The sequence below is a fragment of the Leucoraja erinacea genome, chromosome 9 (genome assembly GCF_028641065.1).
Source record: "Leucoraja erinacea ecotype New England chromosome 9, Leri_hhj_1, whole genome shotgun sequence".
NCBI lineage: Eukaryota > Metazoa > Chordata > Chondrichthyes > Rajiformes > Rajidae > Leucoraja > Leucoraja erinaceus.
Window position 1 is genome coordinate 35,016,212 of NC_073385.1, and position 72,089 is coordinate 35,088,300.

Sequence of the window (72,089 nt, forward strand, 5' to 3'; positions counted from 1 at the left end):
TCAAACTGTATGTAAAAATAAGTTATTGCATCATTAGTTCTCTCAATAAGGAAGTGCAATGATAACGCATAATTTATCATACAGAAGGATAAATAAATATTGGTTAGTTTAGTTTGAGACGTACAGTCCGACAGCATGCCCTTCGGCCGACCAAGTCCACTCCAGACATCGATCATCCATTCTCACTAGTTCTGCATTGTCCCACTTACTCATCCACTCTGTATGCACCAGAGGCAATTTATAGAGACCAATTATAGAAACATAGAAAATAGGTGAGGAGTAAGCCATTTGGCCCTTCGAGCCAGCACCACCATTCATATGATCATGGCTGATCATCCAAAATCATCCTAAATTGTAGGATTTATCCTAGAAATCCACAAGACTTTGGGTTTGGGAAAAAACCGGAGTACCCTGAGAAAACCCACGTAGTCACAGGCAGAACGTGCAAACCCCCAGTCCTATCCATCCCTCTCAAAACCTACCCTACAATTAAAAATTAACTTTGCTCACTTTCCAAATTCAGTCAGAGGGCCTTTGATGTTAAATGCTAATTCTGCTTTACTATCTGACCTGCTGTGTTTCCAACATTTTGTATTTTTATTTCAGGTTTCCATCATCTGCAGGTGTTTTGGTTTTCATTTTGAATCCCAAGTAGAAGTGGAATGAGAAACCTGCATCATTGACTTTTGCTTCATTCAGTCTCTCTTGGTCTCCCGATGAGCTCAGGCATTCCCTTTGTTCTATCGATTGCTCCTCTATAAGATTCTGACCATTTCCAGGTTCTGAGGCAAAGTCCTCGGTCTCAAACATCATCTCTGTTTCTCTCTCTCCACAGATGCTGATAAGGAGAAATCAACTGGATTAATTTTGGAGCAATTTATTCAGGTAAAGGGACTGAGCCAATTCAATACTCCGTTTAATAGTGAAGAATTGATTAAATTGTTTTTGTGAAGTAATGTATTGATAGTTGTGTTCTGTGAATCAGCGATGCGTTTTAGTCAAAGAGAAGAAGAAAAATGACAGTGAAATGTTTCTGGAAACAGCGATGAAGTGCAGGCAGTTGGCGGCTCATTACCAGTTTATCCAGAACAACTTGTATATCCACCTCCACCACTTCCACTGGAAGCTCATTCCACACAGCTACCACTCTCTGAGTAAAGAAGTTCCCCCTCATATTACCCCTAAACTTCTGTCCCTTAATTCTGAAGTCGTCTTCTTGTTTGAATCTTCCCTATTCATTGGAAAAATGGGCTGAAAGATGGCAGATGGAGTTTAATGCTGATAAATGTGAGGTGCTACACCTTGGCAGGACAAACCAAAATAGGACCTACATGGTAAATGGTAGGGAATTGAAGAATACAGTTAAACAGAGGGATCTGGGTATAACCGTGCATAGTTCCTTGAAGGTGGAATCTCATATAGATAGGGTGGTAAAGAAAGCTTTTGGTATGCTAGCCTTTATAAATCAGAACATTGAGTATAGAAGCTGGGATGTAATGTTAAAATTGTACAAGGCATTGGTGAGACCGAATCTGGAGTATGGTATACAATTTTGGTCGCCCAATTATAGGAAGGATGTCAACAAAATAGAGAGAGTACAGAGGAGATTTACTAGAATGTTGCCTGGGTTTCAACAACTAAGTTACAGAGATAGGTTGAATAAGTTAGGTCTTTATTCTCTGGAGCGCAGAAGGTTAAGGGGGGACTTGATAGAGGTCTTTAAAATGATGAGAGGGATAGACAGAGTTGATGTGGACAAGCTTTTCCCTTTGAGAATAGGGAAGATTCAAATAAGAGGACATGACTTCAGAATGAAGGGACAGAAGTTTAGGAGGAATATGAGGGGGAACTTCTTTACTCAGAGAGTGGTAGCGGTGTGGAATGAGCTTCCAGTGGAAGTGGTGGAGGCAGGTTCATTGGTATATTTTTAAAATAAATTGGATAAGCATATGGATGAGAAGGGAATGGAGGGTTATGGTATGAGTGCAGGCAGGTGGGACTAAGGGGAAAAAAAGTCGTTCGGCACGGGCTTGTAGGGCCGAGATGGCCTGTTTCCGTGCTGTAATTGTTATATGGTTATATGGTTATATGGTTATATCATACATGGATCAATATGATCACAGTATGCAGAGTGGTGGGTGACCAGAATGCACTGCCAGTGGTGATGGTGGAGGCAGATATGACAGTGGCATTTAAGAGGTTTTCAGATAGGAAAATGGATATGCAGAGAATGAACATTTACTGATCACATTCAGGCAGAGGAGATTAATTTAATTCAGCATCATGATTGTCATGGACAATATGGGCGAAAGGGCCTTGTCCTGTGCTGTGCTGTTCTATTTTCTACAAATCTCAAGGAAATGCATAATAGGTCAGATTGCACTTGGTTGGCCTATCAACCAATACTTGCTTCCCACTTTTTTACTATAGCTGTTTGTAACATAGTATGACCCACTGGGTTCACCAAGCTGAAGGACTCAGCTCTGTCCTATCTGGAGATCTCAGTGTGGTGACTGTGCTGGTGGAGACATCAGTGCAAAAACTGTCCCAGTGGGGACATCAGTGCTGAGACATCAGTGCTGAGACTGTCCCTGTGGGGATCTCAGTGCTGAGACTGACCCTGTGGGGATATTAGTGCTGAGACTGTCCTAGTGGGGATATCAGTGCTGAGACTGTCCTAGTGGAGATATCAGTGCTGAGACTGTCCTAGTGGAGATATCAGATGAGACTGTCCTAGTGGAGATATCAGTGATGAGACTGTCCTTGTGGGGACATCAGTGATGTGACTGTCCAAGTTGCAGATGTCAGTAATGTGAATGTTCTGTAAGATGGATATCTCAGTGCTGAGAGTGTCCTAGTGGGGACCTTAGTCCCGAGACTGTCCTGCAAGGTGGAGACCTCAGTGCTGAGACTGTTTTAATTGTTGACCTCAGTCCCGAGACTGTCCTGCAAAATGGAGGCCTCGTAAGACTGTTTTAGTTGGCATCCTCAGTTCTGTGACTATCCTGCAAAGTGGAAACCTCAGCCCTCACTCCGGGTCAGGTGGAGCAGGTCCTCGGTGGCATGAGGCTCAAGTTGCTGATCAATGATGTTTAAATACTCTTCATTTGGATCCAAGTAATGATTAGTTTAAAAATAGTTTAAATATCTTTAAAAATTTAGAATAGAATTAAAAACATAAAGTAAAATCATTGTTAAAAATCTGTTCATGCCTTATCCATCAAGCTTATTGATCCCATTCAAATGAATGAGGTGCTGCACCAAACCCAATTCATCCCTGGCCTGAGGTGGATCCAGCCCATCCACCCAGGATATTTGTCCGCGGTCCACGGACACACTAAATGGAAGCACTAGCATCGGAATGACTGCATGCTTCTGCTTTCCGTGCTGGAATGCGCGGGTACGGGCCTGAGGAGGGAACTGGCATGCATGCTGCAGTTAACATGGACACATGGAAACATAGAAAATAGGTGCAGGAGTAGTCCATTTGGCCCTTTGAGCCAACACGGCCATTCAATATGATCATGGCTGATCATCCTAAATCAGTACCCCGTTCCTACTTTCTCCCCATATCCCTTTTCCCTCATCTCAGTCCTAAATGGCCTACCCATTTTTCTTAAACTGTGAGCCCTGGTTCTGGACTTCCCCAAAATTGGGAACATTTAACTAGCAGTTCTCCATGGTAGCATGCCTAAAGATAAGAGTGACAAGGTCGGTCCAATCAAAAGCAACATGCCACACAAAGCCGAAGTGACAGAAGCCAATTAACCTGCAAATCCACATGTCTTTGGGATGTGAGAGGAAACGGAGCATCCGGAGGACACCTAGGTGACGATATTGAGTACGTGCAAACTCCACCTAGCACCTGGCGTCAGGATCAAATCCGGGTCTCTGGTGCCACGAGGCAGCAGCTCTACCAGCTACACCACTTTGCTGCACTATGCAAATATGTGGCACATTCTCTACAATGCCCCTGTAGTATGCAATTTATAACATTAACCACCAGCAGTTATCAAACCCACCCAATATGTGATGAAAGTTGAGTCATGCGAATTGAACAAGAGTGAACATCAATATCAGATGACTATATTTTCAGATTAACATTTTACAGCACATGAGCAAGACTATGAAATTGCCCATTGGCCGTGAATAAAAAACCGTTAAAAGGGATTTATAACAATACCTTCATTCATTGAAGTACAGTCGCAACAAATAACAGATATGGTTTCAATTTTGCTAGATTGTATGAAATGCTCATTACAGCAAAAAACAGCAAGCAAAGCACTGCTCTATTGGGAAGATAAAACAGGCCCTTTGTTTCAAGATCGCACTTAGCTCATATCCCCATCCCACATAAATCCCAAATTATCCAGGATTTCACACAGTACAAATTTCCTCTCTTGGTCCTTTTTTTCAGGTTTAGGTTTAGGTTTATCATTGCCATGTATCACGTGCTACAGCGAAAAGTGTTGTTTTGCATGCAGTCAAGACAGATCCGATAATACTGCACATAAACTGTGATAATCGAGTGGGGGTGCCGTCGAGTATGGCTGCCCTGCCTGCAGCTGTTTGTCCTTTCACCCTTTTCTTTTAATTTTTAGTGTGTTGAAAGTTTTTGTTTTGGAGGTCTAGTCTTTTTATGTGGGGGGGGAGGGGGAAATTGTTTTTTCTCAGTCCCTACCTGGTCGGAGATGTGGCTTTCCTCCGAGCAGCATCTTCGCCCCTTCCTCGCGGCCTACCAACGGGACTGGAGCGGCGTTTCCTGCTGGGACTGGCCAGAACCTCGGCTTCGGCGGCGGCACAGCGCTGAAGCACCATCGCTGAAGTACCTTAGCCAGGTCGCCGTGTGGTAAGCTCCGGAGTGCTGAGACCGCCGACTCCTACATCGCGGAGCTGTGGTCGCCGAGCGTCCAATGGGGGCGGCGCTGGGTTTAAACAACGCGGAGCCTGGGATCTTTCGCCGAGATCGCCAGTGTTATAGCTCCGCCCAGCGCGGCCCGTGGACTTCGGGAACCGCGTCTCTGGGGAGGAAGCGGCCGTTCCAGACACTCCAAACCGCTGAGAGTGTTCTTCCGATGCCGGAGCTCCATCATCCGGCGAGAGGGCCTGTAACATCGGGCCGCCCATAACTCTCTGGGCGAAAAGGTTTTTTCTCATCTCAGTTTTAAATGGCCTCCCTTTTATTCTTAGACTGAGGTCCTTGGTTCTGGACTCCCCCAACACTGGAAACAATTTTCCTGCATCTAGATTATCTAGTTCTTTAATAAATTTATACATTTCTAGAAGATGCCCTCTCATCCTTCTATATTCCAGAACATAAAACAAAGACCAGTTCCGCACAGGAACAGGCTTTCTGGCCCACAATGTATGGCCAAACATGATGCCAAGATATACTAATCTCCTCTGCCTGTGATCCATATCCCTTCATTCCCTGCATACCTTTCTGCCTCCCCCACACCTAAAAGCTTCTTAAATGCCACTAGAGTACCTACCCCCACCACCACTCCCAGCAGTACATTCATGGCACCCACCACCGTCTATGTAAAAACACTTTCCCCGCATGTATTCCCCCTAACCTTCAAGGTATCCGCTCTTGCCTTTGATATTTCCACCATGAGAAAAAGATTTTGGCTCTCCACCCTATCCATGCCTCTCAGAATTGTATATACTTCTATCAGATCTCCCCATCAGCCTCAGGCGTTATAGTGAAGACAACCTAAGTTTATCCAACCTCTCGTAGCTAATACCACCTAATCCAAGTAGCATTCTGGCAAATCTCTACTGCACCCTTTCTGAAGCCTCCACATCCTCCTGTAATTGGGCAACCAGATATCATTAAGCCTAATATGAGGCCTAATGAGCTGTGTCATGGCTTCCTGACTTTGACTAATTATTTTGAGGAAGTGACTATGTCAAATGTAAAATACAAGAGGGCATAGACATGAGGTGAGAAGCGCAAAGCTTAAAGGAGATATGAGGGTCAGTTTTTACAGAGAGTGATGGGTGCCTGGAACACGCTGGTGGATGTAGATACGATAGAGGCAATTAAGAGGCTTTTAGAAAGAAGGGATATAGACCATGTGCAGGAAAATTGCATTAGTTTATCTTGGCATCATGTTTGGCAGGCCTGTAATTTAAGACTTTACTTATGGGCAAAGATTGCACAGGTTAGGCCTGGTTTTGCTCGAGTGAAGGAGGCCGAAGAGTGACCAGGGATCGGTACTGGGGCCTGTTGCTGTTCATCATTTATTTAAATGCTTTAGATGTACACAACATGGTTAGTAGGTTTGCAGATGATAGTACACAATATGGTTAGTAGGTTTGCAGATTATATTAAAATAGAAGGCATCATGGACAGTGAGGAAGGTTAACCAAAATTACAGCCGTTGATAAATACTAAACGTATGGCTAGGGAAGTGGGCTGAGAAATGGTTAATGGCATTCAGTTCAGTGTAGCGTGAAGTTGTTGCAACTTGGGAAGTCAAACCAGGGCAGGACCTGCACAGTGAATGGTGGGACCCTGAGGAATGGTGTAGAACAGAAGGTGTCCATAGTTCCCTGAAAGTGACATCACAGGTAGATAAGGTGGTGAAGAGGACGCAAGGTATGCTGGCCTTCATCAGCCAGGGCATGAGTACTGGGGTTGGAATGTTATGTTACGGTTGTACATGATGGTGAGGCTGCACACGGAGTATAGATGACAGTTTAACCTACTATAGGAAAGATATCATTAAGCTGGAAAGAATGAAAAGAAGATTTACAAGAAGAGAAATGTAAGGAACTGTAGACATTAGTTTACAAAAAAAGATATCAAGTGCAGGACGGACTCAGTAGGTCAGCCAGCATCTCGGGGAACATGGAGATGTGATGTTTCTGGTCGAGACCCATCTTCAACTCTTGCAGTGAAAAGGGGGCTCACAGAACTCCCGTCGGAGAGAGGAGGAGAACATCTTCAAAGTAGGATTAATGAGATTTTGCAGTAAAATGGAGAAACAAGGAACTACAGATGCTGGTTAGCAAAAAATGGGACAAATTGCTAGCGTAACTCAATGGGTCAGGCAACATCTCTGGAGAACATGGATAGGTAATATTTTGGGTCAGGATCTTTCTTCAGACTCAATACCTCTGCAGCCTGAAGAAAAGTCCTGAGCCAAAAGGTCACCTATTCATGTTCTCCAGAAATGCTGCCTGACCCATAGATTTCATAATAATCATATTCATACTTTATTTGTCAACTATGATTTGCAACATACGAGGAATTTGATTTACCATACAGTCATATTAATAAATAAAAAGCAACAGAACACACAAAATACATTTTAGCATAAACATCCACCACAGTGACTCCTCCACGTTCCCCACTGTGATGGAAGGTGATAAAAAAGTTCAATCTCTTCCGTTCATTGTTCTCCCGTGGTCGGTGGCCTCAAGCCTTCCATTGGCAGGACAAACTTAACTCCCATAGCCAGCGGCAGGCCCACCTACATCAGGGGGATCTCAGCTCCCCGCACCAGGCAATCGGACCCCAGGTCGGGGCTGGTCGAAACCTTCTGTGAGTTTGAAGCTCCCGACTCGGTCTCTACCCGAGCCTGTGAGCTCTGCAATATTGAAATCGAAAAGGCGCCACATTTGGCGCATCGATCCCAGGCAAGGGATCGGCTCCGATGGTAAGTCCGCGCCCCGCGGTGGGGCTCAAAGTCAGTCCCAAGCAAGGCCTCCAGCTCCACGATATTAGATTGCAGAGAAACCAAAGATATGACCCAGAAAACAATCGCATCTCCGACAAGATAAGAGATTGAAAAAAAGGTTCCCCCGACCACCCCCCATCCCCCACATAAAACAACCAGAGAACTCTCACACAAACTTTTAAAACACACTAAAAATTAAAAATAAAAGACGAAAGGTCAGACAGACTGTAGGCAAGGCTGCCATCGCGGTGCCATCCAATGGTTTGACCTTGGGTTTTAAAGAATGTTGTCAGAGCTCAAGGGCCTGAGTTATAGGGAGAAGTCGAGCAGGCCAAGACTATATCCCTTGGAGTGCAGGAGACTGAAGGATGACCTTATAGAAGTATGCTAGACTGTTGGGTCCATTCGCACATGGGAGGCCTGGTCCCCCAACGCAATATTCCACCATTGACCCATCGCCCCCAACTGCGCAGGCGCGGCTGACGGGTTCCCGTTGTGACGCTCCTGGTCCCCCCTCCTCCCCTCACTCCTCCCCCACTCCGCCCCTTACCATTCCCCACCCACGCACTCACTCCATCCCATGGTGACTGACAGGCAAGAAGACCAATCTGCTAATCTCACGATTTTTTAAACCTTCATAACTTTTCTAATATTTCACCGATCGGAACAAACTTGGTGGCTTGTAGCAGAGGAGAACGGTGAGTAAGGTGGCAAAAAAATCCTAGTGATATAGGGTAGCTTTTTGTGCAAATTTAAATACAACTCAGACCGGAAGTGGTCAAGATGAGTAATAGGATAGATGGATAGATGGATAGATAACACCGTGGACATAAATAGAGTGAATGCACACTTAGCCCAGGGTTGGGAAATAAAGAACTCAGGTGAGAGGGAAATTATTTAAAAAGGTACTTGGCAGGCAACTTCTTCACACACAGAGTGGTGTGTATATGGAATGAATAAATGTACATGGTTAAGGCTGGTACAATAATATTTAAAAGGCACTTGGACAGGAACGTAGATACAAAGGTTTGAAGGGATATGGGCTAAACAGGCAAATGGGACTAGTTTGGATGGGCATCTTGGTCATCATGGACAAGTTGGTCCAAAGTGCACTTTCCGTGCTGTATGACTCCATGACTTTGCTACTCTAGTGGACATGGGCAAAAAGGTTGGGATTGGTCTGGTGGGCTGAGGGACCTTTTTCTGTGCTGTGTGTCTCTATATCACTTTGACAGGTTCTTCTCACACCAGAAAATTGTCTATCTTCAAAATTTACTCCTCTGCTAATTTGTTTCAATAATCACGATATTTCAACTAAAAATATCGGTCAGAAGTAGATTCGACAATGATCCGTGTAGAAAGACTAAAGTTGAAAATAAACATGCTGAGTACAAGTAACAGTAGTTTGCAGTTTTGGTCCCATGTCACAAGTGTATTAACACTTGAATGGTGATTAAATTTGATAATAAGTAGGAGAAAGGTATACATAAACTAGAAGAATAATCAGGCCAGGAATGATTGTCACACAATGTTACGCATGGCAAAAAGGCCAAATGTAAGAGCTGAATTTTTTATTCCTTGGAATACAAATCTTCTTTAAAATAGTTCTCTTCAACCTTGTGTAGCACAGTGGTACAGCTGGTAGAACTGCTGCCTCACAGTGCCAGAGACCAGTGTTCGATCCTGACATCAACTGCTGTCTGTTTGGAGTTTAATCATTCTCCCCTTGACTGCATGGATTTCTTCCAGGTACTCTGGTTTCCTCCCTGTGCTCCAGTCTCTTCACACATTCTATAAACATGCTGGTTTGTAGGTTAATTGGCCTCAGTACATTGCCTTAGTGTGCTGGGAGTGGATGGGAAAGTGGAATAGAACTAGGGTACTAGTAACATAGAACTAGTGTAAACTGATGATTGGGAAAGCAAATTTAATTGTAAGCAAAATATCTGACTCCGTACAAATCAAAATTTAACAGTCGCGTTGCCTGTTCTGCACCTTATTGCTAAATCTTCAAACAATGTTGCCTTGGAGACACCTTAGCAATTAATATTTAAACAGCATATTGCTAGATCAATAACATTTCTGACAAAAAAATCAGGTATGTGTCCATTTATCCAAATGTAACTTACTGCAGTTTGCTGAATATGTATGAATACAAAACCTAACACCTAGGCAATGCTTTGCAAAAAGTTGAAATTATTCTGGCTGATCTTGCATCTTGTTAAATGGAATTTAGTATTTGATACCATAAGCTGCATTTTTCTAATGCCAAACTGTTGTTATACGGAATGAAATATTCAAAAAATGACACAATTTTAACTTTTATTTTCATCGTTAAATAATGCATATGACTATTATTGCTTAAAGATAAATTGAGCATTTTTGTATCTCTTATCGATTAAATCAAATGATGTAAGTATGATCTGAAATATTAACACTTTATCTCTCCATGTATTCTATTGGGTATTTCAGACATTTTGTATTCAAGTATTATTGTGCTGGTGATGTAGTTACTTTTGGTAGTATTATAATTTCTACTACTCAATTCGATACCAACAGCGTCCAACATGGCGATGGTGGACATTGGAAAGGAGCGGTGCCTGTGAGTGGGATGGGGTGGCTCCATCCACACCCTCAGTGGTACTCTGGGTGTTCCAGGGTCAGCTCTGAGAGGTGCCTCGGGGCAAGGCGGCTGAGCAGTGGCCACGTGAGGCGGTGGATGGTACTTCCGCGAGTCTACATGTCCGGATTGGTGTATAGGTGGAGTGGGCCGCTGGAGGCCCTGCAGCAGCCTGGAGATTGATTGGATCAGGCACCACACTAAGAGGTCGACGGTGCGGATCGGACATGGCCTGCATTGGCAAGCAATAGCAGAGCAACGGCGGAGGACATTGGCAACTTTTCCCGGCCTGTAACTCCAACTCAGTACCGCCACCAGGACAACTGGTCTTTATGGACAAGTTAGACTACATTGTTTAACAACTTTGAACTTGAAGGGTACAAGATGATGCCAGGAACGTGACAACTCTTGTGTACTGTCGTAGTGTAATCTACTAATCTTACACTCTTTTATTGAAGTATGATTGTGCTTATTTAGACTTTAGACTCTGGACTGTAGAGGTCCAGAGACCCGTTGGCCCACTGGGCCTGTGCCAGCCAGCGATGACCCCTTACCCTAGCACTATCCAACACATGAGAGATAAAATAAGAGTAGCTTTTTATATTTGTTGTAAAAACAATTCTATCTATCTCAATCAGTTAAAATGGTGGAGATTGAAATAAATCCATCTAAATATCCTGTGTTATTCACTGGGCAATCTACGACACGACAAACGAATTTTGAAAAGTTCATAAAACTGCGAGTTCAGAAACAGGATGAAAGAGCGATTGTGGAACAGTAGGGCTTATGAAAGAAATGGAAAGATGAAACACTTAGATCTGAGTTAAGGAACTGTAAAAGCACACAATGAAAGACAGAGTGAAAAAAGATAAAATATCCTGTTTCCATTTAGGAAGGACATGTCTGTGCAAGTTGTAAAATCACTGAACATCTATAAAACTAAAAGTCTCATTTTGACCACTTCCTGTCTGCAGTGTATATTGATTTTAGAAAAAAAAACACTACCATATATCTCTATGATTTTAGGTCATCTTACAGTTCTTCTCCGCTGAGGCAGCCCCGAGGATTTTTCTGATCGATGAAAAGTAAAAATGTTATCAGTGTTTAAAAAATCTTGAGACCAGATGATTGGTCCTCTTGCATGTCAATCACCACAATTAAGGTAACGCCCCTTCCGGGGAGGCAGGACTACAAAACCCCGGATGCCTGGACGTGAGTCAGTCACTCTGGAAGATCGCGAGGGAGAGTCCACAACTGTGATTCTAATCTCTGAATCAACTGAACTGTGAGTCTGCAATGTACTTGCAATAAATGATTTGTTAACCCGTAATTACAATGCAATGAGTTGTTTGGCAATTTGGTGGCCTGCACTCTGCTTGAAATGCTATGAAATTGAGTTTGGTGGCCTGCACTCTGCCTGAAATGCCATGAAATTGAGTTTGGTAGCCTGCACGCTGCCTGGAATGCTGTGAAATTGAGTTTGGTGGCCTGCACTCTGCCTGAAATGCCATGAAATTGAGTTTGATGGGCCACTGCCAGCTCTGAGTGAGCCCAGCCATAGCTGAGTGACTGAGCTGCCAGCCCACCAGCCCTGAGTGACTGAGCTGCCAGCCCACCAGCCCTGAGTGGCTGAGCTGCCAGCCCACCAGCCCTGAGTGACTGAGCTGCCAGCCCACCAGGCCTGAGTGACTGAGCTGCCAGCCCACCAGGCTTCAGTGACTGAGCTGCCAGCCCAAGAATCTATTCGGCCCACAATGTTCATACTAGCCCTCTGGAAACCAGTCCCTTTGGCCCACAACACCCATACTAGTGCTCCGGAAAGCCCCCCCCCCCCCCCCCCATTGGCCACCAATATTGGAATTGGTGGAGAGGTGGAATATTGCGTTGGAGGGACCAGCCCTCCCGTGTGAACGTGGGACCCAACGGGTCCCACTTAGTCTAATTTACTTTATAAAACTAAAAAACCACACTGCCTGATTAACTTTTTCCATCATGTTCAATCATTTTCATGTGAGGTAAGAGAATAAAAGCACACGAATCAATGTGAATACAGAAGACAGGCTCAAACCAACAAAAATATTTGAGAATATATGGAGCAAAGAGGCCCTTCTGCCGTTGTACAGGGCCCCAGTGAGACCACACCTGGAGTATAGTGTGCAGTTTTGGTCTCCAAATTTGAGGAAGGACATTCGTGCTATTGAGGGAGTGCAGCATAGGTTCACAAGATTAATTCCCGGGATAGCGGGACTATTAATGCTGAGAGAATGGAGCGTGGCAGGACTCTGGAATTTAGAAGGATGAGAGGATATATTATTGAAACATATTTGATTATTAAGGGTTTGGACACGCTAGAGGCAGGAAACATGTTACTGATGTTGGGGGAGTCCAGAACCAGGGGCCACAGTTTAAGAATAAGGGAGATGAGGAAACACCATTTAGAACAGAGATGAGGAAACACTTTTTCATACAGAGAGTTGTGAGTTTGTGGAATTCTCTACCTCAGAGGGCAATGCAGGTCGGTTCTCTGGATACTTTTAAGAGAGAGCTAGATAGTGCTCTTAAAGAAAGCGGAGTCAGGGGATAGGGGGAGAAGGCAGAAACGGGGTACTAATTGTGGATGATCAGCCATGATCACATTGAATGGCAGTGCTGGCTCAAAGGTCCTAATAGCTTACTCCTGCACCTATTGTCTAATGTCTATAATCCAGGCATCATTCTGGTAAATCTCTTCGGCACCCTGGTCAAAGCCACCTGCAATGGTGACCAGAACTGCACACTATACTCCAAATACAGCCTAACCAAAGTCATATAGAACTGCATCAGGACTTCCTGACTCTTATGCTGAATAACCCCAACCAATGAAGGCAAGGATACTACACACCTGTTTACCATTCTATCTAATTGTGTTACCACTTTCAGGGAGTTAAGTAAAAACATTGGTGAAAGAGAAACACAATAGTAATTATGGGGCCAGACACCTAGAAGGTCTCCTACCTGTCCAGCCCACGCTGGACTGCTGGTTTAAAAAGAAAATAATGCTTCCATTTATGTAGCATCTTTCATGCTGCAGTTAAGATGCCTAAAACATTCGTTAATTACGTGTTTTTGGAACTGCTAATTTGCACGCAGAAAATTCCCGCTAAACTGTGATTTGATAATGACCAGATATTTCTACTTTTGTTGGTTAAGTGTAATAATGTCAGCCACACACACAACATGGTGCAACATGTTTATTAAAGTTTACTCACAGTCCACTTCAGCATGGTGTTAAAGCAAGCGTAGCAGCTACTCAGACTAACTGTATGAACTGAATTCTGATAATAAAAACCGCATAGTAGGCGGAGCATCTACTAATTGAGCACTACAATTGGTTAGTATGAAGTAACCAATCTACATTAAGGACTAAATTTGAGGGTTTCAAGGGCATTCTACATATAAAATCAGAAAGTGCTGGAAATATCCAGGAGGTTAATTAGCATCTGTTGATAGAGAGAAACAAGTCATCATCAGATTAAAGATGATTAATGTGAGATGTTAACTATTTCTCTCTCCACGGATGCTGCTGCACCTGCTGATTATTTCGAACAACTAATGTTTTTAACTCAGATTTTCACCTGCTGCAGGTATTTTTCCTCTTCCGCATATACTCACCAGTTCAACTCCAAAATGTAGCACTGAATTCCTGTGCATCTTAAATTGAGGTGCTTTGAATTTGTGTCTCATTTAAACCACAACCCTATGACAATGAAGCATCCCCTTGGGTAACTAACACGTCAGACTATCACCTTGGAATTATCACCTGAGATCTCCTCTGCATCATCAGTTGTATAGAGCTCTGGTAAGACCTCATCTGGAGTATTGTGTACAGTTTTGGTCTCCTAATTTGAGGAAGGACATCCTTGTGATTGAGGCAGTGCAGCGTAGGTTCACGAGATTGATCCCTGGGATGGCGGTCATATGAGGAAAGATTGACAAGACTAGGCTTGTATTCACTAGAGTTTGGAAGGATGAGGGGGATCTTATAGAAACATATAAAATTATAAAAGGACTGGACAAGCTAGATGCAGGAAAAATGTTCCCAATGTTGGGCGAGTCCAGAACCAGGGGCCACAGTCTTAAGGGCCTGTCCCACGAGCATGCAACTGCATGCGGCAAGCGCGACCAAACCGGAAGCGAGGGCAGTGTGGGGGTCGAGTGAGTGACATGAAGTTTGAGCGAAGTCCGCGGGAACTTCACGCGTGAGGTACGGTGTCAAGATGCTGCGTAAGGCGTCAAGGCGCTGCGTATGCCCGTCGAGGCGGTGCATACGGCCACAATGCGCCTGCGGGCCGGCAGGCCGTTGCTGCGCGGAATTTTTGAACTGTCAGTTTTCCGGAGCCCCGCGCGATGTCGGGACCAGCTCCACACAACTCCATACGGCTCCGGCGATCGAAGTGGGACCGGCCCCGCGAAGCCGTATGGCTCAAGCGACCACGTTAGGTCGCGCTTGCCGCATGCCGTCGCATGCTCGTGGCACAGGCCCTTCAGAATAAAGGGGAGGTCATTTAAGACTGAGTTGAGAAAAAACTTTTTCACCCAAAGAGTTGGGAATTTAAGGAATTCCCTGCCACAGAGGGCAGTGGAGGCAAAATCACTGGATGGATTTAATAAGAGTTAGATAGAGTTCCAGGGGCTAGTACAGTCAAGGGATATGAGGAGAAGGCCGGCACAAATTATTGATAGGGGACGATCAGCCATGATCACTATGAATGGCGGTGCTGACTCGAAGGCCGAATGGCCTCCTGCTGCACCTATTTTCTATGTTTCTATCACAAATTTTCTTCTGCCTCTGTTTATGGAATGGGGCTTGAACCTAATGTCTGATCTTGAACAGAGCGTTTATTTTCTCCATATTTTACACATGATCATTACATGACATAGATCACCAGTCACAGACTAATCCTGACCTTGGATGCTCTCTGTGTGGTTCTCCGAGTGACCACGTGGGTTTCCTCCGGGTACTCTGGTTTCCTCCCACATCCCAAATACATGCAGGTTTGTGGGTAACTGGTCTCTGCAGATTATCCCCAATGTGTAGGAAGTGGATGATAAAGTGAGATAACAAAGAACTAGTGTGAATGGGTGATCAATGGTCAGCATGGACTCAGTGGGCCGAATAGCTTGTTTCAATCAATTGAATCAGTCAATTCATCCCAACCGAGCAGTAACTAGTAATATTTCAATTGTCTTAGATTCACTGATAAAAGCAAATAGAATTATTATGTAGCCAAAGAAATCACAGTGCAGCGACTACTAGAAAAATTAATAATATTTCTCCAAAGAAAGCAATATACAGCCCATTAAAATAAATGTAATCCTGTCTATATATTGCTATATTGTGCCTGAACAGCAATCAGACTGTGTAATTTTAGTAATCAAGATGTTCATATAAAATTTCACAATATGTGATTTTAACAGACATTTTTATTATAATCACTGTAGTTCATTACAGTGATTCGGGTTTATCATAAGATAAATTTGAAAATTCCATCTCCGGCTTTGGCATGTGTAGGAGCACAGACTTTTACTTTACGTTTATTTAGAAACATTGGAACGATGAAGCACTGAGCATTGACTGCCCCTGCCCAGTAATATCAATAAGAAGCACAAATTATTTATAGGTTCAAGACTCGTGAACATGCAGCCGGCCCAATATAGGTGTTACTACTGACAGCTCACAAACCAGAGAGCTGGGTGACTGCTTATCTCAGCTCCACAATCCATCAGAAATCAAGTCAAGAGTGTTTCAAAGATTAATAGAAACATAGAAAATAGGTGCAGGAGTAGGCCATTCAGCCCTTCGAGCCTGCACTGCCATTCAATATGATCATGGCTGATCATCCAACTCAGTATCCTGTACCTGCCTTCTCTCCATATCCCCTGATCCCTTTAGCCACAAGGGTCACATCTAACTCCCTCTTAAATATAGCAAATGAACTGGCCTCAACTACCTTCTGTGGCAGAGAATTCCACAGATTCACCACTCTGTGTGAAAAATGTTTTTCTCATCTCGGTCCTAAAAGACTGCCCCTTTATCCTTAAACTGTGACCCCTTGTTCTGGACTTCCCCAACATCAGGAACAATCTTCCTGCATCTAGCCTGTCCAACTCCTTAAGAATTTTGTAAGTTTCTATAAGATCCCCCCTCAATCTTCTAAATTCTAGCGAGTATAAGACAAGTCTATCCAGTCTTTCTTCATAAGATAGTCCTGCCATCCCAGGAATCAGTCTGGTGAACCTTCTCTGTACTCCCTCTATGGCAAGAATGTCTTTCCTCAGATTAGGAGACCAAAATTGTACACAATACTCCAGGTGGGATCTCACCAAAGGCCTGTACAACTGCAGTAGAACTTCCCTGCTCCTATACTCAAATCCTTTTGCTAGGAATGCCAACATACCATTCGCTTTCTTCACTGTCTGCTGCACCTGCATGCGTACTTTCAATGATTGGTGTACCAGGACACCCAGGTCTCGTTGCATATCCATTTTTCCTAATCAGCCACCATTCAGATAATAGTCTACATTCCTATTTTTGCCACAAGTGGATAACCTCACATTTATCCACATTATATTGCATCTGCCATGCATTTGCCCACTTACCCAACCTATCCAAGTCACCTTGCAGCCTCCTAGCATCCTCCTCACAGTTAACACCGCCCCCCAGCTTCGTGTCACCCACAAACTTGGAGTTGTTGCATTCAATTCCCTCGTCCAAATCATTAACATATATTGTAAATAGCTGGGGCCCCAGCACTGAGCCTTGTGGTACCCCACTAGTCACTGCCTGCCATTCTGAAAAGGACCCGTTTACTCCTACTCTTTGCTTCCTGTCTGCCAGTCAGTTCTCTATCCACATCAATACTGAACCCCCAATACCGTGTGCTTTACATTTGCATACTAATCTCTGATGTGGGACCTTGTCGAAAGCCTTCTGAAAGTCCAGATGTAACACAGCCACTGGTTCTCCCTTATCCACTCTACTAGTTACATCCTTGAAAAATTCTATAAGATTCGTCAGACATGATTTACCTTTCATAAATCCATGCTGACTTTGTCCAATGATTTCACTACTTTCCAAATGTGATGCTATCCCATCTTTAATAACTGACCCTAACATTTTCCCCACTACCGATGTTAGACTAACTGGTCTGTAATTCCCCGTTTTTTCTCTCCCTCCCTTTTTAAATAGTGGGGTTACATTAGCTATCCTCCAATCCTCAGGAACTACTCCAGAATCTAAAGAGTTTTGAAAAATTATCACTAATGCATTCACTATTTCTGGTGCTACTTCCTTAAGTACTCTGGGATGCAGCCTATCTGGCCCTGGGGATTTATCAGCCTTTAATATATTCAATTTACCTAACACCACTTCCCAACTAACCTGGATTTCACTCAGTTCCTCCATCTCATTTGACCCCCGATCCCCTGCTATTTCCGGCAGATTATTTATATCTTCCTTAGTGAAGACAGAACCAAAGTAGTTATTCAATTGGTCTGCCATGTCCTTGTTCCCCATGATCAATTCACCTGTGTCTGACTGCAAGGGACCTACATTTGTTTTAACTAATCTTTTTCTCTTCACACATCTATTAAAACTTTTGCAGTCAGTTTTTATGTTCCCTGCCAGTTTTCTTTCATAATCTATTTTCCCTTTCCTAATTAAGCCCTTTGTCCTCCTCTGCTTGACTCTGAATTTCTCCCAGTCCTCTGGTAGGCTGCTTTTTCTGGCTAATTTGTATGCTTCATCTTTTGTTTTACAATACAATACAATACAATACAATTTATTTGTCATTTCCCATTGAGGTTCAAACAAAATGTTGTTTCTGCAGTCATACACACAAGAAAGAACCAAGACACAACACAATTTACACAGACATCCATCACAGCGCATCTCCTCCTCGCTGTGATGGAAGGCAAAGACTTATCTCTCCCCTGCACTCCCCATTACACTCCCGATGTCAGAGTCAAAGCCCCCAGATGGCGATGGTAATTGTCTTGCGGCCATTTACGCCGCGCCGGGTGATGCAAGGGCGCGCTCCAGGTTTTGTTGTTGGAGCCCCCGGTTTTGATACCATCCCTGATTTCCCTTGTTATCCACGGACGCACTACCTTCCCTGATTTATTCTTTTGCCAAACTGGGATGAACAATTGTTGTAGTTCATCCATTCAGTCTTTAAATGCATTCCATTGCATATCCACCGTCAACCCTTTAAGAATCAATTGCCAGTCTATCTTGGCCCATTCACGTCTCATGCCCTAAAAGTTACCTTTCTTTAAGTTCAGAATCCTTGTTTCTGAATTAAAAATGCCACTCTCCATCCTAATGAAGAACTCAACCATATTATGGTCACTCTTGCCCAAGGGGCCACGCACAACAAGACTAACTAACCCTTCCTCATTACTCAATACCCAGTTTAGAATAGCCTGCTCTCTCGTTGGTTCTTCTACATGTTGGTTTAGAAAACTATCCCGCATACATTCCAAGAAATCCTCTTCCTCAGCACCCCTGCCAATTTGATTCACCCAATCTTATTGTAGATTGAAGTCACCCATTATAACTGTTTTGCCTTTGTTGCACGCATTTCTAATTTCCTGTTTGATGCTATCCCCAACTCCACTACTACTGTTAGGTGGCCTGTACACAACTACCACTAGCGTTTTCTGCCCCTTAGTGTTTCTCAGCTCTACCCATATCGATTCCACATCCTCCAAGCTAATGTCCTTCCTTTCTATTGCGTTAATCTCCTCTCCAACCAGCAACGTTACCCCACCTCCTTTTCCTTTCTGTCTATCCCTCCTGAATATTGAATATCCCTGGATGTTCAGCTCCAGCCTTTGTCACCCTGGAGCCATGTCTCAGTGATCCCAACTATATCATATTCATTAATAACTATCTGCACATTCAACTCATCCACCTTATTACGAATGCTTCATTCAATTTCATATGTACCAAAAATAGAACAATGAAATTCTTCTACTTGCAGCAGCTTACCTATCCGTAAACATATTACTCATAGATAACACAATAAACAAAAGGTTTAATAAATTAAAAAAAAAACAATAGTAGTGCACGACAAGAGCTCAGAGTCCCAAGTGCAAGTAAGATAGTATGCGAGTTTGTTGTTTAGTACAGTTGTTATGTTCAAGAACCTAATGGTTGCTGGCAAGGAGCTGTTCCTGAATATGAATGTCACAGTTTTCAAACTCCTATACTTTCTTCCCGATGGCAGGAGTGAAATGAAAACATGGTCAGGGTGGTGTGGGGCTGTCTTTTTCCAGCAGCTCCTCCTATACATGCTGTGTAGAAACAGAACATGTAGATCAAATGGATAATTTTGCAGCCTGTATCATTCATCTGAAGGTACCAACAGCATCACCAGACCAGGCCAATCCCTACATTACGTCCAGGACAACCAAAGCCAAAATAACAATCAACATTTTGGGGAACGATACTCAAAAGCTGGTGACTCTGCGTGCTGCATCAGGAGAAATCTGCATGGTGGCGCAGCGGTAGAGTTGCTGCCTTACAGCGCCAGAAACCCGGGTTCGATCCTGACTGCGGGTGCTGTCAGCATGATCCTCCTAACGTATGCGACAATCAGTGATGGTGATTATACGTCAAGATATTTTTTGGCATAGCAGTCATTGCACTCTCTCACTTACACGATTGTGTTTATGAACATGATTTTACTGGATTGTATGCAAAACAATGCATGCCACAGTATCTGGGCACATGTGACATTAAAATAACCATTGAACTTTTGAGATGTAGACAAAAGGAAATGCAGATGCTGGTTTACAAAATATAAGACACAAAGTACAGAAGTAACTCATTCATTCAGGCAGCATCTCTGGAAACATGGATATGTGACATTTCAGTTTAACACCTTTCTTCAGATTGATTGTAGAAGGGGGGAGAAAGGTGAAAGAGGTGGGGGCGAGATAAAGCATGGCAAGTTATAGGTGTGACTATTCATAGTGATGGTAGTGATAGGTGAACTATTGAGATGTTTACCTGGATAAACTGATCACAGTGCAGTATCTTGCAGCAAGGGGATAAAGTGACTGCAACAGTGTAACTGCAAGTGCAGTACCTTGACTTATGATAGCATGCAGTATGAAAGCCTTCCTTGCATCTTTCAGGACAGGTGTGCTGGATACTCATTAAGAGACCTGCTGCAGGCAGATAGAGGGCATTCAAAGAGGAGGAGCCTTGCCACTTTTAATGACCGGACACTCACCGGCAATGAAAATTGGACTATCGGAAATAGGTAGCGATGTGAACAAAGAGCTATACACAAAGCCAATTCATGGTCTCAAATCATTGCCTAAAGTGGAGAAGCATATCTTGCTCTTAAAATATGCATTTTATTAATTGAAAACGGGGCTCTGTGAAAACTTCCAGCGAAACATAATGCAGAACTGTTAATGCTATTTCAGGCTGCCGTTCTGAGAAGCTCACTGGGGAAGAAGGTTGAAAATGAATCTGCAATTTACCCAGGAAAAATTGATAGCATATCATTAAGTGATGCAGCCAGAAATAGCATACTAATGCCCAGAGGGTAAGACATATATAGAACTGCAGTACAGTTAAATAACAGGAGCTCAGCAGCTTGCACCAGACACTGAACTAATATGACCATGTCCAATCAGATCTGAAAACATAATTTGATTTATTTTCTGTAAACAGTAAACTGATTTTCATTGCAAAGGCTGATCGTTGGTAAATAATAATACAATTTTGTCTGTAAATGTGTAGCACTTTCCCTGATATTCTCTGCTGAATTTTCACCTCTTCTCATCATCCCCTTTGGCAGAGAAGGTTCCTGCACCTCTGGTGCAGGATCATTATTCACAGAAATTCTCAACAGTAAATGTCAGCAGTCTATTCTCCAGCAAGCACCGGTTTATAAAGTGATTTTAAAACATTTCTTTAAGTATTTTTTATCATGATGAAGTTGTGAGAATCACAACTAGCTGCACTCATTCCCAACATATAAACTGCAGCTTATTGTGAATGCCAACCTCAGCTAAAGAGCAGGGAGAAACTCCTTTTATGACTCCTCTAAAAGGTCACTTCTGTGGAGGAATGTACCGTGAACCATTGATGGGCCGACACTGAAGAACAGGGGGATCGATCTTTAACACTCCACAAGCCATTGGTTCACATCCTTTATATAGAGACATATAACATGGAAGCAGGCCCTGCAGCCTAACTTGTCTATGCCAACCAAGATACCCCATCTAAGCTAGTCTAACTTATCCCCCATTTCGCCCATATCCTTTTAAACCATTACTATCCACCAACCTGTCCAAATGTTTTTTTTTTACTGTTTTTGTACCTGCTCCAACTACGTCCTCTGGCAGATTGTTGCATAATACTCACCACCCTTATGTCTTAAAAGTTTGCTCCTCAGGTTCCTCGTAAACCTTTCCCCTCCTACCTTAAAGCTCTAGTTCCCGAATCCCCCACCACACTGTGAAAAAGACTTGATGCATTCATCCTATCTAATCCCCTCATGATTTTATGCACTTCATCTCAGCCACCTGTCCCCCAAGGAATGAAGTTTGACTCTTCTCCCTATAACTCAGGCCCTCGAGTCCTTTGTGCATATCCTTGACGAAAATAGGCCCAGCTGAATTTTGAAGGATAGACTTCAATAACTTCCACTAATTATTCTGCCTTCATAATTAATATTCTCTGCAGTCAGGGAGTGGTATGATCTTCCTCTATGATAAGCGAGGTATGCCACAGAGTAAAATGCGCTCTTAATTTTCGGAAAGCCATCACCCCATAAAACCATAATTGCATTGACCAGCCAAAAGTGATGATACTTTAGAAAACCTCAGGAATTCATTAACTACTTGGCAAATTTGTGGCCATTGTTATAAAACCGATCTCAGCATCTATACACTGGTTCCAAATTCCTTGAAAACACATCAAGTAAAAAGGAGATCGCTCCTATCAGCTTTCTCTATATTTGCAATTCAATCAGCCACAGTTTCACTGTGTAATGCAAATAATTTATTCGTGGATGCATCAATCTCTTCTTTGGCTTTAGCTATAATAACTTACATATATTTTGTAACTTGAAGATAGAAAATGATATATGTATGTTGAGGATGTTGAGCCTATATGATTCACAATTGAAAGCACTGTAGGAATCGAACAATCTAAACAGTAGAACATTTGAAGAAGTTCTGAGGTTTGAGAAGACTTTTTTAATTGTGTGGAAACGAAATGTGGAGATGTGGAGTCTTCTAGGGAAGATCTGGAGTCGGCATCGATTAAAGTGCTTGAAAGTTTGCAAAGGAAGAGCTAGAATTAGAGTATATGAAGACTGGAGAGGTTCACAGGGGCATGGTTCTTAAATAATGGCAGTGACATTAAATTCAATTAATTAATAATGGGCAGGGGTATGGTTCATTGTCTATGAGAATGAGAAATATAAACACACAGGACTAATACTGGAAAGGATCCAAATGGAAGAGTCTTAGATAAAGTATGGTTGGAATTTCTATGGGATTTCTCCTCAAGGGGATCTCCCTGAAAAACAGCATGAACAAATTAAAATTGAGAATCATATCATTCCATCAGGGTTACAGTCACTTCCACCTGAAGCTACAGCAGAAGATAAAGACAAATTCATGGAAGTAATGCCTTTTACATTTTAAAAGTGTAGGTTAGGAGATTGGTTGGCACAGAGACATCAACTCTAAGAGAGATGAATAGACTAAGTAGAGAATCAATGACAATAGGCTGAGGCATTGTGTTTGACATTAGTCAGACACAAAAAGCTGGAGTAACTCAGCAGGTCAGGCAACAGTCCTGGAGAAAAGGAATAGGTGATGTTTCAGGTCGAGACCTTTCTTCAGACTGAGTCAGGGGAAAGGAGAACGACATGTTTGACATATCCTGTTGCCTCAAAGCACCAAATAAGAGAGATGGCGTTTGAACCGACAGTACAGAAACATGGTTATGTTCCTTTGATGTTGAGCTGGAGTGGTACAGTGGTGCAGCTGGTAGAACTGCCAGTGCCAGAGACCCAGTTTTGATGCTAATTTTGGGTGCTGTCTGTGTGGAGTTTGCACATTCTCCTTGTGACCACGTGGATATCCTCTGGCTGCTCCAGTTTCCTCCTACAACTCAAAAAAGTGAGGATTTTAGGTTAATTGGCCTGAACATTGCCCGTAATGTGTAGTGAGTAGATGTGAAAGTGGAAAGTAGACATAAATGCTGGAGAAACTTAGCGGATGAGGCAGCATCTATGGAGAGAAGGAATAGACGATGTTTCAGGTCGAGACCCTAGGGGTGGGGGAAAAGCAAGAGGCGGAAGCAGTGGGCTTAGAGGAGAGCTGGGAAGGGGAAATTAAGGAGGGAGAAAGCAAGGACTATCTGAAATTGAAGAAGTCAATGTTCATACTGCTGGTGTGTAAACTACTCATGAAATATGAGGTGCTGTACCTCCAATTTGCGCTGGGCCTCACTCAGGCAATGGCGGAGGCCGAGGACAGAAAGGTCGGATTCGGAATGGGAGGGGGAGTTGCTGAGCCGCCGGGAGATCAGATCAGTTATTGCTAACTGAGCGGAGGTGTTGGGCGAATTAGATATCTCATTAATTCTTATGGGAATTTTCATCTCGCCTTTACAAATCTTTCCTGCAGTTGGGGAGTCCAGTGAGTGCGGATTAACCTCCTGGTAATCGAAACAGGGTATTTACTTACCTCTTGTCCCCTGATCCCTTACTCCCTCAGACCTTCTAACCCAATCGCAACCGGAAGTTTCTGCACCGCCTGTTTCAATACAACCTTAAGAACCTTTCTGAACAGTCAGAACTTTTTTTTCCCAGGGTGGAAATGTCAAATACTGAACGGTATAGCTTTAAGATGTAAGGGGCAAAGTATAAAGGAGATGTGAGAGGCATGTTTATTTACCCAAAGAGTGGTGGTGGGGGACTGGAATGTACTGTTGGACATGGTGGTGAATGACCACATTTCGAATTGCAAAGGGAATGACTACATTTTTTCATGATATATTCCATTTGCAACGTCCTTATGTTTCACTTAGTCTCTCTGCATTTTAAGCATGTCTGCCTCCTCACAATTCACATTGCCACCCAGCTTGGTATCATCAGCGAATCAGGATATTTTCCACAAAGATAGACACAAAAAGCTGGAGTAACTCAGCGGGACAGGCAGCATTTCTGGTGGGAAGGAATGGGTGACATTTTGGGTCAAGATCCTTCTTCAGACTGAGTCTGAACACCAGTCTGAAGAAGGATCTCGACCCAAAACGTCACCCATTCCTTCCCGCCAGAGATGATGCCTGTCCCTGCTGAGTTCCTCCAGCTTTTTGTGTCTATCTTCAGTTTAAACCAGCATCAGCAGTTCCTTCCTAGATATTTTCCACAATGTCTCCTCATCTAAATATGAACATAGATTGTGAACGGTTGTGGATTTTCAACCCAAAAATGACACATTTTGAGGAAGGGAAGAAAAGTGTCATTATTAGGTTTATTATCCAATATTAATCCTGAACTCAGTCAACACATGTAGTCTCATTTTGTTCAATAACCTTTGGTGTGGCAATTTATCAGGGCCGAAATGTCTCCCTGATCTACTCTGCAAATTATAACCACATAGAACTCTGTAAATAACATCTGTAAATGTAAGTTCCCTTTCATAAATCCAGAGTAGACTGCCCATTACGTTTACTATTTTCTTGGGCTCCTGTGATTACTTTGTTAGATATAGATCTGAGCATTTTCCCTTCTACTTGTTGGAGGCCAATGGCTCCATGTTCCGGACCTTCACTTCACTATTGTTCTTTGCCATAAATCAACCTTATTACATCAGTTCACCCTACCACGAGAGTGTCGGTGTAGTTATGGTTGACCTGGTGTCTTCCCCGGTATCACAGAGCATAGATTGAAAAATAAATTCAAGCTTACACATTTTAAAAAGTAAAAAATAGGTATAATGCATGCAATGTCAGAAAAGTAATATTAAAAATAATAGAGGGGGAAAGAAGTGAAAAACATAGAGCATAAATTCATGAATATTTTAAAGAACGTTGAACAGTACACTAAGGGAACATGCCCTGAGGCCCTGTAGCAGTGGTAAACATGATGCTAAGATAAACTAATCTCCTCTGTCTGCATGTGGTCTATATCTCTCCATTCCTTGCATTACCATGTGTCCATCCCAAAGCCTCTATTGTATCTGCCTCTGCCACCATACCTGGCAGCATGTTCCAGGCACCCTCTGCTCTCTGGGTAGAAAATATCCGCATATCTTATTTAAACTTTGTCCTTCTCACCTTAATGTGATGACCTCTAGTCTTTGACATTTCTACCCCGGAAACAAAGTTCTGACATTCTACTCTATCTAGTCCTCTCATAATATAGATACACGTCTACCTGTTATCCACTCAGCTTCAATGCTCCAGAGGAAACAGTCCAAGTTTGTCCAACTTCTGCCTCTAACTAATACCTTTTAATCTAGGCAGTGTTCTGGTAAAATCAAATATTTGTCATTGAAGCAAAGCATGGTGGTTCCAACAGATTGGGAATGTAAAGAGAAGAGGCTAGAAACAGTCATCATGTTTGGGAGCATCTTGGAAGAAAACGGTATGGAGAAGGTTAAATGCAATAAATGAGAATGCCAAATTCTGCAATTAATTAATCTAAAGGATGAAACATTGAGATTCTATCTTGCTGTAAATAAGGAATAATGAACCAATCAACCTGGCATGAGCAGAAGTGAAAATACTTGGATCTATTAGTACCAAAGTGCTATCTGGCCTTGGGAACAGAATTAATGTTTCGGGTCAAAGACTCCTCACTTGCATATGTTTCACAAATATTCTTACTTCAAATTTAGTTTAGTTTAGTTGAGTTTAGAGTTACAGCACAGAAACAGGCTCTTCAGCCCACTGAGTCTGCGCTGACCAGTGATCCATGTAAATTATGCAAAATATTGTTTTTAAATTAGATCTAACAGACTCAAATTACCAAGTTTTTTTTAATCCGTTATAATATATATCTATAAAAATTTAATGATTGGTTCACTGTAAATCCACATGATTTTGATCTACGTAAACTAATTGCAAGAAAAGGGAGGCACAGTGGCACTGCTCAGTAGAGTTGCTGCCTTACAGCACCAGAGACCCATGTTTGATCGTGACCACAGGTGCAGACTGTACAGAGTTTGTACAATCTCCCTGTGACAGTGTGGGTTTTCTCCGGGTGCTCCAGTTTCCTCCCACATTCCAAAGACATACAGGATTATAGGTTAATTGGCTTTGGTAATTTGTAAAATTATCCTTACTGTGTAGTGTGCGTCTAAGGGGATCGCTTGTCGGCATGAAGTCAGTGGGCCGAATGGCCTGTATCTGCGCTGTATCTCCAAAGTTTAAAGTGAGGTCTAAAACTGAGTGTCCTTTAAAAATGTATGTTCTAAATTTATGAATTTGACCAGTTTACCCATATCTCAGCCAATTTAATGCAGATCCAACAAAATCCTTGCAAACATTAGAGTAAAAAAGTTATTTTTTACACTTCAGAAATAGAACTGAAAAAATGCAGCACAAGAACTGACCCTTTGGCCCACAATGTCTTGTGATGAACATGATGCCAAGACCATTTCTTATCTGCCTGCAATTATTTGATATCCCTCTGTTCCCTTCATAACCATTTGCCTATCCAAAAGTCTCTTAAATGCCACTATCGTGTCTGCCTCCACCACCTCCCCTGGCAGTGCGTTCCAGACGCTCACTATCCTCTGAATAAAAAGCCTGCCCCGCACATCTCCTTTTAATATCTTTATCACTGTTTTTTTTCAACATCCCCAGTATGGAAGATATCATTTAAACAACAGGGTTAGGTCAAGAAAGATTATATTTCTTTTGAACCTGCTGCAGAAATGGTTGAATATTATATAGGATTACTTTCAGTAATATCTGCAAGATTTAGCACAGCATAACAGAATTCAATGGGGATTTTTTTTTTTACGTTCACACAGCCCACATTTCTGTACATGATGATATGCCAATCAATATGGATAATATTTAATTACATCTCTCAGTAGACTAGGGATCAAGGTATAAACTGTAAAGGAGCTGTCCCACTTGGGCGACCTAATTGGCGAGTTTAGATGAGTTTGAAAAAATGACATGTTGAAGACCTCCGTCAACTATGTAGGAAACCTTCGACCTCCTTCGACTATGTTGAAGACCATTTTTGACTAGCTACGACTAGCTACAACTAACTTGTAGAGTAGAAATAAATTAGAAAAGCTAAAAGAAGATATAGGGTTGCTTTGGCAAGTAAGGTGAATGTAAATCCAAAAGGTTTCTACACCTATATTAATAGCAAAAGGATAACGAGGGATAAAATTGGTCCATTGGAGAGACAGAGTGGACAGCTATCTGCAGAGCCAAAAGAGATGGGGGAGATATTGAACAATTTTTTTTCTTCGGTATTCACCAAGGAGAAGGATATTGAATTATGTGAGGTAAGGGAAACTAGTAGAGTAGCTATGGATACTATGAGGTTCAAAGTAAAAGAAGTACTGACACTTTTGAAAAATATAAAAGTGGGTAAATCTCCAGGTCCTGACAGGATACTCCCCAGGACATTGGGGGAAGTTAGTGTAGAAATAGCCGGGGCTATGACAGAAATATTTCAAATGTCATTAGAAACGGGAATAGTCCCCGAGGATTGGTGTACTGCGCATGTTGTTCCATTGTTTAAAAAGGGTTCTAAGAGTAAACCTAGCAATTATAGACCTGTTAGTTTGACTTCAGTGGTGGGCAAATTAATGGAAAAGATACTTAGAGATAATATATATAAGCATCTAGATAAACAGGGTCTGATTAGGAACAGTCAACATGGATTTGTGCCTGGAAGGTCATGTTTGACTAATCTTCTTGAATTTTTTGAAGAGGTTACTAGGGAAATTGACGAGGGTAAAGCAGTGGATGTTGTCTATATGGACTTTAGTAAGGCCTTTGACAAGGTTCCTCATGGAAGGTTGGTTAAGAAAGTTCAACTGTTGGGTATAAATGCAGGAATAGCAAGATGGATTCAACAGTGGCTGAATGGGAGAAGCCAGAGGGTAATGGTGGATGGCTGTTTATCGGGTTGGAGGCAGGTGACTAGTGGGGTGCCTCAGGGATCTGTGTTGGGTCCTTTGTTGTTTGTCATGTACATCAATGATCTGGATGAAGGTGTGGTAAATTGGATTAGTAAGTATGCAGATGATACCAAGATAGGGGGTGTTGTGGATAATGAAGAGGATTTCCAAAGTCTACAGAGTGATTTAGGCCATTTGGAAAAATGGGCTGAAAGATGGCAGATGGAGTTTAATGCTGATAAATGTGAGGTGCTACACCTTGGCAGGACAAATCAAAATAGGACATACATGGTAAATGGTAGGGAATTGAAGAATACAGTTGCACAGAGGGATCTGGGTATAACCGTGCATAGTTCCTTGAAGGTGGAATCTCATATAGATAGGGTGGTAAAGAAAGCTTTTGGTATGCTAGCCTTTATAAATCAGAGCATTGAGTATAGAAGCTGGGATGTAATATTAACATTGTACAAGGCATTGGTGAGACCAAATCTGGAGTATGGTGTTCAATTTTGGTCGCCCAATTATAGGAAGGATGTCAACAAAATAGAGAGAGTACAGAGGAGATTTACTAGAATGTTGCCTGCCTCTCAACAACTAAGTTACAGAGATAGGTTGAATAAGTTAGGTCTTTATTCTCTGGAGCGCAGAAGGTTAAGGGGGGACCTGATAGAGGTCTTTAAAATGATGAGAGGGATAGACAGAGTTGATGTGGACAAGCTTTTCCCTTTGAGAATAGGGAAGATTCAAACAAGAGGACATGACTTCAGAATTAAGGGACAGAAGTTTAGGGGTAATATGAGGGGGAACTTCTTTACTCAGAGAGTGGTAGCGGTGTGGAATGAGCTTCCAGTGGAAGTGGTGGAGGCAGGTTCATTGGTATCATTTAAAAATAAATTGGATAGGCATATGGATGAGAAGGGAAATGGAGGGTTATGGTATGAGTGCAGGCAGGTGGGACTAAGGGGAAAAAAAATTTGTTCGGCACGGACTTGTAGGGCCGAGATGGCCTGTTTCCGTGCTGCAATTGTTATATGGTTATATGGTTTATCTTCGTGAAAATTGAACACCGAATAGTGGGAGTGAAGACGACCTCCTTCGATCCACTTCAACCTCCCTTCGACCTTCCTTCGACTATGATGAAGATATCTACGACTACCTTCGACTACCTTTGACTACCCTCGATTACCTACAACTAACATGCCGACCTACTACCACCTACTACGACCTACTGCGACCTATTACGACTACGAGTAAAAAAGTATCAATTTTTTCCATGGCGACCTTTTTTTACTCGCGGGCATTTTTTACATATTCAAAAAAACGTCGCAACCTAGCTGAGGCCTCGAGTACGCGGAGACCACTCTCGAGCATGAAGGAGAGTTACGAGGACCTCCAACGATCTTGTGTCGACCATGTTGTGAGTATGAGTCGAGGGCAAACTCGCCAGAACTTGCGGATTAGATCGCCCAAGTGGGACAGGCCCTTAAGAATGAACCGTTGTTAAAAAAAAGTTATGAATCTGCTAACTGCTTTAAGCAAACGATAGGAAAAAATTAGGATATTATTAACCAATTAGATTTACATTTGTAGTTATGGTTGTGAGTCAATCAAATGGTCTTTGTTCCTTCAGAAATAATATCCTGCTTGGTTCCTCTTTCTAGCAGTCTGCTTTTCATTGCACATTTGTTTCTTATTTAGATTGCCTGCATACTTCCCCTGCATTGTCATTGTCATGCTGTTGAGGGCAAGGGAGGGGAGGAATGACATGATGAGGGAATGGTCACTCATGATGTGCTAGAAGTGCAGAGAGGGCTGAAAGCTTCTGTGTTTCAGCCATCTTCTAAGCTGCACATGGGGTTACAGCCATTGGAAGCACAAAAAATACATTTTAGGTCTTCGTGATCCTTACGTACCTCCCGCATCTCTCAATATTGCTTGAATAATTGAAAGATAGAGCTGGAGAAGGTATACTACTTATTTTATTGAATTGAATTGAAAGATACAGCATGGAAAGAGGCCCTTACGGCCCATCGAGTCCACACTGGCCATCCATCACCTGTTCACACTAGTTCTATTTTATCCTACTTTAGCATGCACACCATACACACCAGGGGCAGTTTACAGAGGCCAATTAACCTTCAAATCTGCATGTCTTTCGTTGTGGGAGGAAACGAGTATCTGGAGGAAATCCACGTGGTCACAGGGAGAATATGCAAACTCCACACAGACTGCACCTGAGGTCAGGATTAATCTGGGTCTCTGGCACTGTGCGGCAGCAGCTCCACCAACTGTGCCACCAGGCTGCTTTTATAGTAGCTAAAGAAACTGAAGTGGATATAAAACATGGATTTTCATAAATCTACTGAGATCACAGATTTTCCCACATGTCTATTCTGCTGAAACAATGTCAAAGCCAGTTATTGCTCATTTCTTTTTTTGTGCCAGGTCTTGAAATAGCCTCTCCACGCGGACAATAAAGCCAATCCTTGAAATTCTGCGCTGTTCTTTCCTCCAGGAATGCTCTGCTAGCTGATTGCTTCAAACCAGATCTGCTGTAGGAATCAGCTAGATATTTCAGTGTTTCTATCAAGACCCTGCAGGAACCTTAACTGCAAGCAGCCTCGCCTTTCCAGCTTTCTACCCTCCCCTACTATAATCAGTCTGAAGAAGGGTCCCAAGCTGAAACATTGTCTGTCCATTCCCTCACAGATGCTGCCTGGCCCACTGAGTTCCTCCAGCACTTTTTGCTTTGTATTGTTACCCTCTTGAATATTGACCTTTGTTTTTATCAGCTTTTCCTGGGATCTAAACTGAGACACTGGAAGTGATTAACACCATTATTATTCTCCTCAAAATCAAAAACATCCATAATATTTCTCCAGTATGAACACAGAGCTGATTCTTGAAATGCATACCCACATTGTAAAAAATCATCAGTCATTCTTTATCTCCACTCATTTGCTGATATATCAAAACTATACTTAGCTATACCATAAAGTATACAAGTGCCTCAGAGAGACAGGGGGACAGGGGGACAGGGAGACAGGGAGACAGGGAGACAGGGAGACAGGGAGACAGGGAGACAGGGAGACAGAAACAAGCCCAAGACTACCAATGCCAAGATTGATCTGCTAGGACAAACCTGAGATCTCCAATGATTCTTCTTCAAGGTCAAGTCTGAGCTGCCAGGATAAGCCTGAGTGCCACACCTACTCTTGAGGCAAGAGTGAGCTGCTGGGACAAGTATGAGATCACCAGCGCTTCCTCACATGAATAATGACGAGGACAGACTGTGCCCCCGTGCGGACCCAGGCCTTCTCGTTACTATTGTCCATTATAAATATACCATATTACGCCAGCTCACCCTATTGTGAATGTGTCGGTATAGTCATTGCTGACCCAGTGTTGTCCCTGATGCCACAATATAACCAACACACTGCCAGAGAAAGCTGTAGAGATGGCTACAATGGCAAGGTTTAAAATATATTTGGGGTACATGAATAAGAATCCTTTAGAGGGACAAGGGCCAAACAACGACAAGTACTATAAAACCTGCTTGGCATGATCTAGTTTGGCAAAAGGGCCGGTTTCCCTGCTCTATGCTCAGAGACATGCATATGAGACCATAATACAGTATATATGCCCTACACTTTCCAAAAGCAACATACAAGGAGTGAGCTGCAGAAAATAAAATAAAATGCCAATCCAATATTCTTATGAAGCACAGCAACGTCATTTTGGAGCTATGTTTTTCATACAGGGAACATCGACAAACCATGTGAATTGAAAACCGAAACTGCAGATATTGGAAATATAAATAAAAGCAGAACATTGTGGAAATATTCAGCAGGTCAGGCAGCATCTGTGGGAAGAAAGTTAATGTTTCAGATCAATGATCTTCCATCAGAACTATGGAAGTCTTAGACTGGATATTGTTTACTAGGTCAGAGCCAAAAGAATAATGCCAAATGAAACAATTGTTATTCAGTAAAATCAATTTAATAGAATATACTGCATTGGGCTTGTAATAGCCTTTTGAAGATTAAATTGGATTCTTTTTGCAAAGATGTGGGAAGGCAAAGTGAAAAAAAAGTCAATACTATAATTGTGCAGCAACAGTGTAATTTCTTATTGATCCACCTGATCATTGAAGAAACTTTAATGGAAATAAAAATAATAATAATAATAGCAATAACTAATGTCTCAAATGTAAAGGCAATAGGCCCAAAGTACATTGTCACAAATGACAGATTTTACTGTTTGACTGATGCACCTTACTGAGCTCAGTTTGTGAGTCTTTTTACAATATACAGTTTAAGCTCTGGGATTCTGACGCAAATAAAACGATGATTTATGATCCCCGGATGTGGTTTTCATTATCTGTAGAATGAACTCCTGCTTTCTCGCTCCAACTGTAGGTGATTTTCACCAACTAAGTAAATAATATTTCAGTCTGGGCCAAAAACTGGAATAATAATTTAACAGTGAAAATGATTACTGTCGCCAAGTGTGTGCTGTCTTGCAAGGCAATTGTATAATATATCGAAAGCAAAGTTCTTTTATTTGCCGTACTCAAAAAGAGTAATATGGTCTAAATACTAATTACCAGATATTAAGGCCACAATCATTTAGCATGGCAGAGCTATTTCCTGATGCTTTGGCTGGTCGGTGATCCAGTACCAGATCATTAGGATGGTTATTCTGCTGTTATAAATTTGCAGCAGAAGAGCCTGTGCACTATCAACAGTGTAGCAGATATGATTAGCTCAAATGGGATTGACTGCTACTGATGCTTAAATGCTTTGTGCTCCTTGCAAGTCTTTCACACAACTTGGTTCTGGGAGTAACACTGATGTGGACAATAAAACATTAGAGACTGCAAATACTAGGAAATCAAACAAGATGTAAGAGGAAAACTAACAAAGTGGTAAAGAAGGCCATAGTTCCTTGAAGGTGGAATCTCATATAGATAGGATGGTAAAGAAAGCTTTTGGTATGCTAGCCTTTATAAATCAGAGCATTGAGTATAGAAGCTGGGATGTAATGTTAAAATTGTACAAGGCATTGGTGAGACCAAATCTGGAGTATGGTGTACAATTTTGGTCGCCAAATTATAGGAAGGATGTCAACAAAATAGAGAGAGTACAGAGGAGATTTACTAGAATGTTGCCTGGGTTTCAACAACTAAGTTACAGAGATAGGTTGAATAAGTTAGGTCTTTATTCTCTGGAGTGCAGAAGGTTAAGGGGGGACCTGATAGAGGTCTTTAAAATGATGAGAGGGATAGACAGAGTTGATGTGGACAAGCTTTTCCCTTTGAGAATAGGGAAGATTCAAACAAGAGGACATGACTTCAGAATTAAGGGACAGAAGTTTAGGGGTAATATGAGGGGGAACTTCTTTACGCAGAGAGTGGTGGCGGTGTGGAATGAGCTCCCAGTGGAAGTGGTGGAGGCAGGTTCATTGGTATCATTTAAAAATAAATTGGATAGGCATATGGATGAGAAGGGAATGGAGGGTTATGGTACGAGTGCAGGCAGGTGGGACTAAGGGGAAAAAAATGTGTTCGGCATGGACTTGTAGGGCCGAGATGGCCTGTTTCCGTGCTGTAATTGTTATATGGTTATATGGTTATTAAAGGGTATTAGCTACAGGAGACGTTGGACAACATTGGATTGTTTTCTGTGGAATGTTGGAAGTTGAAGGGCGAACTGATAGAGAAGTTTATAAAGAAGTGAGAGTCATAGGTAGGGGGTAGAGAGTCGCAACCTCTTTCTCAGGATGGAAGTCAAAGACTAGAGGCATAGCTTTAAGTTGACAGAGGCAAAGTTATGAGATGTGCAAGGCAGGTTTTTACATAGAGTGGTGGGTGTCAGGAGCACACTGCCAGGGATGGTGGTGGATTCAATCAATATTCAATATTCAATAACGGCAACTTGTCTAGACTTGTTATTTGTACATTCGAAGTGCAGAACTCCAATGATATACCTTCAACAGAAACCATGTTCAACACAAGTTGAACATACGTTGATCAAGAGAATAGAAAATTAAAATTAAGAAAATACAGATGCTGGATATCAAATAAACATAAGAAACACTGAAACACTCATCATATCAGGCAGCATTTATGATCTGGCCAAGGGTTTTTGATCTGAAAGGTTAACATGTGTAATCCACAGATCTTCCGCAGATGCTTCAGACCAGCTGGGTGTTCCGTGCATTTTTTGTTTCTGACCTAGAGAATAAGCTAAATCCCTAGAAACATCAGGCTGTCAATGTAGCAAGATCAAAGTAAGTATTTCACACTTCTGTTTCTTTGAAGGAGTCTGTAGGTTCTTTCTCTCAAGGCTGATAATTATAATAATGATTATTTCTGTTATCTCGGTGGACATGTATATGAATAGCAGTCCCTTATGGTATCAGGCTGCACTTTCTAGATTAGGCTTGAAACAATTTATTTCAAGATCTCTGACAAGTCAACATGATTAGTAAAATAAAGTATATATACAGTGAAACTGAAATCAAAAAAGGCCCGAGATAAATAAAAATAAATCAGGAAAGAACTTATACAGTAAATTAGCAGGACTAAAAGGGGCCATGAAATGTCCATAGGAAGTAAGATTAAGGAGAAATGTCAGGCATTTTATATTTATATTAGGAGCAAGATAGGAATAAGGGAAAGGGCAGGTCGACTAAAGACAAGGAAAGAAGCCAGATGAAGTGGGTGAGGTCCCTGATGAGTACTTTATATTACAATGAGTACTTTATATCAGTATTCAATAAGGGGAAGGACATGGATGATTGTGAGATACGTAATGAACACACTGATATTCTAGGGCATGCCATTATTTAGGATTTGGGTGAATTTAACTATATTAAGGTGAATAGGTTCATCAGAGCCTGTTGCGGTCTATCTTAGTATACTGATGGAAGTAAGAGAGGTGATTGCTGGGGCCTTGACGGAGATCTTTGTATTCTCCTCAGACAAAGGTGAGGTCCCAGAAGACTGGAGTATAGCCAATATTCTTCATCTATTTAAGAAGAGAATTAACAACAACCAAACGCTCATTCCTATGTGCAGACTCAGAAGTCGGGCTTTCATAAATCGGAGCAAACCCGTATCATCAACAAAGCACTTCTGAATATTTTATACTCATTTGGGTGGGAAAACTAAAGTTTCATTGTTATACTATTATGGCTTAGGAAAATCAATTCTCTGTGTTTTTATTTGTCTGAACATTAAGTGTTCAAATGCCTTAAGTACTGTATGTTTTCTTGTATAAGTAATCTTGAAAAGCTTTATTAGCACATCATGTATTTGTTTGCACTAAGTAGTTTCCAAATTATTAAAATTGATTTTTCTTCTCAGAACCCATGGGGGCCATTTTTTTTCTTCCACATCCCTGCGATGGGATCATTTACACCAGAATCCAGGGGCATTCTGTCTGCACTGGGAAACACATTTATTAGCAACTGTACTAGTGTAACTTGAATTTATTTCTCTGGGGCGTCAGAGGCTGAGAGGAGACCTGATATAAGTATATAAAATTATGAGGTGCATGGATAGGGTAGACAATCTGAAACGTTTTCCAAGGGGCAAAATGTCAATTACTGGAGGGGATAGCTTTAAGGTGAGAGGGGCTAAGTTTAAAGGAGATGTGTGGGGCAAGTTTTTTTACATAGAGAGTGGCGGGTGCCTGGAACGAGCTCCAGGGAGATGGTGGGGGCAGATATGATGGTGGCCTTTAAGAGGCCATTAGACAGGCACATGGATATGCAGGGAATGGAGATATATGAATCACGTGCAGGCAAAGGAGATTAGTTTAACATGGCATCATGTTCAGCACAGTCATGGTGCACTGAAGGGCCTGTTCATGTGCTGTACTGTTCGATGTTCTATGTAATGATAAAACAGGTGCACCAGAGCAAGTCAGTGGGAAATGCCTGACTCCCAGGTATTGGTAGATGGTGAAACATTTCCTACTTTCTGATTTTAGCAGAGAGATTTTTAATCATTTCAACCCAAGGGCAAGAGGTTCTCTCTAGGGTAAATCTTTGCAAAGTGTAGTCTTGTTCAGTCACAAGAGGATCACGACTAATATATTTGTATAAATCGTTCTAACGGTACTTGATCCAGCTTGCACCTCCATTCTCTAGTCCCTGGGCTGCACTTGCTTGCAACAGCCCTGAGGATGCAAATGTCCTCCAGAAATAGCCGCTGTGACTATCCTGTGAAATGAGCAACCTCTTCCCGTCTCAATCCCGATGGTCTTTTAACAGCTCTTTGTTATAAGGCCTGTTTTCAATGTCACTGCAACTAATTCAAATGTTAAAAATATATATTTTTTCATTATAAATTTTGCTTGTAACACTAAGTGTGGAATGACTTTAAATTTAATAATGTTAAAACAAATTACCTGCACTTTAGTTTTAGTTTAGAGATACAGTATAGAAGCAACCCTTCGCCCCACTCCGAGCTGATGCTGACCATCGATCACCCATTCACACTAGTTCTATATCATCCCACATTTTCATTCATTCCCTACACACTAGGGGGCAATGTACAAAGGCCAATTAACTTACAAAGCCACACATTTTTGTGATGCAGGAGGAAACAGGAGCACCCAGAAGAAATCCACGAGGTCACAGGAAGAATGTGCAAACACCACAAAAACAGCAGATAAGGTTAGGATCGAATCTGGGTTGTGAGGCAGCAACTCCACTAGCTGTGCCTCTGTGCTGTACTTTCTTTCAGTTTTAGTTTTAATTTCAGAGATACAAGCATGGAAACAAGCACTTTGGCCCACCGAGTCTACGCCTGAACAGGTGATTGATGGTCGGCGTGGATTCAGAAGACCAAAAGGCCTGTTTCCGAGTGTACCTATTAAAAAAAACTCAACAGCCTTATTGCCCAACACTAATAATTTGTAGTGTCAATTGTAATTGCTACTTTGCTTGCTTGTCTCAGTGTTGTCCGGATCATTACTGAGGAGTTGTGAATGGAACTAAACATTGCTCAATCATCAGCAAACATCCCTACTTTTGACCCGAAGGAAGTCATTCAGGATGAGGTCTCCTGCAGTAAAATCAAGGAGCTGGCATAATTAACTTACAACCCCCCATAACTATTGCCTCTCTGTGAGATAGGACTCCAAACATTTCCTTTGATGCCCATTGAATTAACTTGCATCAGGGCTCCAAGGTGCCATGTTCAATTATATTTTCCATTGGTGTCAAGAACAGATATTCTCACCACATTTCTGGAATTTGGCTTTCCACCCCCCCCAAATTTGGACTGTAACTGTGGTGAGGTCTTTAGTTAAGAGGGGACAGAAGGTGATAGTCCGGCAGAGATTCCTCCGCCTATGTTTGACTTTATGCCATGGGAATTGACCGGGTAGTGATTCAATGTTGAGGGCTCCCAGGACTACATCCTCCTGCCTCAATCTCAGACGACTGTACCACCTCCGATGGGTCTATCCTGCAGGTGAAACGAGACATAATCACAAACAGGGCCGGCCTTAAGGCCCTGTCCCACTTTCCCGAGTTAGTCACAAACTCTCCCGAGTTTTCTCCGTACAGACAACACCCGTAGTTGGGATCGAACTCGGGTCTCCGTCGCTGCACCACCGAGTCGCCCGGCAGAAGCCTCCCGCCGCCCCGTAGATATCGGCAAAACCATCCCATTGCAAACCACCACTCTCCCGGATGCCCGGGTTAATTACCCGTAGCTGGTCGGCAATATGGCCACGGCGCTGCGCTGGCAACGTCTAACCATGTCCCTTGCACTCTCCCGGTCTCCCAACGGAGGGCCCAAGGCCGCCCAGCAGGCAACGGGAAATCCATCCCCACTGCCCACCTCATAGGTATCGACACATCGATCCACGCCAATAATTTCCCCCGTAAATTGTGCTACATATATATTACAATGTGTTGTGTGTACTTGACGAGCCGAGAGTAGATTGCTCTAGCGCAGGGCCCCCTTCGGCGCGGGGCCCAATTGGGAGCAATTGGTCCAATTGGCTTAATGCCGCAAACACTGGTGTCCTAACACATTAACAGGAAGGGATGATTTCATGAGTACATCCTTGTCTGGTTGTTGCTTGATTAATTCCTGGGATAGCTCACCCTATTCATACAATGCATTTGCATTGAACAATATCATGTTAATTCTGCCAGTTGGCTTATCTCTGAAATATAACTCCACACTTGTATTAGGCCCAGACAGGTGGTGCAATTAGAAGTCCTTTTGGTTTAGCACCATTGTGTTGGAACTGTCACAAGGCCAATTATAATGCCTAATATCATACATTCGATGGAGCAGCAAAGCACTCGCAGTTCATCCTGCTGACAACTGCCCACAGAGTTTTGCAATCTTTTCAGCAGTTGGACATTTGAAGAAATCCAGCACCCAAAACAAGGTTTCCACAACATCATCTCTCAACAGGACAAGCAGCAGCATGGATTCTCGAACAATTAGATGCAAGAATCCTCACTTTGGCATAGCCAAAACATGTCAACCAGGAAGTATAATTAAAAAATAATAACCAGGATGAAATTATGGTAGGAAGATAAAAAGAAAGTATTAAAAACATAAATCTTTAATGTGACTTAAATTCTGAAGAAATGAACCTTCATACTCTTATAGTTACATTTTCAGTTTCGGAGAGGTGGTTCGGCAATAACTAAAGGGCTGCTCAAAATTCGCTTACATCTAAGTGCACCAATTCTAATCATTTCTGCCATGTTCAATGGATAAATGACATTTTGCACATAGAACGTAGAACAGTACAGCATAGGAACAGGCCCTTCAGCCCATAGTATCCATGCCATACGTGACACCAAGTTCAATTACCTACCCCCCCCCCCCCCCCCCCCCCCCCCCCTCCTTCCCCCACACAGCTTTCAGATGTCCATTTTTAATTATTTAATTGCATTGGCACAGATCCGAAAAGTTGCTTTTCTTTTGACTTAATAATGACATTGTAACCTCGCTGTTATTCGCAACATAAAAGTGGGGCCAATATTGTAAACGTAATTGTAAAGCAAAAGGCAATGAATTAATCTCAATGCTGATGGAATGAAATACAGCTTGTGAAATTAATATTTAAACAGCTTGTTTGGAACTCCTGTGGTGTTGTTTGTGGCAAGTTAAATAAACGCTTCCATCTGTGTAACATGTCATTGAAATGTCTCACAACACTTGGCAATTAATATATGAAGTACATTCACATTTCCTATGCAGGCAAATGCAGCAGAAAATCACTTAACAGCAATAATCCACAAACACAAAATGATAATATATTCAGTTGATGATTGTTTTGAAAAAGAAATTGCAGCCAAGCAATCAGCAGAACTCATGATTTCCCTTTGATTACTGCTGCAAGGTATTTTATTCCATGCAAGAACCCTGGATTATGTTGTAGAGCAGAGGGGTCGATGAATACAGGTACATAGTTCCCTCAAAATGGTCACAGGTACACCGGGAGAGGTGGTAATGAAAACTTTTGGTACATTGGCCTCATCAGTCAGGGCATTGAGTACAGAAATTAGGACGTAAAATGAGTCTACAAGATGGAGGTGAAGCTACTTTTGGGGTACTGTATTCAGTTTTTGTTACTCTCCTATAGGAAGGATGTCAATAGGTCATAAAGAGTGGAGAAAAGATTTGCGAGGATGTCGCCTCGAGCCTCAGCTACAGGTTGGGCTGGCTAGGGCTCCCCAGGGCCAGATAGGCTGCATCCCAGAGGACTTAAGGAAGTAGCCCCAGAAATAGTGGATGCATTAGTGATAATTTTTCAAAACTCTTTAGATTCTGGTGTAGTTCCTGAGGATTGGAGGGTAGCTAATGTAACCCCACTATTTAAAAAGAGGGGGAGAGAGAAAACGGGGAATTACAGACCAGTTAATCTAACATCGGTAGTGGGGAAACTGCCAGAGTCAATTATTAAAGATGGGATAGCAGCACATTTGGAAAGTGGTGAAATCATTGGACAAAGTCAGCATGGATTTATGAAAGGTAAATCATGTCTGACGAATCTTATAGAATTTTTCGAGGATGTAACTAGTAGAGTGGACAAGGGAGAACCAGTGGATTTGTTATATCTGGACTTTCAGAAGGCTTTCGACAAGGTCCCACATAAGGGATTAGTATGCAAACTTAAAGCACACGGCATTGGGGTGTCAATATTGATGTGGCTAGCAGAAAGGAAGCAAAGAGTAGGAGTAAACGGGTCCTTTTCAGAATGGCAGGCAGTGACTAGTGGGGTACCGCAAGGCTCGGTGCTGGGATCCCAGCTATTTACAATATATATTAATGATTTGGACGAGGGAATTGAATGCAACATCGCCAAGTTTGCGGATGACACGAAGCTGGGGGGCAGAATATATTACTCGGTAGGCAAATCAAAGGTTTATGGTGAGAGGGGAAAGATTTAATAGGAACCTAAGGGACAACTTTTTCACACACAGAGTGGTGGGTATCTGGAACAAACTGCCAGACAAGGTAGTTGAGGCAGGTATTATAGTAGAATTGAACAGGGACAGAAACATGGAAAGGAATGAATTAGAGGGATATGAAACAAACGCAGGCAAATGGGACTAGATTAAATGCGTAATCTTGCTCGGCAAGGACGAGTTGGGCCGAAGTTCCTGTTTCCCTGCCCCATGACTGAGTCTTAAAAATCATTACATTTGATCATGTCTCACTGAATATCCTGAATTAATACTGTGCCTGTGTGTTAGTCTTTAAATAACAGATTGGTTGTGTAAGGTACACTATCAAGAACATTGATCTACAGTATGCTTATTAACCAAGTCAAATAGTGTTTTTATAGCGCAGTACTCCAGTAGTTATTGAGATATGTTTCTGGGAAATTGTATTATTCCGTTCATGCTTGGTTGCACTTTGAAAATCAATAGTCTTAATTATTCTGGGGCCGGATATCCTCAGACTTTTAGCATAGTCTACACTGTAAAATGTGCAATAGCATTCCTGCAATTTCCAGTCCCAGATAAAAAATAGCCAGATGTACACATGTGAAGAAATGCAAACAGAACAGCTGTCTGCTCTTGTTTGTATCAGCCAAGAATAAGACAATGTTTTAGCTTTAGCTTTAGTTTTAGAGATACAGCATGGAAAAGGCCCCTTCGACCCACCGAGTCCATGCCAGCCATCGATCACACTAGTTCTATGTTAACCCGCTACCTCATCCATTCCATGCACACTAGCAGAAATTTACAGAGGCTAATTAACCTACCAACCCATAAGACTTTGGATTGGGATATCTTAATTGGCCTGCATCAAACCAGAAATCTCCAGTCTAAGTTATACACACCATTGTGATTGAGATGAAGCTTCCATTTCAGATTATTTTATCACTTGACACATCAAACTTGGCCATAGAGATATTTGTCTGTCTATAAATATTTGGGGTGTTTCCGCACTCGAGAAAGTCAAGCCTCACAATGTTCATTTTGGGTGTCTGGGTTCTTAGTCCTCTGTTACTGTGTAAATTATTGTGTCCCAGCAATGGTGCTTGAATATTCAGAGATGTCTTGACAGCTACAATTTGTTCCCATTGTAAATATACAATTCAACAAGGTCACTTTTCTATACTTAAAATGTTAACGCTTAGTAAATAATCATAGCCATCAAAACTGTAGTTAATCGGTTATTGTGTCTTTGTGTGCCATTAAAACTTTACACAATTGTTTATTTTTGTCATTGTGTTTAAACCATATATAAAGTCGATGTACTTTGAGTTTGGAGATTCTTCCATGAAGTTCTCCAAGTGAATGTGTGCTTCTTGTACCAGTCAGATGGACATTGCTGCACCACCTGCCCTCTGTGGAAAAGTTCTTCGAGATGAACAACTGTGACCACGTCCTTCGGGCAGTGATCAGCACAGAGCATCCTGCAGACACTGCTGGACAAGAACATGATGGATCATGTGAAGTGGTTCCCTTATGCCCCTGTCCCACTTAGGAAACCCGAACGGAAACCTCTGGAGACTTTGCGCCCCACCCAAGGTTTCCGTGTGGTTCCCGGAGGTTTTTGTCAGTTTCCCTACCTGCTTCCACTACCTGCAACCTCCGGCAACCACCTGCAACCTCCGGGAACCACACGGAAACCTTGGGTGGGGGGGCAAAGTCTCCAGAGGTTCCCGTTCAGGTTTCCTAAGTGGGACAGGGGCATAACCAGACTGCCCAGTCTGTCTGGCAAAATGCCTCATCACCAGAGCTCACCAACTAGCCCCAAGACCTAGCTTGGTTGGTGGTAAGGGGGGGGCATCCATCCCTGTCAGACCTTTCATGTACTGGTAGAGACTTACTACCAATGCACGCTGCCTCAACACACGGGGCACTGGGAGGAGGGGGGGGTGAGGGGAAGAGACCAAAGGTGGACCTGGTGTGAGATACTTTGTAGCTTTGTTGGTGCCTTTTATGTGGTGACTATTTGCATACTTGGGTATGCAAGCAAGGAATTTCACCGTGACTTGTTACGTGTGAGAATAAAGCATTCATTCACTGTTACGGAAAGGAAACGCCTGCCCACCTCTTCACAGAATGTTGATTTGCCAGGAGGCTTTTGAGAATGATGCAAGGATCTTTGTCATGTCATTAAAACCTCCTTCTTTCATCTCCGCCACATCGCCAAACTCAGACCCTCTCTCACACCTCCCGCTGCTGAAAGACTCATCCATGCCTTCATCTCCTCCCGATTGGACTATTGCAACTCACTTCTCCTTGGCATCAGCTCCACCTACATCAACCGACTCCAACTGGTCCAGAACGCAGCCGCCCGACTCATCACCCACACCAAATCCTGGCATCACATCACTCCAGTCCTCAAACAACTTCACTGGCTCCCATCTCCCACCGGATCACCTACAAAATCCTGATCCTCACCTACAAAGCCCTCCACCATCTGGCCCCCCCCCATACCTCACTGACCTCCTCTCCCCCTACCAACCCTCACGGTCCCTCAGATCCACATCAGCCGGTCTCCTCTCCATCCACAAGTCCAACCTCCGCAGTTTTGGGGACAGAGCCTTCTCCAGGGAAGCTCCCAGGCTCTGGAACTCCTCCCCCAACTGATCTGCAATTCCGTGTCCCTCACCATCTTCCAGTCCCGCCTCAAGACCCATCTCTTCACCTCTGCCTATCCTTAGCCCCACATCCCCCTCCCTTTTCATCTGTGCATTAATTGCCTCATATTGTGTTTTGAATTGAATTCTGTCTTTACTTTGTGTACTAGTCATGTCTCTACTATTTATTTCATTCCCCTTACATGTTTTTCCTCTACCTGCTAAATTTTTGTAAGGTGTCCTTGAGACTCTTGAAAGGTGCCCATAAATAACATTTATTATTATTATTATTATTATTATGGTACATCCTGAACATCTCTGAACCAGAGGACTCCCTGATTTACAGGCTATTCCCAGGAGAAAATTCGGAGATGAGCCTCAAGTGCGGCTGGAAGATCATCAACACGATGAAACATGCTCTGTCCCAGAACTTGTTGATTTCCTTGCACGGCAACAACATTCCTGTCAGGGAATGGTGCCACCTGGCCCACTCCAGACAGCGGGAGCGCCTGCTGAGGGATGCATTGTAGCTCTGTGGGGGAGGACCACAATCTAGGTTCCTTCTATTGTTCGACATTGATGAGGAGAGTCCGGTGAGGACACTCTTCAAACAAGGGATGGGATATCACTCCATGTGGTCAAGCGAGTGGCATGGACGTTTTGTAAGAAGACAGGTACAAACACTACTGAGTGTGACATTATTGAAATTGTAAACACTGAGAACGTATGAAGATGTTTTACACAGTTCTTGTTGTGAACATATTTTTTAGTCTGAAGTTTTTCTTCATGATTAAAGATGTTCATATCAACCAACTGCAGCCTCCAATTGACTTAGTTCACAAGGTCACTAGAATATCCATAGTACATCCTATCTCTTGGTTTGGTCAACTGTTAAGAGAGGTCCATAAGATTATTTACAGGCCCAGTCAGTAAAACCAATCATACACAAAGTGCTGAAATAACTCAGCAGGTCAGGCAGCATCTCTCGAGAGAATAGTAACAATCCCAACATAAAAACTTTACTCAAGATTCCAGCATCTGCGGTCCATTGTGACTCTATATACTCAACACCTCATATGCTTGTGCAGCTCACAACACAATGGTATGAACAATGAACTCTCCAATTTTATATAATTAACCTATTTACAATGCCCCCCCCCCCCCCCACCCTTCCCATTTCTCTTCTAATTTTCTACCCCTTCTACAAATAATCTGAAGAATGGTCACGACCCAAAACATCACCCATAAATGTCCTCCAGAGATGCTGCCTGACAACTGAGCTACTTCAGTACTTTGTGTCTTCTTTTGCAAGCCTGCACCTGCAGTTCCTTGTTGCTACACTTTGAGAATATAGTTTTGTCATCATTGTTCTTCCTTTCACATACAAATAGGTGCAGCAACATAAAACTGTTGTTTGCAAGGCAAATGTTAATCTCATAGAAGTGAAATCTTGTATTTCAGAGCTGCTTCAAGATGAATTACATTGATGTCAGTCATCATCTGCACTAAATGACTGTGACAACCACCTTGATGTGTAGCGGACATGAACTGAGTTGTGGGCCAAAGCTGGGTTTTTATGTGGTGGATGTTAGGGATTATTTACGAGTCATGGAATTAAGTGAATGAATGGCAGATATTAATACAAATGAGAACCAGTCTTCACAAAAGCCGGGTCAAACGTAAACTATAATCAGTTTTGAAGTTAAAAGGACAGCTTTGTAAACTGGCAATACTGTAAACAAGCAGTAGTTTGGGCTGCTAAAGCCGCTGCCTCACAGCACCAGGGAGCCAGGTTCCATCCTGACCTCAGGTACTGTCTGTGTGGAGTTTGCACATTCTCCCTGTAACTGTGTGGGTTTGCTGTAAATGCTCTGGTTCATTTGTACATCCCAATGGTGTGTGAGTTTGTATGTTAATTGGCCTCCATAAAATTGCCCCTACTGTGTAGGGAGTGGATGAGAAAGTGGGATCATATGGAACTGGTGTGAACAGGTGTGAACAGGTGATTGATATTCAGTGTGCGCTCACTGGACCAAAGGGCCTGTTTCTATGCCTTATCTCAAACCTAGACTAAACAGTACTGTCTACAGAGCACAAGCAACTGGCCCACAACAGAAAGTTGATCAAGACACATGGTGTTCAAACTGATGTGACAGTGAAACATTCTCATATGCACCATCCAAACATGAGACAGTGGGGCAATATTACTTAGCTGATATCAAACCCAGCATCAGAGACCTTGGGCTAAGTTGCTTTGCACCATTGTGACTGAGATCAAGGAAACTTCCAGACCAGACTCATTTTGACACTTGGCACATCAAACATGGCCATAGGCGTATTTAGAAACAAAGAATGGCATTAACTGTTGTATCAAAAGAGACCCAAAGAATAGCTCAGCGGGTCAGGCAGCATCTCTTGTGAACATGGATAGATGACGTTTTGGGTGGGGACCCTGCTTCAGACATTGTGGGGGACAAGGGGAAGGGGGTGGGGGGAGAAAGCTGGAAGGGTGGAGGTGTAGGCCAAAGCCTGGCAGGTAATAGGTGGATACAGGTGAAGGGGATCTTCTCGAATACTGAACATGAGAAATAAAAGCATGTTGCAATAGTTCATAATTTCAATACGGTCTTGCCATTCAGAAAGATCTTGGTTGACCTTCTACCACAACTCTCTTACCTCAACCGCTAGGCAATATACTAATTTTGTAGACACAAGGACCTGCAGATACTGGTTTACAAAAAAAGTGCTGGAATAACTCAACTAGTCAGTCAGCATTTCTGGAGGATGTAGATTTTGTGATGTTTTGGATCAGGACCTTTCTTCATACTCATATGCACACTAATTTTCTTTGATTCTCCCCACGCCCAAAGATCTAGTTACCTTTTCATGATCTACTTAATGACTGAGCACGTAGCCTCAGCGGAGAAAATTTCAAAGATTCCAAACTCTACGGGAAGTGATTCCCCTCACCTCTCTCTCAAGTGGTTGTCCCTTTAATACTGCGACCAACATCTTATCGTAGTGTTCCCAACCCAAGGAAACAAATTCCAGACCTCTATGATGTTAGATCACTTTGAAGAAATATATTTGCTCACCTCTTCTTCCTCTAATCTCCCCGGAAATGACACCCTTGTCTACTCTATCACATTCAGTATCATCTCCTCATTTATATAACTGAAATAATTGTCGTGAATTTTGTTTTACTTCCCCCTAGACAAATATATCAATCAAGATAGAAAGATATCAAAATTACACACAACTCCCCAAATGCCATCCATCAATCACCTGTTCCCTCTGGTTCTGTGTTAACTAATTTTTCATCCACTCATTATTTTGCAAAGGCCAATTAACCTACAAACCCCCAAGCCCTTGGGGTGTGGGATGAAACCAGAACAACAGACGAAAGCCACGCAGTCGAAGGGAGAATGTGCAAACTCAACAAAGGTTAGGATCAAGTCCAGGTCTGTGGTGCTGTGAGGCAGCAGCTCTACCAGCTGCACCACTGTGTACAAGTTCAATTGCAATATAATTGCAATCGGACGCACTCAATCCCTCTGAAACCAAAGCAATATGCTGTAAGTTTCCCTAACTTCCTGCATGTTAATGTTCTGCAAAGCATTGTTATCTTCTCAATCAATTAATACAAGTTCTCCAAAATATTAAAATGTGAAGTGGAACTGCATGTGCTGACAGTCATAAGCCATATCTCACTAAATGGATCACTGATTTCTGTAGTAATGAGTTCAACGTTAATGCTTAAGAAAGTCAAAGTCAAAGTATCCTTTATTGTCATTCAGACCTTTCGGTCTGAACAAAATTTTGTTGCCTTGCAGTCATACATATAATAAAAATAACAAAAACACACAATAAACACAAATTTAACATCCACCACAGTAAGTTCACCAGGCACCTCCTCACTGTGATGGAAGGCAAAAGTCTTAAGGTCTTTGTCTCTTCCCTCCTTGTTCTCCCTCTGCGCTGAGGCGATCCAGGCCTCCGATGTTGTGACCCCACCGGGTGATGGTAAGTAAGTCTCGCGGCTCAACCGTGCTCTGTGAACTGGCCGGTTCAAACTCTGCAGCCCGGGGTGGTCAAAGCTGCCGAAGCTGCCGTCCTCCAGTCCAGCGGACGAAACTGTTGCCGTGGGACCTCCAGAAAAACAGGTCACCAACCTGTGACCTGCGAACTCCCGACAATGTCTTCCACTGGCCCGCGGCCACGCCTCCGGTCGGGTCGCCGCCACCGGAATGCCGCCATAGCTCCAAGTCGGCTGCGGCCGGAACGCCGGAACGCCGCCACTGTCCCGAGTTGGGCCGCCGCCGCCGGAACGCCGCCACAGCCCCGAGGCCGCCAGCTCCGCCATTAGGCCTCAGCGCAGACGGAGACGGAGACGGGGGGATACGACAAGAACATTCGTATCCCCCCGAAGGAAGATACTAAAAACATGTTTCTCCCCCCCCCCCATTCACAACCTAATAAATTAAAAGTAACTAAAACAGGACAAAAGGAAGCAAAAAAAACAAAAACAAAAACAAAAAAAAAACAAAAAACAGATGGACTGCAGGCGCGTTGCAGCTGCTAAGGCAGTGCCGCCACTTCAGGAAGTGGCATCAACTGCAGATGCTGGAACGTTAATGCTTGATCAGTCACCACGTAACTACCCAACACAGAGTTTGTTAAGTGAATATATAAATATCTGAATGCAGTGTCATGTATAATCAAACACCACAACCTGAGTAAAGGGACCTGATGTGGATAAATGATTGGCAATTTGTACATTTCAACTGTTCTTTTCCCGCATATCAATGTTTTCTTTGCCCAGGGCTCCTATCTTTAAAAAAAAAAGTAATGGAGTTGATTTCCATGCAGATTGGATATTGAACAGGTAGGTAGTGGGTGAATGTTCGTTCCAGTTGGGATGCCGTGCAATCGATTTTCACGGTGAGGCATCATTTATGTGAGTTTATCCATGCCGTTTAAGTAATGGGAAATGGTAATTGTGCTTCTGGTAGGCAGCTCACTGATCGAGAATGACAGGGATCAGCACAGCCCCTGCAGGAGAGGAAGTCTGTAACCGAGAAAGAGAGCTCCCTTTTCCAAGGGTCAATAAGTGGGTGCAGCAGCCATCAGATTGATGGCACCCTGAGTCCTGCTCTCAAACGTTGATGTAAAGGAGCTCAAGGAGCTCAAGGAGCAACTAAGGAATGGATATGAAGCCACTGAAACATAGAATTGCACCTCACAGGAACAGGCCCAGCAATCCCCAATGTCCATGCCAATCATGAAGCCAAGTTAAAGTAATCTCCGGTACACAAAAATACTGGAGAAACATCTCGAGCAGCATCTATGGAGTGAAGGAAATAGGCAACGTTTCGGGCTGAAACCCTTCTACAGAGTAATCTCAGGATTACCTAAAGTAATCGCCGCTGCCTACACATGATCCATATCCCCCAATTCCCTGCATGTCCACATTCCTAACCAAATGGCTGTTAAATGTTACTATGGTATCTGTCCTGGCAGCACGTTCCACCCACCCACTGCTGTTTGTGCAAATGACTCAGCCCGCACATCTCTTTTAAACTTTGTCCCTCTCACCTTAAAGCTATGCCCTCTAACATTTGATATTTCCACCTGGGAATAAAGTTCTGACTGTCTGCCCTACGCATGCCTCTAATAATTGTATATACTTCCGTCATATCTTTCCTCAGCCATCCGGCGCTCCACAGAAAACAACCTAAGTTTCTCCAGACCTCGCCAACATATCTAATACCCTCTTACCCAGGCAGCATTCAGGTAAACCTTTTGTGCACCCTCTCCAAATTCCTCGCATTCCCCCTGTATGGGGTGACTCAACACAGGAATTTAACAATCACACTGGAACTTACCACCCTTTCACAGCTCCCTTATTCTTGTTATGGCCTTGTGCCATCCTGCTTTCAACCTTGCACTATCAATCCTTTCTTTCTTGGCTTCCTGAGCTTCCATTCCTATTTTTCTGCAACAATTGACTCTATAATCTCTGATTTGCACTCCCATAATAAACATGTTGCAGGAAACATGACAACAGATATAGGTCTTTCATAATATAGTCTTATTATAGCCATCCCAAGAGTCCTCGACTGAGCTATCACAGCTTTTCACCTCCCATGTTGTAGCCTCTCAAAGACCATGCTGACAGGCCAGAGAATAAGAGGGAATTCCCAAATGATCACCACAGTGTTGCAGCTGGTGGACCCACTCACTGCCTGTGGCCCGGTTTCGATCCCGACCTCAGGTGCTGACCGTGTGGATTCTGTACATTCTCCCTGTGACTGCGTGGGATTCCCCCTGGTTCTCCAGATTTCTCCCACATGCCACAGGGTTTGTGGGTTAATTAGCCTCTGTAAATTGACTCGTGTGTGTGTGTGTGTGTAGGGAATGGATGCTAAAGTGGAGTGTGAACGGGTGATTGATGGTCATTGGGGATTAGGTGGGCTGAAAAGCCTGTTTCCATGCTATATTTCCAAACAAAACTCTCTGGTTGCACTCTCAGAGTCATGTTCCCAGGGTTACTCTGTGGAATTATTTGCTAATCTGAGAAATTCTTCGCCACAGAATTCTTTAAGGCAGAGATAGATAGATTCTTGATTGTCAGAGGTTATGGGGAGAAGGCAGGAGAATGGGGTTAGGAGGGAGATATATATCAGCCATGATTGAATGGTGGAGTAGACTTGATGGACCGAATGGCCTAATTCTGCTACTATCATTTATGATGTTATGATCTTATGTTACCAGCTGTCAACACTGTTATTTACATGTCTGGGGGTATCTTTAGCATAGATATTCAAAATCAACTAAGAATTACTAAAATATAATAGTAGTCCTAAAATATAATAAAATCAAGATCCTTAACAGCATTGGAAAGATTCTTAAAAGCATTGACTGATCTTGGGGTATAGAAGGATCTTGGGGTCCAATTTCATTGCCCACCAAAAGTGGCAACACTAATAGATACAGTGGTAAAGTAGTGCAGTGGTAAAATATGGTATTCCTGACCTCATTGTCGGGGCAATAAGTAGGAAGGCATGTTGCAGCTTTATAGGCCTTAGCTTTGGTCGCATTTGGAGCTTCGTGTGCAGTTCTGCTCATCCCCATTATAGGAAGCATGTGGGGGCTTTGGAGGGAGTACAGAAGAAGTTTACCAGAATGCTGCCTGGAACAGTGGATATTAGTTATGAGAGGTGCGACAAACGTGGACTGTATTCTCTGGGACTTCAATTGCTGAGGGGAGATCTTGTAGAAGTAGATAAAAGTATGAGGCATAGCTATGGTACATGCTACATGCTTCCAGGGGAGGTGCTGGGGTCAGATATACGATAGCACTGTTTAAGAAATTTTTTAGATAGCCTCATGGATATGCAGGCAATGGAACGATATGGTCCAAGTGCAGGCAGAAGAGTTCAGTTTAACTTGGCTTCAAATTAGGCATTGATTGTGGGCCAAAAGGCCTGGCCGTGTGCTCTACTGTTCTATGCTCAATGTTCTTAAAATTACCTTTGTTTAAATTAAATTAAAACATTAAAAACATGTATATTTTCAAACGATTACAGTAAGTATGATTAAATTAGCTGCATGAAATTAAACACAAAGGCAACATACATCATCACAGCTATTTTTTCAATGGTTTCAATGGAGCCACTGTAACCATGTAGAGTTTGACCAGTCCCACACATTCAGCAGAAAGTTCAAGTTCAAGTTCACATTTATCGCCACATGCACCAATTAAGGTACAGTGGAATTTGACTTACCATGCAGCCACACAATCAAAAAGAGCACAATACACAATAGAATACAACATGAACATCCACCACAGTGGAATCAACATTCTTCACTGTGGTGGAAGGCAATAATGTTCGGTCAGTCCTCCTCCTTCGTTCAACCACGGTCGGGGCCATGAACCCTCCGCAGTCGCCGCTACGGACGGCCCGATGTACAGGCCCTCTCATCAGGATGCTCGAAACTCCGACGTCGGGACGGACAGACACTCCGCGGCTTGGAGTTCCTGAATCAGCCGCTTCCTACCGGAGACCGGGGCTTCACGATGTTATAGGCTGCAGGCCGGCGGTCGGAGCTCTTTTGTTTTAGGTAATAAACCATTTGATGCTCCATGATTTGGTTCATACCAAAGTTTCAAAATGTCCTCTACTTCCTCTGAGAGCTGCAAATCTCCACAATAAAACATAAAATGCTGGAGGAACTCAGGGGGTCAGGCAGTTTCTCTGGAGGGAATAGACAATGTTTCGGGTTGGGACCCTTCTTCATACTCCTTGCTGGGCAATAACAATGTCTTCAGTTTACTATACATAAAACCACCCCCAGCTACTTTGTCTTGGTTGATTGTAATCTGCATATCTGAACAAACATCCTCTTTCCGACTATTTTAACAGGCGAAAGATCAGTTTGACTTAATCAAGTTGTTCTTCTTGAGGCGAGGGATCACTGTTTCTCAGGGTCTGAAGGAGTGAGCCGGCCTGAAATGCCACCTGTCCATTCCTTCCAGAGATGCTGCCTGACCCATTGAGTTCCTGCAGCACTTAGTGTTTTAATCTAGATTCTAACATCTGCAGTTCCTTGCGTCTGAAATCTCCAGAGTGTATAGTTGTCAGTGTGCCCTGCGGCAACACTTGCAACAATTAAGTATCAAACTATTGAGCATTGCAGAGGTGATAAGATTGTTAGTGATTTGTATCTCGGGATTCTTCATCTTTTCGACTATCAAAATAACATCCCATCTGTCTTGTTTACTATTGTCTGATTGTTATGAACACATTTGCAACAGGCAAGGACATTGCAGACTTCTTAGAACGTGATTTATACCCTTTGATGGGCTTTTTGAAATCTTTTGCAATTTATTAATGTAATTTTTCCACAATAAAGAAAAAAAAAGATTTTTGTTTTATTCTGTTTTATGACCACTGCACTCTGTCCGCCAATGGCTACTGGATCTCTTGGTTTCTAACCATTTTAAATCCTCTTCCCACTCCCACACTGGCTTTTCGGGTAGGGATCTGTCTGAATAAAGGTCCCGACCTAAAATGTCACCTATCCATATTCCACAGAAATGCTGCCTGATTCCTGAATTACTCCAACACTTTGTGTTTTTTTGGAAAACAACATCTGCAGTTCCTTCTGTCTGCATACTGACCTTTCTGTTCTGCACCTCCTCCATTGCGAAAGTTCAGGCTACATGCAAACTGGAGCAACAGCATTTCATATTCCGCTTGGAGAGTTTACAACCCAACATTAAACATTAAATTCGCCAATTTTAAATAATATCCCTTAATCCCTTCTTTCTTTCCTGCACCCCCCCATTCCCACCCTGGTGCACTCCCATTTGTCTCAGTATCTTCTATTGCCCCCCCCCCCCCCCCCCCCCACACCCCCCAACATTGCCCTGCTCCATTCCCCTCCTTTGTACACTCATCTATCATCCCCGAATCCCCCATTTCCCATTTTTCCCCACTCTTTCTTCTCAGTCTGTCCCCTTCCACCCACAACCCCCCCCTCCAGCAAACCCGTTTAACTTTAAAGGTGGCAGTGGAGGTAAAGAAGGTGACAAAGAAGGTATGCAGGATGCTGCCTTCATGCATGTCACAGTAAGGAGATTGTATCAAACAAACTAGGCTGGAGTGTTACATGCAATTATGGTGGTCACACTTAGGAAGGCTGTAAATATACAAGAGAGGGCATGGGAGAAATTGATCTGAATGTCTCCAAAGACCTGATGTGAGTATAGAAATTGTAGAGGCATAGAGAGTGTAGGCAGTCAGAACCTTTCTCCAAGGATGGAAATGTCACGGACTAGAGGGCATAGCTTTAAGGTGAAAGGGCCAAAGTTTAAAGTAGATGTATGGGACAGGTTTCTTTTACACAGAGGGTGGTGGGCACCTGGAAAAACTGCTTGAGGTGGTGGTGGAGGTAAATACAACAGTGGCATTTAATAGACTTTCAGATAGGCACATGGATATTGCAGGGAATGAATGTTGATCGTGTACAGGCAGAGATTAGTTTAACTTGGCATCATGTTTGGCACGGACATTGTGGGCTGAAAGATCTATTCCTGTGTTGTTCTGTTCTCTGACATTAATGCCTTAGTATTACTAGAACAGTATTTATGCTCAAGAAATACTGCCACAATAACAGAATGTTTCAATTACGAGAAGAGATGCATAAACTGGGTCAGAGGAGGCTGAGGGGGTCCTGATAGAAGCATTCAAAATTATGAGAAGGTTAGATAGGGTGGATGGTGAGAAACTTTTCCCCATAACAGATGTTTAAAACCAGATAGCTTGAGTTTAGTGAGGAGAAAAGAGGTTGAAGCGATTCTGAGAAAAAGCTTTATTTTCACCCAGGTGGCAATTGCAGTCTAGATTATGCTACTGAAGGTTGTGGATAATTGATTGATTGAAATAAAGATACAGCATGGAAACAGGCCCTTCAGCCCACCATCTACTTTAACCACCCGTCCACATTATTTCCACATTATCCCACTTTTGTATCGACTTCCTACACACTTTTAAAGAGACATTTAAAGAGGCCTATCAATTTATAAACCCGCATGTTTTTGGAATGTGGAAACCGGAGCAACCAGAGAAAACACACGCAGTCACAGGAGGAGCATGCAAACTCCACATAGACAGCAGCTGAGGTCAGGGTCGAACCCAGGCCTCTTGCATTGTTATGCTGCAACTCTACCACAATAAACCATAAAAGGCTAGGATCAAGTGCTAGTAAGCTGGACAAGTATAGAATCGTACTTGACATTCAGCATGAACCCAGGTCTCTGGCACTGTGAGGCAGTAGCTCTCCCAGTGGCGCCACTGTGCTGCCCCTAAAAACATTTTTCTAAGATACTCTGTAAAAGCTGTCCTCTTTGAATAACCTTTTGTTTATTTGCTTGTGGCATTAGATTAGATTAGTATTTTGGTGATATCTCTTTGCTGTTCTGCCATTTACCAATTTGTCCTTTTAAAGATACCATATGGAATGGAAGAATGGATGGAATAACTGTTATTTGAGAATAAATACGTTTATATAAATATATTGTAATAAATTATCATTTGTCGTAACTAAGAATAATGAAATTATAGCTTCATCTCTTCATGAAATAGTTTCTATTGTAAAGGTATTGTAAAGGAAGAACGTTTTTTGTACAGTGTTATCATTCAGAACATCATTGCCATCAAAACCTCACAATAATCCCAAGGCCTAAATAAGAAACAATTTACATTGCCTGCGGGCGAAACAATAAACCCCGCATGCTTGTTGGTAAATGAGTTGCTAATGTTGCCTGTCTCAAACTCCCTTCCCAAACATAGAATAAAACATATGGTTTTCATTAATCACAGCCTAATTCACTGATCTACTCCCCCATATCTGCATCAGTATGTATTGTGTTAGCAGCTTAACAGTTGGAGACAGCTTGCACCTTTAGAGGCTGCAAATACTGGAACCTTGAAACAGCTGGAAAAACTCAGCTGGTCAATTGGCATCTGTGGAGGGAAATTGACAGATAATGATTTGGGTCAGGACCCATCTTCAAAGTGAAGAAAGGTCAACCCAAAATATCATCTGTGAATTTTCCTCACCCTGACCAGGGATCCGAAGCTTAATTTTGGTTCTGTTACAACCGCCAGTCTAAACTCAGTTACTTCAGCGAAGTTAGAGATCAATACCAATGAGCTATTGAGAGAGTTCTATTGCTTTTTAATCCTTTAAGGACATAGCTGTCCAAATCTAGGTGCCCTTTTTATTGGGATTGTATCTCTCTTTGTTACAATGCTGTGACATTGACTATAGATGAACAGGAAGTTGCAATCTCCTTTCATTCCTTTATTAATGACCAACCTTCATGACAAATAAACATTTTCTTTCTAATTACATATTGACTTGACAGTAAAAGTGGGGAACCATTTAATTTGAGCAGATCATTTTGAAAAGCAAAATGAAAATAAAAATAACTTTTTTTACATAGATGAGAAGGAATTGAAAGGAATTCATTTTAATTGTGCATAGTTCACTATTATATGAAAAGCTTTTGGACTTTATACCAAATGTTGCTGAAATTCTATATTTCAATATAGAAATATAAAATTCTTGAAGACCTCCTTTGACTATGTAGAAGACCTCCTTCCACCTCCTTTGACTATGTTGAAGACCATCTTCGACTAGCTACCACTAACTTCGGGAAAATAGCGGAGAGTGAAGACGACCTCCTTCGATCTCCGTCGACCTCCCTTCGACTATGATGAAGACTATCTAAGACTACCTTCGACTACCCTTGATTACCTACGACTAACATGCCAACCTACTACAACCTACTACAACCTACTACGACCTACTACGACTAAACCTACAAGTAAAAAAAGTATCGATTTTTTCCATGGCGACCTTTTTTTACTCTAGGGCATTTTTTAACATATTGAAAAAAACACCGCGACCTAGCTGAGGCCTCGAGTATGCGGAGACCACTCTCGAGCATGAATGAGAGTTACAAAGACCTCCTACGACCTTGCATTGACCGTGCTGCGAATATGAGTCGAGGACAAACTCGCCAGAACTTGCCGATTAGGTCGCCCAAGTGGGACAGACCCTTTAGAATTAGCTCTTAGGGCCCAAGTAATCAAGAGATATGGGGGAAAAGCTTGGACGGGAGACTGATTTTGGATGATCAGCCATGATCATATTGAGCAACGTTGCTGGCTCGAAGGACAGAATGGCCTACTCCTGCGCATATTTTTCATGTTTCTATGACAAGGATCTTTGTTCTAATACAAGACAGCAGCTTTTATCAATAGAAAGGAATTTCATGCTATTAATGTTTAGTTGGTTAATAGTTGTCATTAATGAATCTTGCAGGTCCTCTTAATAGCAATTATCATCCTGCAATATTAATTCATAATACTATTCTACCAATCCAACCTCCCCCAATGAATTATATTTGACTCCTTAGATTACTTATTCTGATGAATGAAGAATAATGTTGTAATTTCTGCAAGCTATTCAGCTTACAACAATTTCAAAGTCAATATAAATATTCCCTATTTAACAGTAGCTTGTAGGATCAATTGAATTTGTCGACACAGACATTGCTTTGTTCTAGATGCCAAATCTGCATGTAGCTTTATAAAGCACAAAGAACTGGAGGAATTCAACAGGTCAGACAGCATATGTACAGGGAGAAGGCAGGCGATGTTTCTTCAGACTCAAGAAGCATCCCCGTCTGAAATGTGTCTGCCCATTCCCTCTACAGATGCTGCCTGGCCAGTTGAGTTCCTCCAGCACTTTGGGCCTTACTCAAGTTCCTTGTTTGATGGATATTTCTAGCTCTATAATAATAAAACACTTTGTCTTGTTTGTGGCTGTGTGTGCCGCCCCTCCCTCTATAGGGAGTGGTGATTATTGGGACCTATGGGTGTGTTCGGGAACCAGCCCTCCCCTGTGATGTTACACCCCCACCCCACATTGGGGGATGGGACCCAACGGGTCCACTTGGTCTAGTAGCTTTTTAAATTGTGCCAATTAATTATTTTGTTATTTAAAAGACAAAGTAAAATGTACATTATAGGCTAGCTTTTGAAAATGAATTCAGCGAAAAATCATCAATATTTGGGAGGGTTTGCCCTGAAAATCTATGACCACAAAGTTACCATTTAACAGAGCAATAAATCACAGGAAGACACAAAATCACAGGAACTTTCTTTTAATTACTAAAATTGATACAATCATTGCACAACATTTATATTCAGTTTCATCTCGACAGTGTGGGTCTGATTTGTGTCGTGAGGAGACGTAAAATCTCCCCTCTAGAAAACAATGGCCAGCCTATTAAAATGACAGAGACAAGGATTATAAACACTGTGAAAATATACAGCAGATGTTGGCAGCAGTCACTTGCGCAAACGACGACTAGCAAGCTATTTAATTTTGCGAAAGAAAGAGATCTAATAATAAAGCGTTGCTGAGTTTAAGAAAAACACAAAGTTCTGGAGGAACTCAGCAGACAGGCAGCATCTGTGGAGGGAATGGACAGAGAGCTTTTTGGGTTGGGACCTTTCTTCAGACTCATAAGAGTAGCTCCACCCAGCAAGCCAGTCACCAGCTCCTTTCTCTATGTATGCTCATCTCCCTCCTTTCTACTACAAACCCAATGATTCCCATGGCTATCCGGACTACAATTCTTCCCACCCTGCTTCCTGTAAGGACTCTATCCCCTACTCCCAATTCCTCCGTCTATGCCGCATCTGCACCCAGGATGAGGTGTTCCAAACCAAGGCATCGGAGATGTCTTCATTCCTTAGGCAATGGGGGTTCGCCTCTTCGACTATAGATGAGGCTCTCACCAGGGTCTCCTCTATGTCCACTCTCACTCCCCATCCCCCAACTCGTAACAAGGACAGAGTCCCACTTGTCCTCACCTTCCAACCCACCAGCCGTCATATACAACAGATAATCCCCCCACATTTTCGCCACCTCCAACGGCACCACTGTCCACATCTTCCCATCTCCTCCCCTTTTGGCTTTGCGCAGAAACCGCTCCCTCCGTAACTCCCTGGTCAATTTGTCCCTTCCCACCCAAACCACCCCCTCCCCTGGTACTTTCCCTTGCAACCAGAGGAAATGCTACACTTGTCGTTTTACCTCCCCCCTTGACTCCATCCAAGGACCCAAGCAGTCTTTCCACGTGAGGCAGAGGTTCACCTGCACCCCCTCAACCTCATCTATTGTACCCGCTGCTCTAGGTGTCAGCTGCTCTACATTCCGAATCCGACCTTTCTGTCCTGGGCCTCCTCCATGGCCAGAGTGAGATCCACCGCAAATTGGAGGAGCAGCATCTCATATTTCGCTTGGGCTGTTTACACCCCACCGATATGAACATTGAATTCTCCAACTTCAGGTAGACCTTGCTTTCTCCCTCCTTCCCCTCCCCTTCCCAGCTCTCCCACAGCCTACTGTATCCGCCTCTTCCTTTTTTCTTCCCCCCCCCCCCCCCCCCCCCCACCTCCACATCAGTCTGAAGAAGGGTCTCGACCCGAAACGTCACCTATTCCTTTGCTGCATAGATGCTGCCTCACCCGCTGAGTTTCTCCAGCATTTTTGTCTACCTCCCATCCTGAGTTCTCTATTTCCCTTTTATTCCCCCTTTCGTTCCCCTGTTCCCTTACACCCATATCCCTCCCTCCAACTTACATTTCATTCCTTCTTCTCCATGTTTGACACCACTTTGTATCCTCTTCACTGTTAGCCTTTGCCACTTGCTCCATATTCCAATCACCCCTCCCCCCTCCCCTCACCTGCATCAATATCTCACCTGCCAGGCTTTGTCCCATCCTCACCTCCCTTTTCCAGCTTTCTCCCCTCTACTCCATTGTCTTAAGAAGGGTCCTGATCCACAACGTCACCTGTCCATTCCCCCCACAGATGCTGCCTGACCCATTGTTCCTCCAGTGTTTTGCCCAGTTAATGGTATTACATCATTTAAAAAAGCCAAAGCATAATGCCACAAACGAGGATTTGCAGAGAAAGATACAAAATGCTGGAGTAACACAGGAGGTCCGGCAGCATCTCTAGAGAACATGGATAGGTTAAGTTTTGGGCCAAGACCCTTCTTCAGACTGAGGGCAGGGGAAGCTGGAAAGAAAGCTGGACTAATCATGTCTGACAACAAATTATCTCAGATAAGGGCTACGGGATCTCCCAGTTGCTAACTATTTTAACTCCCTTCCCATTCCCATAGTGACCTTTCTGTCCTGGGCCTCGTCCATTGTCAGAGTGAAGCCTCATGCAAACTGAAGGATCAGCACCTCATATTTTGCACGAGTAGCTTACCACCCAACGGTATGAACTTTGAATTCTCAGCATTGAATTCTCCGGCTTTCGATCCCACTCCGCCCTTCAATCAGTCTAAAGAAGGGTCCCGACGCAAAACATCACCTATCCATGTTCACTAGAGATGTACTGTAGCTCAACCTCCTAAGTAACTCCAGCATTTTGGGTCTTTCTTTGGTAAACCAGCATCTGCAGTTCTTTGGTATGACAAGGATTTACAACAAGTGGATTCAGTTAGGGTGGTGCTCATTACAACAAATGAGTGATCCTTCTTAAATATTGCAAAGGAGTTTCATACTTCCCACGGACAATAAAGAGATTGCAGGTAGAGGCATGGAGTCAATTGGTCATACACCATGAAAACAGCTCTTCAGCCCAACCTGTCCATGCCGACCAAATTGCCCATCGAAGCTAGTCCCGTTTGCCCGCATTTGTTCCACATCCCCTCTAAACCTTTTCTACCCATGTACCTGTCCAAGTGTCTTTTAAATGCTACTAGACCAAGCAGACCCAATGGGTCTGCTTCCCCAACACAAGATTCCACCACACACCTGTTCCCCCAATGCAACCTGTTCCCCCAATGTAACCTGATCGCCCAATGCAACCCGTTCCCCCAATGCAATTTTGCATCACTCACGCATAGCCCTCAACTGCGTAAGCGTGGCTCATTTCTCCTAAACCCCCAGCACTCCCTCCTACTCCTCTTCACCCTCCATCTTCAATCCCTAGAGAGGGAGGGGGGTAGAGAGGGAGGGATGGTAGAGAGGGAGCGGGGGTAGAGAGGGAGGGGGGGTAGAGTGGGAAGGAGGGGAGGGGGAGGGGTTTAGAGAGGGAGAGGGAGGGGGTAGAGTGAGAGGAGATGGGGTAGAGATGCAGGGAGGGGAGGGGAATAGATAGGGAGGGTAGAGGAAGGGGGAGGGGTTAGAGAGGGAGAGGGGCAGAGAGGGAGGGGGGTAGAGAGAGAGAGAGCGAGGAGTAGAGGGAGAGGGAGTGGGGTAGAGTGAGGGGATGGAGGGTAGAGAAAGAGAGGGAGGAAGAGGGAGGGGTTAGAGAGGGAAGGGGTAGAGAGGGAGGGGATAGAGAGGGAGTGGTGTAGAGAGGGATTGGGAGTGTAGGGTAGATAGGGAGGGGGCATCTCCTTCCTTCACCACTCACCATCTCCCTCCTCCACATATCCCCCCCCCCCCCTAATTCCCTTTACCACCCCACTCCCCCCACCCCATCTCCCTCCTCCTTATTTACCTCATCCTCCTCACTCCCATTCCCTGCCCCAGGACCAACCCAAGTTGTAGAGCAGCGCCAGAGCCTGGAACTTGGCCTGGTTCTCGTACTCGGCCCGGCCCTGGCTGTAGATTCCAGCCGTCAGTTCGGCCACCACCTGGGCTCCAGTGCAGGCTCCGACTTCATCTCCGGGCTCACCCCTGACCCCGATCCCAGGCTCGTCCTTCGTTCCAGTGGCGGCTTCTTTCTCGTCCCCAGTCACAGCCCCATCCCAAGCCCCAGGCTCAGCCCTCACTCCAGCTCCAGCACCAGGCTCGACTCCAGCCACGACCCGCTGCACCACCCTCCCCACCAGGTGTCGGGTATCCGAAATGGGAGAGTTTGCGGGCTGTTTTTAAAACTTTAAACGATTAATAACTTCGGAAATATAGGTGGGAATGCGACGGGAAGATGTTTATCACCTCGAAGGGAAATATATGAGTAAGATGTGTGAAAAAGGGAAGGCTGTGGCCTAGCATTTGGAAGAAAATACGAAAACCAGATTGACACAGAGACATATCATGGGCAGATCATTGGCACAAACACAAACAATAGGAAGACTTTTAGTATTGTAGAGGTTACACTACCTGCCTCAACTTCTTACATTGCAGCTTGTTCCATATACCCACCACTCTTTGCATGAAAAGTTGTCGCTCAGCTTCTTATTAAATCTAACCCTTCTCACCTTAAACCTATGTCCCCGGTTCTTGATAAAATAATCAGTGCATTCTCCCTATCCATTTGCCTCATGATTTCTTCAGTAAAGTCCTCAAGTTACCAATATCCTTCTCAAGCTTTCCCATCTATGCACCTGTCCAAGAGACTTCTAAGTGATAGCAAGCTGAAACATCAGTGGTTTAAGAATAACATGCGGAGGGAAGTATAATTGCAAACAGCAATTTGACAAGCTTATGAGGAAATTTCGTTCTTTCGTTCCGTTCGTGATTTTTTTTTTTTTACTTGATTTTTGCTTAACTATTAAATCACTGGATGAAAATCAGGACAACTTCAATGCCTTCAAAAACACAGATCGCAGGTTCAGGACAAAACAAAAGGTATGTACTGTAGGACATTTATTTACCATCTTATCTAGTTTTTGGTGTAATTTCATTTAATCTGATGCTGGGAAATATGTTATTTAGGCCCCGATATAAGCCGTGTTTTGCATGCCGGCTGTGAGTGTGAGCAAAATCATGGCGGCGGCCACAATCAATCTCTGTGTCATAAACCACAAACATCCACTCTCAAGATAATCAAATTCATTATTTTTTGCACAATCATGTCATAAGAACATCTAAATTATTTATATTTTGCGTTATTGTCTATCCATGATCAATATCTATATTACTAAAAGACTGATCTTGACCACTTCCTGTTGTTCTGTATATTGATTTTAGAAAAAACGCTGCCACTTATGGCTGTGATGTTTGGCCATCTTACTCAGAGTCCCCTCCGCTCATCAGGTGCCGAGGATTTTTCCCATCAATTAAAAATAAGAGTTATTCGTGTTTTAAAAATGTTAAGATTCTAAAACTCAGAAATGTGGGCGTGGCTCAGTGTCTGCAAGATGGAGGAGGGAGAGGTCACGACTCACTGTCTTTAGTGGCCTTGCACCCTGCTTGAAATGGTATGAAACTGCACTTAAATTTGGTGGCCTTTCACCCTGCTTGAAATGGAATTTCAAGGAATAGCCGTGAGTCAACTGCCAGCCCACTAGCCGTGAGTGAGTGAGCTGCCAGTACAACAGGCTTGAGTGACTGATCCGCCAGCCCAAGAATCCATTCAGCCCCCAATGTCCATATTAGCCCTCTGGAAACCAGTCCTTCAGCCCACAACACCCATACTAGCACTCCAGAAAGGTCCCCTCCCCCACTGGCCACCAATATTGGAATTGGTGGAGAGGTGGAATATTGCTTTGGGGGACCAGCCCTCCCGTGTGATGCTGGGACCCAACGGGTCCCACAGTCTAGTTTTCATATAAATATCTGACTAAAAACTTCCACAGCACTTAGTTTTTAGTCAGATATTTAGTATTGACTAAATTTTGATGTTGATTCAAAAATGTGATATTCTTAAGATCAGAACTTTGTTGACATGATTGTGGAAAAATAATGATTTTGATTATCTTGAGAGTGGATGTTTGTGGATTTTGAACACATGTCTGTGCAAAACGGCCCTTGCCTGCTGCAGAGTTATAAACCAACAGAGTAAAATCTATGGGAATTAATCATTCAATTTGCTTCGATTTGGCATAGAAATTCATGACAGATTTTAAAATCATGTTATATTGTGAATTCTTGTGTGAATGGGATCAGTTTGTTATTTGGATACTTTGGCTATTTAAACATTTATTTTTAGCCTTTTCTTAAGAATGGGATAGATGTTTAGATCTAGTAATTGAATTTAGATGAATTGATTTGATGACACTGATGAGTGTGAATTTTTTATTGGGTATTTACTATTTGTTTTAAGGTTACAATAATATTAAAGTTCTGATCTTGAGAATATCACATTTTTGAATTTTCAAGGCAGTCTGGGTGTTTACTACTATTTCCGTCACAATGGCTAATTTTGTAATTAGCCACTTCATTAGGTAATTCACTAATTATATATCATTTCGGGCCATCCAAGTAAGATGTATCATATTTGTTTCAGAATGCTTCAATCTGTAATAACTGAAACATTCATTCAGTTCTCTTAATTATTAAGAAAGTTATGGCTTTTTATGTCAATTGACTGTCCTCGATCACAGCTTTTGTGTTGTTAATGGAAAAGCAATAGGGAACAAGATGCTAATTTCTGAGTATGAAAATGACCATAACGTTTATAATACTGAAGATATGAAAGTGAATTAGGTATCAAATTAAAGTTATTTTTATGCTTTACCTGATGGGATAAATTACAGGCTTGATTTTTAACCTCTACATTTGGTAACATCCCTACTCTATTGGAAGTCAAAATGCAGAGGTGGTTAGTTTAATATCCAAAATCTTTGGCTTTATTGCTTCTTTCAAACTGATTCAATCAATTGAATTCTATTATTTAAATGTGTATATATAAATATATTATTTATTTAATCATAGGTTTTACCACAATTTCCCAGGAAAATTAGTAACCGCACGGAAAACTTTGGAAACATACTGTGAAACATATTCAGAGGAAAAACTATTTCAATTCCACATCCAAGTCCCCTGTCCAATAACCTTATTCCAATTCAATAGACTAATCTTACACAGACTTTCAGACTTTGTGTGATAAAAACAAGTTCTGTTATTTGAACTGCCATCAGAATATAGAATTATCAGCATGAAAATAAACCTTAGCTTTCTTTTGTGAAGTTTAATTCAAGCATTTAAAAACAGAGTTTGCCACATCACCACGTAGAGTGGATAAAAATAACAGTTTATAACCTTCAATTGACATTCCTGAATCTGAATACTCAATTAATTGTTTTGATGATAGATTCACATTGTTTGAATGTTCTGTGAATAGCTTTTGCATCAATGCCTTTGCTTTCAACCATTTCAAATGAATATCTGTAGAACTTAATGCATATAAGTTTCATCATTAGGGACTGTTTGGGTTTCTATAATCAATTGTCCAGGTCTTGCTGCTGTTTAATTAATTTATTGATTTCAAACAATTATTATTAGCTTTGGTGAGTTTATGCATTAAGTAACTAATGTCAGTATCATTGCTAAGTGCTTTATTTTACAATCATTTTACAGAATTTGAACAACACTGATGAGGCCAACATGACGTGTTTATTCCAAGTTACCTTCATCAAGTAATTTGCCGGGTAACCTCAGAGGGAATGAAAGAACCACATCTGTCACACATAAAGCAGATTTCATGACAGCAGTTTTTTTTCTGGAAACATTTGTAAACAGTTCCTGATTTACCCACCTCCCTCGTTACTCTGCTCCTTTCCCCTCCTCTGTACACTCATCCCCCACCCCAGAGGCCCAATATTTCCATTTTATCACCCCACTTTCTTCTCACCCTTATCCCCCTCTGCCCATATACCTCTTTCTGGCTTTACAATCTACTCAGCCCGCTCCTTTTCATCTCTAGCCTTTGTCACATAGTGGACCTATCTGCCAATCAACCCCCTATGTATCCACCTATCACTTCCCAAGATTTCCCCCTGCTCCCACCCCTTTTGGCAGCTTTCTCTCCCCTAATCAGTCTGAAGAAGGGTCCCAACCCGAAACATCATCTATCCATTCCCTCCATAAATGCTGCCTGACCCTTTGAGTTCCTCCAGCCTTTTGTTTTTTTGCTCAGGTTTGCAGCATCTGCAATAATTTTGGCGATTTTTAATGTAACAGCATTCACTTTAGTTTAGTTTATGTAACAGCATTCACTTCGGCCCACCAAGTCCATGCTGACCAACGATTGCCATACAATAACACTATCATGTGCATACTAAGGACAATTTACAATTTTACAAGGTCAATTAACATACAAACCTGTATGTCTTTGAAGTGTGGGAAGAAAGCAGAGCACCTGAGATAAATCCACATAGGCCACAGGGAGAATGTGCAAACTATGTGCGGACAGGGCCCATAGGCAGGATCAAACCAAGAATGTCACACACCATTTAAGGTGGGTTTTGAGGGATCAAATTGAGGTAAGATTGTTGTGGGGGGGGGGTTCCAGTAATTGCTGTGAGATGGGCTTGCAATTTGTTCGCATTTCAGGTTGAGAAGGCTTGGATGTTCCAGTGTATGTTGTTGCCGATTGCAACGGGCCCAGACAGTCCCTGGCTACGTCCTTGAAAACTGCACGGACTAATTAGCGGGAGTATTTGAATATTCACGCATATCTTTAATCTTTCCCCATTCCGTTCCCTATTCTGTTCTGGGAAAGACACCTGCTTCAAAAAGACCCCTATCATCCCATTGACGAAGAAAAGCAAGATCACATGCCTTAACGACTACCATCCAGTGGCCTTGACATCCACCTTCATAAAGTACTTTGAGAAGTTGGTTATTGAACGCATTAAATCCAGTCTACCAAACAACCTTGACCCCCCCCTCAATTCTCCTACCACCGCAACAGGTCCAAAGCTGATGCATTTCCCTGGCCCTGCACTCATTCCTGGGACAGCTGGATAAGAGAGACAGCTATGTTAGACTTCTATTCATGAACTACTGCTCTGCTTTCAATATCATTATCCCTTCCAAACTCATCACCAAACCCATGGAACTTGGAGTCAGCACTCATCACTGCAACTGGATCCTCGGCTTCCTGATCAACAGACCATCACCAGTGAGCATAGTGCACAATTCATCCTCTCTGATAATCCTCAACACTGGTGCTCCACAAGGATGCATACTCAGCCTCCTTCTTTACTTCCTATACACCCATGACTGTGCAGCCAAGTACAATCCAATTCAATTTACAAATTCGCAAACAACACACCATTGGGAGCTGAATGTCAAATAATGATGAGGCGGAGTACAGGGAGGGGAGTGGGAACTTCATAACCTGGTTTCAAGACAACAAACTTTCTCGTAATGTCAGCAAGTCAAAGGAGACAGGAATCGACTTCATGAACCTAAACAGTACACACTGCGCCGAAGTAGAGATGAAGTTAGAAGTTGAATTCTTCAACTTCCTAGGAGTAAATATCACCACCAACTTGTCCTGGACTATTCATATCAAAGCAATGGCCAAGAAAGCACATCAACGCATTTACTTCCTTAGAAAGCTTAGGAAATTTAGCATATCCCCAAGAACTCTCACCAACTTCTACAGATGCACCATAGAAGGCATTTTATCGGGATGCATCATGTCGTGGTTTGGTAACTGCTCCATCCCAGACTGCAAGAAATTGCAGAGAATTGTGGGAGCAGCCCAGGCCATCATACAAACCAACCTCCCTTCCATTTACTTCATCCATATGTCACGCTGCCTCAGCAAGGTCACCAGTATAATCAAGAATGGGTCTGACCCCAGCCACTCCCTCTTCTCCCATGTCCCAGGCAAGAGGTACAGAAGTAGGAAAATTCACACCTCCAGATGCAGGGACAGTTTCTTCCCAGCTGTTATCAGGCAACTGAACTATACTAGCAATGACTAGAGAATGGTCCTAAGCTACTTTATACCTCTTTGGAGATCTTCAAACTATTGTTAATCAGACTTTACTGGAGTTTATCTTGCACTAAACATTATAATAATAATAATAATAATAATAATAATAATAATAATAATAATAAATTTTATTTATGGGCGCCTTTCAAGAGTCTCAAGGACACCTTACAAAAATTTAGCAAGTAGAGGAAAAACATGTAAGCGGAATTAAATAAATAGTAGAGACATGACTAGTACACAAATTAAAGACAGAATTCAATTCAAAACACAATATGAGGTGAGGGGTTCGTGGGGCTAAGGATAGGCAGAGGTGAAGAGATGGGTCTTGAGGCGGGACTGGAAGATGGTGAGGGACACGGAATTGCGGATCAGTTGGGGGAGGGAGTTCCAGAGCCTGGGAGCTGCCCTGGAGAAGGCTCTGTCCCCAAAACTGCGGAGGTTGGACTTGTGGATGGAGAGGAGACCGGCTGATGTGGATCTGAGGGACCGTGAGGGTTGGTAGGGGGAGAGGAGGTCAGTGAGATATGGGGGGGCCAGATGGTGGAATGCTTTGTAGGTGAGGACCAGGATTTTGTAGGTGATCCGGTGGGAGATGGGAAGCCAGTGAAGTTGTTTGAGGATTGGAGTGATGTGATGCCAGGATTTGGTGTGGGTGATGAGTTGGGCGGCTGCGTTCTGGACCAATTGGAGTTGGTTGATGTAGGTGGAGCTGATGCCAAGGAGAAGTGAGTAGCAGTAGTCCAGTCGGGAGGAGATGAAGGCATAGATGAGTCTTTCAGCAGTGGGAGGTGTGAGAGAGGGTCCCTTTACTCCCTTTACCCACATAAGAGATTAGTATACAAACTTAAAGCACATGGCATTGGGGTTCAGTATTGATGTGGATAGAGAACTGGCTGGCAAACTGGAAGCAAAGAGTAGGAGTAAACGGGTCCTTTTCACAATGGCAGGCAGTGACTAGTGGGGTACCGCAAGGCTCAGTGCTGGGACCCCAGCTATTTACAATATATATTAATGATCTGGATGAGGGAATTGAAGGCAATATCTCCAAGTTTGCGGATGACACTAAGCTGGGGGGCAGTGTTAGCTGTGAGGAGGATGCTAGGAGACTGCAAGGTGACTTGGATAGGCTGGGTGAGTGGGCAAATGTTTGGCAGATGCAGTATAATGTGGATAAATGTGAGGTTATCCATTTTGGTGGCAAAAAAAAACGGAAAGCAGACTATTATCTAAATGGTGGCTGATTGGGAAAGGGGGAGATGCAGCGATACCTGGGTGTCATGGTACACCAGTCATTGAAGGTAGGCATGCAGGTGCAGCAGGCAGTAAAGAAAGCGAATGGTATGTTAGCTTTCATTGCAAAAGGATTTGAGTATAGGAGCAGGGAGGTTCTACTGCAGTTGTACAGGGTCTTGGTGAGACCACACCTGGAATATTGCGTACAGTTTTGGTCTCCAAATCTGAGGAAGGACATTATTACCATAGAGGGAGTGCAGAGACGGTTCACCAGACTGGTTCCTGGGATGTCAGGACTGTCTTATGAAGAAAGACTGGATAGACTTGGTTTATACTCTCTAGAATTTAGGAGATTGAGAGGGAATCTTATAGAAACTTACAAAATTCCTAAGGGGTGGGACAGGCTAGATGCAGGAAGATTGTTCCCGATGTTAGGGAAGTCCAGGACAAGGGGTCACAGCTTAAGGATAAGGGGGAAATCCTTTAAAACCGAGATGAGAAGAACTTTTTTCACACAGAGAGTGGTGAATCTCTGGAACTCTCTGCCACAGAGGGTAGTTGAGGCCAGTTCATTGGCTATATTTAAGAGGGAGTTAGATGTGGCCCTTGTGGCTAAGGGGATCAGGGGGTATGGAGAGAATGCAGGTACGGGATACTGAGTTGGATGATCAGCCATGATCATATTGAATGGCGGTGCAGGCTCGAAGGGACGAATGGCCTACTCCTGCACCTAATTTCTATGTTTCTATGTTTCTATTTGTACACTGTGGACAGTTCAATTGTAATCATGTATCGTCTTTCCGCTAATGGGATACCATGCAACAAAAAAGCTTTTTACTGTACCTCAGTGAACATAACAATAAACTAAATTAAACTAAACTAACTTTTTCACTCAAAGAGTGGTGGCTGTATGGAACGGGTTGACAGAAAATGTAGTTGAGGCAGGTAATATAACAGCATTTAGAAAACATTTGGATAGGTAAGGTTTAGAGGGATATAGGCCACGTGCAGGCAAATAGGACCAGGCAAGTGAGACCATTTTGGTCGGCATGGATAAATTGGGCCGAAGGGTCAATTTACATGCTGTTTGATTCTATATACATGCATGCAATGTTGCACTAAAACACTGACATTGAAGTATCAAGTCAAGCACTTTATGCCTTTCAAAGTTGTTTTTGTTGCTATTATTCACGATTTGCAGAATTAGACATTTAAAGCATTTCACTGAAAAGTAGACAAAATGTTGAATTATTTAAACTGAATTTGCTCGCAGCATTTATTCCCTTGCATAAGCGATCTGTGGGATAATGGGTCATCCTTTGAAAGAGATGATTGATAGCTTCCACAGTAAAAGCAGAAACATCAAAGAATTCTTTGTCATCTAATAAGGGCTGCTCATCCGCCCAGCTTACCCTTGAGCAAAACTGCAAAATGCAGATGGCACCACTCAACCTCGGTGGAGCGAAAGCCACTTAATGTAATGTAATGTAATTTCAATCCAAATAGTCCATAATAAATTGTTAGAAAAATGGTGAGAAAGTACCAGTATACTTCCCACCATCTTTATTAATATATCTGCACAGTATCACTGTTTTATATAATTGATTGATTGATTGATTGATTGAACTATACTGCATTATATAATTGTATGAAAGATACTACATGGAAACAGGCCCTTCAGCCCACCATGTCCATGCCGACCATTAACCATCTGTTCACATAAGTTGAATGTTATCAGACTGTTTCATCCTTTCCCTGCACACTGAGGGTAATTTTACTGAGGCCAATTAACCTACAAACCTGCACGCCTTTGGGACATGGGATAAAAACAGACCACCTTGAGGAAACCCAAGTGGACACAGAGAGAACATGCAAACTGCACATACTGTAGACAGCACCCAATGTCAGTATCATACCCAGGTCTCTGGCACTGAGAGACAGTACCTCTACCAGTTGTACCACTGTGCCATCCTATAATATATAATGGTATATGTTACTCAGATGTAATGCTTTACCAACCCATAGTCTATCCTTGGATATATAAGGTAAATCTTGTAGACCATTAATTCAGAAACAAAGAACAAAAACATATATAATTACCAGCAAGCCAAGAACAAATGTAAAATATGCTCGCCATATACTATGTCTAAGTAATTTAAATCTATACTTTAACAATGATCTCACTGACAAGGATCTTTCTGCTTCAAACGTTTTCTTTAAATTATTTGGAGAGGTGAAAATTAATATCACAACAAAATTCGTTTAAAATTGCAGTAAGCATATTTGGAAACATGTTTTGTTGGATTAAGATTTAAGCTTCAAAGCATTTTGAAGTGCACCGACCCATATTTACCCCATTAATCAATTCTAGATATTCATTAAATAGGACAGACCTGAAGCCCTGCTGTGTGTGTTTGTTACACACTCTCCATTGCTTGATGAGTTCAAGTAAATAATGCTACCAGGAGACACATTGTAAAAACAGCTTTTCAAGGGACTCATTGCACAACTCGTTCATCTTGTGCTCCATTACATCTCTCAGGCTAAATCATTCAACTAAAGTGTAAAAAGATTCTACTTTGCCCATGAATGCTTAATGCATCTGTCTTTTACACAGAGGATGGTGGATGCCTGAAACGTGCTACCAGGGGTAGTGCTGGAGGCAAATACAATAAAGGTATTTAAGAACTTTCCAATAGGCACATGGAGGGATATGGAATGGGGGGATATGGATCACATGTAGGCAGAGGAGATTAGTTTAATTTGGCATCGTTTGGTACAGAGATTGTCGGCCATAGGACTGTTCTTCTACTGTACTGTCTATGTTGATAGCCTTGCTATGCTCATAGCAAGGACCAGTCGCACCTCGATCACTCCCTCTTCTCCCCACTCTAATCAGGCAAGAGGTACAGAAGTTTGAAAACACATACCTCCAACAGTTACTTCCCAGCTGTTATCGGGCAACTGAACGGTCCTCTCTGCTAGTCGCCTAGATTGCAGTCCCATCTACCTCATTGTTGACCTTTGAACTATCTTTTTATCTTGCACTGAATGTTCTGCACTTGATCTTTTATCTGTACACCTTGGCGGGCTGATTGGAATCATGTATAATCTTTTCTTTGATTGGATAACACGCAACAAAAGCTTTTCACGGCACCCCGGCACATGTGACAATAATAGACTAAACTGAACTAAACCTTCATCATGATGGATTGGCAGGTTAGAGATGAAAAATAAATGAGAGGATGTCAGATAAGGAAAGAAGAGAAGTGAGATGTAAGGCCAAGGGGGAAGGATACAGGTGGAAAGGGTTGGTGTGGAGGGAGGGGGGAGCGCAAAGTGTTGCAGGTTGGTTGAAAATATGTGTGCATACTGGGATGCGGGCACAACAAAGAGAGAGGAGGAAGGGAGTGTTACCTAAAATTGGAGAATTCAGTTTTCATACCATTCGGCTGTATGCTACCCAAGTGTAATTTGAGAAACCGCATTCATCAGCCGAGATAGAAACCCACAAGCAATTGCAATACACTCGAAAGAATGATCTCTCTCACTCTATCACTTTACTGCATAGATCTGATCTTTATGTTTAACCTGGGGAGGTGGTATTTCGCTGAAGATAATGGCTTTGGATTTTTTCCCAAAAATAGAAGGCAACACTGATCCTTTTCCTGATATGTTGCATCTTCTAATATCCTCCAGATCTTTAGGAAGTAATGATCTAATTTGCGTTGCTAGAGAGATCAGTGAAAGAGATTAAATGGGGAATTACATGGTGGACTGCCCATGAAGTTCTGTCCATTAAACCTAATGCATGGGATATCATGGACTACATGCCGTGATTTTATAATATGCATCATCACTTGGCAAACGGAAAACCACTGAATAATTGGTCATTAAATCTTGTAATAGATCATTAAGCCCTTTTCCAGGAACCCGGCATGCATGTTGGGCTAGCTGGCAAAGAAATGCACATAAGATGTAAAATGATCTTCAATACTGGATGAGTCATAATCACTTGACTCCATGGCCTATTGAAGAGAAGGGCTCATTCAAACGGTG